General features: G+C 40.4%; 1 protein-coding gene, 1 long non-coding RNA gene and 1 pseudogene across 2 annotated transcripts; 1 reads left to right on the top strand and 2 right to left on the bottom strand.

The window, feature by feature from the left end:
• Nucleotides 1–11,583: 11,583 nt before the first annotated feature.
• Nucleotides 11,584–11,907, bottom strand: LOC125081980 (thioredoxin-like; annotated as a pseudogene).
• A 34,084-nt stretch (nt 11,908–45,991) lies between these two features.
• MRPL39 (mitochondrial ribosomal protein L39) lies at nt 45,992–66,270 on the bottom strand. The gene is made up of 10 exons (XM_047721610.1): nt 66,125–66,270; nt 65,164–65,370; nt 62,643–62,782; nt 60,543–60,642; nt 59,519–59,586; nt 57,264–57,376; nt 54,387–54,452; nt 53,329–53,482; nt 49,166–49,213; nt 45,992–46,090 (listed from the first exon to the last, which is right to left on the bottom strand). Exons 1-10 carry the CDS (start codon nt 66,186–66,188, stop codon nt 46,043–46,045), a joined length of 1,008 nt encoding a protein of 335 aa, XP_047577566.1. The 5' UTR covers nt 66,189–66,270; the 3' UTR covers nt 45,992–46,042.
• On the top strand, nt 65,363–71,765 carry LOC125095333 (uncharacterized). Its single transcript, XR_007125851.1, has 3 exons — nt 65,363–66,643; nt 68,799–68,842; nt 71,002–71,765. It is a non-coding gene; the product is annotated as an uncharacterized LOC125095333 (long non-coding RNA).
• The last annotated feature ends 324 nt before the right edge of the window (nt 71,766–72,089 follow it).

Here is a 72,089-nt window from a genome sequence, read left to right as displayed (position 1 = left end):
TCTTGTTGGATTAATTCTTGGGTGTATGTAGATCTGAGAATACTCAGAAAAACACTATATTTTCCTTTCATTTTAAGTAACATCATACATAATATTTCTTATAACTTTCAGTGGATTCTGGTTCACCTAAAATATCAATGATATTTTGCAGAAGAGTTATATAAGAAAAGAATTAAAAGCACAGTACAATTTCTAAGAAAGACAAGGAGATTAAGTATCAAGGAGTTAAATATCCAACCAAAAGAGGAAGGGACAGATAAGAATATCTTCTGAGAAGAAAATAAGTCAAAAATGGAATGTAACTGATAAGAAGTTTGAGATTATGTCTCCAGTATCAAATATGTTTACAAAGAAGTTAATTAAAACCTTCTGTAAGTGTAGGTACATAATTATATTTTTGTTGTTGTTGTTGTGGTGGTTTTTTAATTTATTTATTTGAGAGACAGAGAGAGAGCATGAGAGGGGAAGTCAGAGGGAGAAGCAGACTCCCCATGGAGCTGGGAGCCCGATGTGGGACTCGATCCCAGGACTCCAGGATCATGACCTGAGCCGAAGGCAGTTGCTTAACCAACTGAGCCACCCAGGCGCCCCCATAATTATATTTTTATAGCACTTTTTATGAAAACTTTCTGATGTATAGACTATGAGGATTTTATTAAGAAAAGGCCATTTAATTATATCATTTAAAAATTTGAAAGTTGCTACTTCCAGATGAAGACTGTTAACTAAGCACACACATATACACACATATACTTTCCTCACCACCACAAATCTCTTTGAAATGACAGAATATAAAAATATCAATATAGTGATGCAAGAAAGCTAGGAAGGCTTGGACAGAAACAGTGAGAAATTTCTTTTTTTTTTTTTAATTTCTTTTCAGCATCACAGTATTCATTGTTTTTGCACCACACCCAGTGCTCCATGCAATACATGCCCTCCCTAATACCCACCACCTTGTTCGCCCAACCTCCCACCCCCCGCCCCTTCAAGACCCTCAGATTGTTTTTCAGAGTCCATAGTCTCTCATGGTTCACCTCCCCTTCCAATTTCCCTCAACTCCCTTCTCCTCTCCATCTCCCTATGTCCTCCATGTTATTTGTTATGCTCCACAAATAAGTGAAACCATATGATAATTGACTCTCTCTGCTTGACTTATTTCACTCAGCATAATCTCTTCCAGTCCCTTCCATGTTGCTACAAAAGGTGGGTATTCATCCTTTCTGATGGAGGCATAATACTCCATAGTGTATATGGACCACATCTTCCTTATCCATTCATCCGTTGAAGGGCATCTTGGTTCTTTCCACAATTTGGCGACTATGGCCATTGCTGCTATAAACATTGGGGTACAGATGGCCCTTCTTTTCACTACATCTGTATCTTTGGGGTAAATACCCAGTAGTGCAATTGCAGGCTCATAGGGAAGCTCTATTTTTAATTTCTTGAGGAATCTCCACACAGTTCTCCAAAGTGGCTGCACCAACTTGCATTCCTACCAACAGTGTAAGAGGGTTCCCCTTTCTCCACATCCTCTCCAACACAGGTTGTTTTCCTGTCTTGCTAATTTTGACCATTCTAACCAGTGAGGAATTTCTTGAAGATATAAAGGAGTTTAAATAGATGCTGAAACTTGAAAGCCAAATGTCTTCCAAGAGAAGATAACAAAATGAGGGTTTCATTCAAAATGTGAGTTTGTTTTTAGAAGAAATTCTTAAAAAGCCCCTAAAAGCACAGGCAGCAAAACCTGAGCCATCTAGTAGGGCTATGAACTGATTGGTGAGATTAAAACCCCACAAGATTCTAAATTCAAGGTTGCAGTGGGGTGCACGTTAATCTCTATCTGCCAAGGCCAACGTGCTACATAGAAAACCCACAGCTAAGAGAATAGGAGTTGACTCTCACCTAAGAAGGAATTTCAGTAAATTCCTGGAAGACACAAAGCATGTGGAGGAATAGTTATTGATGATGTAGAACAGAGGAAGTTGCAGCCTAAAACACACAGACAGAAGCTGTACCAATGGAAGGAGACTACCTGGTCTCTGGCAGAAGTAAAGTATGGGGCCAAAAAGCAAGAGGCTACAGAGGAAATAGTCCTTTTCTGACAGCCAGGTGTTTTTTCCAAAGGAAGAAAAAATGGGTAATTCTTCTCTTTAAAAATTGAATAACTTCTTTGGGAGAACAAAGGCAGGGGAGGATCAGCACCTCCAAGATCCCCCTCTAGCTTCCCTAAAGTAAAACTTGCCACCTGACAGATCCCACCCATGTTCACAGACTGCATAGTCAGCTTTTCTATTTTTCTCACTTCTATTTTTTTTCTAGAGAGGGAGTGGGGAGGGGCACAGGGAGAAGGAGAGAGAGAATCTTTTTCTTTTTAAATTAACATATAATGTATAATTTGTTTCAGGGGTACAGGTCTGTGAATCATCAGTCTTACGCAATTCACAGCACTCCTCATAGCACATACCCTCCCCAATGTCCATCACTCAGCCACCTCATCCCTCCCACTCCCCTCCCCTCCAGCAGCCCTCAGTTTGTTTCCTGAGATTAAGAGGGGAGAGAGAGAATCCTAAGCAGTCTCTACTCCCAGCATGGAGCCCAACTTGAGACTTGATCTCACAACCCTGAGGTCATGACCTGAGCTCAAATCGAATCAGACACTTAACCAAATGAGCCACCTAGATGCCTCAATTCACTTTTAAATAAGAATGGAAAACCAAGGATCACCAGACATCTGAGGGGAGCATGGGGGGCAGGGGGTAGAATCACAGTATTCTAACCACAAAATTTCCTTAAGGAAACATAAAACTCAAATAAAACGAAACAAAACACAATAAGAACCTTGGAAAATGCTAATTAGTACCCTCAGAAAAATTAAAAGATAAAAAAAATCTAAATTTTATGTAACCCTAAATCCTAATCAATACTTAGGGCCTTTTTAAAAATACAAAATTAGAATGTAAAATTAGGTACAAAAAATAAATAATTATATATGAAATATATGTCACAATTTAAATTATGGAAACTGAGAGGTTCCAATCCCTTTCTTTTGAGATCTATTTAGACAGAAATACTTTCACAGAAATCCCTCCCGATTGTAACCTAGCTGGGCCTTCCCACTGAGAACATGCTAGCACTCCCAGAAACTTCCAGTGGTAGTCAAGCGTGGGATCATCAGCTTCATAGCAAATCTACTCTGGCACACACACACAAAAAAAGAGAAATGGGAAAGTTTAGAGAACAAGAAGTAGTATTTTCAAAAGTTACTGCCGAAAAACAAATATCAATAGAAACTCTAAGTGATATATAGTTGAATATATCTCAAAAAAAGACACAAAAGATGAGACACAAAAGAGGATGAATCCAGGTGGCCCATCATCAGACCAGCAAAAGTTCCAGAAAAAAAAGAACAGAGACAACGGCCAAAATGTAATGAGTAAGACCCTCACCTGTGCATATTATTGTGAAATTTTAGAATGCAAGAATTAAACATTTTAAATGTTCCAAGTTAGGGGGGAAAAAGGGAGAAAGAATAAAGGACGACACATACAAAGGAACAAGGATCAATTCAGCATCATTAGAGGTACAATGAATATATGTCTTCAAATCTCTGGACCAAGGATTGACAGACTCCATCCCCTGGGCCAAACCCAGCCTGCCTCTTCTTTTGAAAATGAAGTCTTACTGGAACGCGGCCAGGCTCATTCATTTCCCTCTTTTAGGCTACGAAGGCAGAGCTGAGCTGTGCAACAGAGGCCCTGTGGCCCACAAAGCCTAAAACATTGATGAGCTGGCCCTTTTCAGACATTTGCTGACCTTGCTCCAAAGGAAAATGATTCTCACCACCTAGATTCCTGCAACCTCTCAAATCATAATGAAAGCCTGAGAGTAAGACATATTTACACACAAGGAAGAGTTAAGAGATCAGTCTATTGTGCATGTCAGAAGGTATTAGAGAATGGAATACACAGACTGGGGACAGAATGCAGAAAAGGAAGGGACGTGATCCAGGAAATAATGGCTCTCACACAGCAGAACAGTGAGAAAGGTGTCAGGATGACACCTGTCCCACGAGTCAGGGGCCCCTGGTCCCTGCTAGACAGGGAAAGAAGAGGAACCATCTTCTTGAAAGAGAACTTGACAGAACAGACAATGTGCTATGGAGATTGGGGTGGAGGGAAATGAGGCTACGGGGAAGGCAAACCTGTTCAAGGAAAGAACTCTATTATCTCTAAAAATGTACAGTAATAATGTAATACCCGAGTGTTGCACTTCAGCTTGTAGCCTTAATCTGCAAGCAAACATGAAAGATTTAATCATGCTTGCAGAACAGAAAGTAAATGTCATCAGTCACAACACTGTAAAAGTAAAAATATGGTTCAAAGATGTTGAAAGGTCAGGGGGAGAAGAGACAAAGGCAAGCTCTCTCCCGTTGTCCTGTCTTCACCCAACAAAGCGACACCTGGCTCTGATGGAACAAGTAATAGAGGGGTGTAAGGCAAGCAAATCAGAAAGCAAAGGTGACGATGGCATCACTTGCAAAGACAAAAAAGAGGGACTATCTGGTGTTAGATGAACTAAAATGTCCAAATCTGAGAAACTAAAGGACACTGATATAAACATGTCACTTAGGTTGAGGGCCGCCTGGCTCAACCGGCTCAGTGGGTTAAGCGACTGCCTTCGGCTCAGGTCATGATCCCAAGGTCTGGGGATTGATTCCTGCATCAGGCTCCCTTCTCTCTGTGCCTCTGCCCGCCACTGCCTGCTTATGCTTATGCTCACTCTCACTCTCTCTCTGATAAATACTTTAAAAAAAGAAAAAAAAAAAGAAATACAGTTGAAATCACCTGGAAAAACAGTTACAGGTGTTTAAAATGGCTCCCTGGGAAGCAGGAGTGGGAGGGGTGGGGCAGAACTGTTGTTTTTAAATTTAAGACTCTGCATTTGATTGCTTTTACTTTATTTTTTAAAAGATTTTATTTACTTGAGGGAGAGAGAGAGAGAGCGTGCACAAGCAGCGGGATTGGGAGGGGGAGAAGCAGGCTCCCCGCTGATGTGAGGCTCAATCCCAGGACCCTGGGATCATGACCTGAGCCAAAGGCAGATGCTTAACCCACTGAGCCACCCAGGCACCTGGTAAATGTTTCTTTTAAATAAGTAGTAAAGTTGTTAATAACCTCCATATTGAAAAGAAATAAAATGAAATGAGGGCGCCTGGGTGGCTCAGTTGGTTAAGCGACTGCCTTCGGCTCGGGTCATGATCCTGGAGTCCCGGGATTGAGTCCCGCATCGGGCTCCCAGCTCCACGGGGAGTCTGCTTCTCCCTCTGACCTTCTCCTCGTTCATGCTCTCTCTCACTGTCTCTCTCTTCTCTCAAATAAATAAATTAAATGTTTAAAAAAAAAAAGAAATAAAATGAAATGATATGAAATTAAATGAAATATATGAAATGAACTGCCTACAGAATAGGTTCACCGTGCCACCCTCTTGGGAGCAGGCTTCTGCAGTTGCCTCTGGGATAAGTAATATTGCTTCATTACCCCTTTCTGTACTATTACTATCAAATATGTTATATTGGCAGATATATATTTTTCAAATGTATATCTTTTATATATATAATATGCACTTAATAATATGTGGCTATCATTTTTTTATATTTATATATATAATTTGTATGTATTTAACATACTGTGTTTATTGATTTAAACTTCTCTACGTGGGTGTTTTGTTTTTTTTTTTAGGAAATTGAGAAAAGAACAGAGGAAAACATATATATGCAGTCTCTTATGCATACCTATATATTTAATATTTCCTATGGTCTTCATCTTTCCTGTGGATCTGAGTCACGATCTCGTGTCTGTTCTTCCTCTTCTGGTGGACTTCCTTGAGCTTGTCTTGCAATGAAAGTCTGCTAGCAATGAATCTTCTTAGCTTCTGTTGATCTAGGAATGTCTTCATTCCACCTTCATTTCTGAAGAACGTTTTCGTTGGCTGTTGGGAGGTTTGCTTTTCTTCAGCACGTTCATTGGTGCTTCTCTGTCTTTGGGTCTGCGTTGTTTCTGATGAGAAGACAGCTGTTTAACGACTGTATTGTTAAAGCTCTGTGTGTGCAGAGTTGTTTTTCTCTTGCTGGTTTCAAGATTTCCCTTTATTTTTTGGCTTTGGGTAGTTGGACTATGATATGTCTCATTGTGGTTCTCTTTATGTTTATAATTGTTGGGATTCACTGAGATTCTTACATATGTAGATAAAAGTTTTTCATCAAATTTGGGTGTGTGTATATATATATATATATATAAAACTTCTTCAAATATTTTTTTTTTGTCTACACCCTCCTCTCTTTCCTCTCTTTCTGGGACTCCCATTGCATGTATGTGATATACTTTATGATGTCCTACTGTTTTCTTTGACTTCCATCTTTTTTCTCTGCATTTTTCTGATTGAATTACTTCTATTGATCTTTCTTTAAGTCTCATCTTTTACTCCACCATCTCAAATCTGCTATTGGACCTATCGAGTCAATTTTTATTTCAGTTATGTAGCACCCCTCACCCACAGCTTCCTTGCCATGGTTTCAGTTAATCATTCAACTGCAGTCCAGAAGCAGATGATCCTCTTTCTGATGTATTGTCACATGATCAGTAGTAGCCCAACACTATGTCACATGCCTATGTCACTGACCTCACTTCATCTCATCACATAGGCGTGTTATCATCTCGCATCATCACAAAAAGAAAGGCGAGCACAGTACAATAAAATATCTTGAGAGACAGAGAAAGAGACCATATTTATATAATTGTATTATAGTATATTGTTATAATTGCTATATTTATTATTAGTTATTATCATTAATCTCTTCCTGTGCTGATTTATAAAGTAAATGTTGGGGCACCTGGGTGGCTCCGTTGGTTAAGCTTCTGCCTTTGTCTCAGATCAGGGTCCTGGCATCAGGCTCCCTGCTCATGGGGGAGTCTGCTTTTCCCTCTTCCTCTGTCCCTCCCTGTTGTATGTGCTCTCGCTCTCTCTAAGATACATAAATAAAATCTTTTAAAAAATAAAAATAAGGCAAATGTTATCATAGGTATGACTGTATAGATAAAAATATGGTTATATAGGGTACTATCCAGGGTTTTAGGCATCCACTGGGATTCTTGGACCATAACACCCATGGATAAGGGAGGACTTCTGTATTGCATCTTTCAATTCTAGAATTTCTATTTGGTCCTTTCTTACCCTTCTAATTCTCTACTTATATTCCGTGTATGTTAAGTCATTGTCATCAAATATTTCTTTGATTATTTGAAAATAATTTCTTCTAATTCTTTGAACATATTCATAACGACTGCTTAGAATTCTTTGTCTATAACCCAACGTCTAGGCTCACCCTGAGCAGTTTCTATTGACTGTCCTTTTCTTTTTAATTAACTATAGATTATATTTCCTTTTTCCTGTGTGCCTAATAAGTGTTGTTTTAAAAATAAACAAGCTTGGGGCGCCTGGGTGGCTCAGTGGGTTAAAGCCCCTGCCTTCAGCTCAGGTCATGATCCCGGGATCCTGGGATTGAGCCCCGCATCGGGCTCTCTGCTCGGCAGGGAGTCTGCTTCCTCCTCTCTCTCCGCCTGCCTCTCTGCCTTCTTGTGATCTCTGCCTGTCAAATAAAATCTTTAAAAAAAGTAAAATAAAATAAACAAGCTTAGGGGGCACCTACCTAGCTCAGTCAGTAGAGCATGAAAATCTCAATCTCAGGGAGTTTGAGCCCCATGCTGGGTGTAGAGATTAGTTAAAATTAGTATCTTCAGGTGCCCGGGTGGCACAGTCAATGAAGGGTCTGACACTGAGTTTCCACTCAGGTTGTGATTTCAGGGTCATGAGATTGGGTCCCACATCAGGCTTTGCACTTAGCATGGAGTCAGCTTCAGACTCTCTCCCTCTGCCCCTCTCTGCTGCCCATGCTCTCTCGCTCTTCTTTCTCGAAAATGCATAAATAAATCTTTAAAATAAAATAAAATATTTAAAAATAATTATTTTTAGGTAAGCACTGTAGCAATTCTTTTTTTCTACCCATTTAGATAAGAATATAGGAATTAGGAAATGAAAGAGAAAAATCACTGATTCTTTAGCCTGACATGAAAGGCTGGTGGTGTTTTTCTTGCATTGTATCTTTTCTTAATCTTTCTTTATTAAATGGAATGAGAGGGCATTACTTCTTAATTCTGCTTTATTTTTCTTTTCTTTTTTTTAAGATTTTATTTATTTATTTGACAGAGAGAGAGACAGTGAGAGAGGGAACACAAGCAGGGGGAGTGGGAGTGGGAGAAGCGGGCTTCCCACTGAGCAGGTGATCTCAGCCTTTCTATGGATCTCTCATTTCCAGGATCTCCCCCATTTAATTCCTGGCTGGTCCACCATTCACCCCATTCAGGCTTGCAAAGCTGCATTATTATTTGTCCCCCACCATGTCCATCCTTTCTAAACAACAAAGTCAAATATTTCTACCACCTCCTCCACACACCCAAACTGAGTTCCTCCCCTCTGGCAGCAAAGCTATTAGATTCCATGATGATTCCGATGCTGATAAAACTACGATTCTTGCTAATCAAGTTGGGCTGAGGGGAGAAGGGAAGGATGGATGCAGTTTGAGTGCAAATGGCCATACTCCTACTGTTCTTACCTGAAGCTCCAGTAGCTTTTCAAGAATGAAGACTTCTCAATTTGTTATCTGCTTTTGGTTGATTTCCAGTACCCAATCCCCTCATGGCTCCATAACTAGAAATACCTTCCCCCAAAGAGATTTGAGGAGAAAATTCTGTCTGAAAACACAAGAACAGACTGTTATAAAACAAACCATACAAAAAGAGATAACAACCTAGAAATGTTTTTTTTAATCTTTTATAAAATACTTGAATAAATCGAAATTTTAATGATGGGCTCATTAGAAATGAATAAAACCACGACAATACATACAAACACTAGTGAAATTGAAAAGTGGTACTCAAAAAACGATTTTTAGCTTTAAGTTTATTTAAAAGAAAGAAAGGAAGGAAGGAAGCTTAAAATTCAACTTAAGGAATTAGAAAAAAAAAACACTAAAATAAACCAAAATAAAGGAGAAGGAAGCATAAAGCTAAAAAAAGAAGGTAATGTAGTATAGAAGAGGAAGTGAATCTTAGAAAGTAGATCCAAGAGCTAGTTTTTTGGAAAAGACCAATGAAATACACAGACCTCAAGCAAGTCTAATGAAAGAAAACCACAAGAATTTAAGTGCCATGTGAGCCTTGTGGCCACTGCATTCTCAGCACCAGAAAATTGCCTAGTACATATGGGTACTCTGTAGATATTTGTTAAGTGGAAAAAAAAACATTAAAAAAAATTTAAGGCTATAGAAATAAACACAAAAGAGATTTTTTTTTTAGATTTTTTTTTTTTTAATTTGACAGAGAGAGATCACAAGTAGGCAGAAAGGCAGGCAGAGAGAGAGAGGGAAGCAGGCTGCCCACTGAGCAGAAAGCCTGATGCGGGGCTCGATCCCAGGACCCTGGGATCATGACCTGAGCCAAAGGCAGAGGTTTTAACCCACTGAGCCACCCAGGAGCCCCCAGAAGAGAATTTTTTAAATATTATATGATGTCGCAGCCGGCACGACAAATCGACCAGGAAAACGTGAGGGTAAGAGGATGGTGAAAAGAAATTAAGAGACAAAGAGATGGGGGCAGGAGGGACACTGAGGAGGATGTCCAACAGTGCAGATTTTATTCCACATCTTACAAGCATTTATAAGGCAGACCACAATAGAAGGAGTAATACATCAGTATCTAGTCAGATGACCGCAAGTTCCTATAACAAGTTTACATTAACTACAAGCAAACCTCGTGATGCCAGGTAGTCTCAGCTAAAGCCATTAGCATGACAATCAACCAGCGAGTGGGTTATGGGAGGTACAGGAAAACAAGGACCAACTAAGAATTCATGACCCTGATCACATTGTTCCCTTCTGTAGGGAGAGTGCGTGGGAAGTCACGTAGGCAAGCGCACGACACATAGCACAGACCCTTTCTCAGTGTTACTCAACTTTCCCATCCTTAGCCTTGTCAAGGTGTCCAGACTTTGAAGGAGACACAAGTCAGGGCCTGGTTTGATCCTCGACTCCAACCGTGCCGTGGCCTCCAACAATATGACAACACTTCAAATATTATAAAGCATTATACTCCTCAAAGATACAAAAGCAGACTTAAACTGATGGAAATATGCTGTATTAATCAGTCATGATGTCCATACTGCTGTGTAACAAATAACCCCAGTGCCTTAAAAATAGAAACCACAGGTTTCTCACTACAGGTCTTCAAGTTGGCTGCAAATACGCTGGACTATCTTGGGCTCCAAACCCTGGGATTCAAGTTCTGAGTTCCAGGCTGCAGGATAAATACTAGGTTCAGTTCTATTCAGCGTGTCTGCTGTCTTCACCTGGAACCAGGGATTATTCACTGCATGCTCTTCTATGACAGATCACAGACCACACGAGAAGCCAATTCACTTAAGGCACATTTTAAGCTTTTATATGCATTCATCCACTAATGTTCCATTGTCCACAGGAAAACACTGGAGCACTATCTTGGTTCAGTTCCAGGTTCTATAACAGAATATCAAACTGGGCGGTCTACCACAACAAACAGTTATTTCTCGTAGTTCTAAAAGCTAGAAGTCCAAGATCAGGGTGCCAGCATGGCCTTGAGAGTATCCTCTTTCTAGATTATATATGACTGCCTTCTTGCTATATCATCATATGGTGAGGAGAGAGATTATCTCTCTTCTGCTTTTTCTTATAAAGGTAATCTCACTCATAAAGGTTCACCCTTCATGACCTAATCACCTTCTAAAAGCCTCATCTCCAACTATCATCACATTGGAGATCACAACTTCAGCATACACATTTTAAGGGGGACATAAACATTCAGCCCAGTAGGCAGGAAAATAGACCACATCTATTCTAGTGTACTATATGGTTATATGCCAGAAGCAAGTGGCGACAGATTAAGAATAGCAATCCAACCTACCACAAAGCCCAACTTTATATATAATAAAAGATACACAAAATAAGACTACAATCAAGTAACATGTTTTATCTATCCAACTGATAAAAACCCTAAGTATATTTTCTTAGTGAAGCTGTAGGGAAACAGGTGTTCTCATACATTGGTAGCTAGAATATAAAATCCTTTTGGAAAGGAATTTGACAATCTCTAGAAAAATCATATATGCATATACCCTTTGACTCAGCAATTCCACATTTAGAAATCTATCCAAAAGGCATACTGGCATGGTTGTCAGTTTTATGTGTCAACTTAGTTAGACTGTATTCCCCATTTATTCACTCAAACACAAATCTAGGTGTTGCTATGAAAGTATTTTATAGATGGGATTAGAGTTGATAATCCACTTTTTTTTAAAGGAGAGAATTAATATTTTATTGTCACTTAGATGGCAGGTGGGTCTACAGTCTTCATACTTGATCTTTCTTTTTGTAAATGAAAAAAAAATTATAAGTTTTAAACAGTCAATGTCTGGTTATGTTATCAGAAAACATAATTAGATTAACTCATTCATGGTGGTTTCAAGTTTTTCCTTATTTGCTCTAGAAAACTCATCTACTTTTTTCTCCTTTAAAAAAAAAAAATACTGTAAGGTTGCCATGAATTTGACTTCACACTGTAGCAACACCCTAACTGTCATCCATGTGGACCTCAAGGAACACCACGTTAGAATACTTCTCAGAGAAGCAATGAGAGAAAAGATCATTTTGCAAGGCCCACACCACATGGCTGAGAAGTTAACCACTCCAAGTTTATCTTCTGTACTCTTCAACCATTCAACCTTCTAAAAAGCATACTTGTTCTCCAACTGTTTTGCCATTTTGGCAGCTGGGGTCTGCCAAGCGTCCCATGAATGTGGCTTCAAAAGATAGGATGGTGATGGAAGAGCTCACAGCAAACTTCCCTTTATAGCAACTGGGGGGTGGGGCAGGCAGGCATCGCAGGCATGCATTTTGGGGCACCCAGGCCAGACCCTGCCTCCTGGACCATAATCAGTTTAAGTTAAGTAAGGAAGTTTATCCTAGATAATTTGAGTGGGTCCAATTCATCCAGCTGGAAGCCCTTGGGGCAGAGACTTCTTTAAAGAATAAGAAATTCCACTCGTGGAATTGCCTGTATCTAATATTTTTAGTCTGTCCATCCTGCCATCCTGCCCTGCAGATTTCAGTTACGTAGCAAGCCTCAACAATCCCTCAAGCCAATTCCTTGAAATAAATATCCTACTGATTCTGTTTCTCTGGTAGAATTCCGACTAGTAAAACTGGTGAATGTACCAAATGACATAACACAAGGGTATTCATTATACTACTATTTATAACCACAAAACATTGAAAACCACGCAAATGTCCATCTATATGTGGACTGCAAAGGAAGACTACTGCTATGGACTGAAAGCTTGTGTCCCTCCAAAATTCATGTTGAAACCCTAATCTCCAATGTGATAGTATTTGGAGATAGGGCTTTTAGGAGTTAAGTAGGTCATGAGGGTAGAACCCTTATGATAAAGTTAGAGCCCTTATAGGAAGAGACAGGAAAGAGCTTGCTTCCTCTCTCTGCCATGTGAGGACACCAGGAGAAGATGGTCATCAGATATTGAATCTGCCAACAACTTAGATCTTGAATTTCCAGCCTCCAGAACTATGGAGAAATTAATTTCTGTTATTTACTCACCCAGTCTATGGTATTTTGTTATAGAAACTTGAGCTTTTAATCTTTGTCCTTTGCATCTGTAATAAGGACAACCATGCATCTGTAATAAAGACTATCTCTATCTTCTTGTATGGTGTGATACCCAAGACATACTGTAAACTAAGAAAAACAAGATGAAGAAACGTGTAGACAGCACACTGACATTTGTCTAAGAAAAGGAAGATGAGATACATAGTCAGGTAAATTCAAAAATTGAAGGATAAATTATAAAAAAAAATTTTAAGGAAAAGGAAGAAGGTAGTCTTTTTCAAAATACACCTCGTTTTAGAAATTTGAGTTTGAAACCATGCAAATGAGTTGTGAAAATAGATAAAATGAAAACAATTCAATCTAAAAAAGCAATACCTACAAATTGAAAGTAAATTAAACAAATTAACTTAATGGTGTAGTAGGTTAGTAGCAGAGAGAAATCATTTTGACTTCAGCGTTAGATTACAAGGGAGAGTTAGACTACTCATCTCCTGTGGGCTATATTCTTTGTGGGACAAAGAGAAGTGAAAAAAATTATAAAGTATGAAGCTGTTTTTGACACTAATAGTACCATCAATAATACTGGTTTTATACCTTCTGGGGTGTGTTGTGGAGGGGGGGGGAATGTTAGGATAAAGCAAATGCAACAATGTTGATGCTGTTGGGAGCCAGGATATTTCACATGAGAAAGAAGAGATGCAGGTGTAACTCAAAGTTAAAGTAACACTGTGTGTTACTTAATTACTTAATTCTACATTTGAATTAGAAATATTAGTGAGAGGCAAGAGTTCATGGTTAAGTGTTGCTTTGTCCAAGAATGGTCACCCGCAAGGGAAGGAGTTGACCTCTGCAAAGTTCTGTGACAAGTGGCTACCACCCAGCTTCTTAAGGTGACCGATACTGGCCAAGCATGAAGTTCAAACATTAGTACGAGGTTCCCCTGCACCTGTATGAGCTTCCCCTGTGGCTGTAACAAATTCCCACAAACTTAATGGCTTAAAACAGCATAGATTTATTACTTTACAGTTCTGGAAGTTGGAATTCTAAAATGGATCAGCAGAGCTGTGTTCCTTTTGGAGGCTTTAGTAGAAAACTTGTTTTCTAGCTTCTAGAAGCTGCTCATATTCTTTGGCTCATTCAAAGCCAACCATGGCCATTTGTGTCTTTCTCACACCGCATTACTCTGATACTAACTTTCCCACTTCCCCCTTCCACATGTATATGACACTTAGGATCACGTTGGGACCCCCTGAAGAATTCAGTATACTCTCTCTATTTTAAGGTCAGCTAATTAGCAAACTTAATTCCATCAACAACTTAAATGCTCACTCACCATGTAACATAACATATTCACGGGTCCCAGGGATTGGAGCAAGGACATTTTTGAGAGAGTCATTATTCTGCCTACCAAACCACTCAGAACATGGCAGGAAAGAGATTGATGCTTCCCCAACTGTGAAGGGAAAATTGGTGAATTTTGTCACTGCTTGTTATATTACACAGCTTCATAAGGTTGGGACCCCAGCCCTGACCACATCAAAAGGGCAAATGCTTCCTTAATCATCAAGCTTAAAGCCTTCCCACCCAAGAATCAAGGTCAGCTCTCCCAGAAGCTAGTATCTCACCCCATCAGGTTGCTGTGACCTGCCTCAGAGTGAGGAATTTTCTCATCTGCTCCTGCCCTTGTCCACATGAATTTTCCCCAGTGAACACTAATCCAGCAGGTTTATTACCAGTAAACTCTTTGATCCATGGAAACCAACTACATCCTACTGCTTAAGGGACCAGTCGTGGTCAACCACAATGTTGGACCCAGTTCTGTTAGATAATTTTCATGAGAGCAAATGAAAGCACTTAACACTCAACAAATTCAAACAAATTTTTATTATAGAAGACAGTAATGCTGCAATGAAGAAGAGAAGAACAAGGACAAAAAAAAACCCACAATACATCCAGAACTCATATTCACATGCCTAGGGAGATGGGAGCAGTGAAACTGAATGGGCCACCAGCTGCAGCAAGAAGCGACACCTGCAGCTTCTCTCACTGGGATGAGACAAAAAATGATCTCACCCACAGGGTACTGGGCTTCCTATACCTCCAGAAACCTCACACTTAGTTATATAGGTACCTATTTCTAGAAGTAAATTTGCCTGTTGTGTAACAGATTTTTAAATTTTAGAATATGCAATATCACACAAATTAACTCAAAATGGATCATAGACCTAAAGATAAAATGCAAAACTATAAAACTCCTAGAAAATAATACAAAGGGAAAAAACCTAGATGATAACAGGTATGGCAAATGACTATTTTTTTCTTAAGATTTTATTTATTTATTTGACAGAGAGAGAGAGAGAGATCACAAGTAGGCAGAGAGGCAGGCAGAGAGAGAGGGAGAAGCAGGCTCCTCGCCGAGCAGAGAGCCCGAGGTGAGGCTCGATCCCAGGACCCTGAGATCATGACCTGAGCTGAAGTCAGAGGCTTACCTCACTGAGTCACCCAGGCACCCCAGCAAACGACTTTATATACAACACCAACGTCACAAAATCACTGATAACCTGAACTGCATTAAAATGAAAAACTTCTGGATTCAAAATATACAAAGAAGTATTAAAAATCAACAATAAGAAAATAAACAACCTGATTTAAAAATGGGCCACAGACCTTAACAAACACCTCACCCTAAGAAGATATATAGATGACAAGTAAGCATATGAAAAGAAGCTTCACATCGTATGTCATAACGTAAAGGTGAATTAAAACAGCAATGCCATACCACTACACACCCATTAGAATGGCCAAAGTCCAAAATACTGACAACACCAAATAGTGGTGAGGATGTGTAGCAATGCATGCTCTCACTCATTGCTGGTGGAAATACAAAATGGCACAAGCACTTTGGAAGACAGTTTGGCAGTTTTTTACAAAACTAAACATACTCTTACCATAAAATCCTGAAATCATGCTCCTTGATATTGACCCAAAGGAGCTGAAAATTTATGTCCACACAAAAACCTGCACACAGATGTTCATAGCAGCTTTAGTCTCAGAAATGCCAAAAACTTGGAAGCAACCAAGATTTCCTTCAGTAGGCAAATGGATAAACTGTAGTACATCCAGATACGATTCCCCACTTGGGCTACCGAGCCATTAAAAGACACTGAGGAATCTGGACAAAGCCCATATAAAAAGGCTGTGCTTCCAACTCTATGACGATTACATGGAAAAGCCAAAACTACGGGGACAACACAAAGATCCGTGGTTGACAACACAAAGATCCGTGGACAACACAAAGATATTGCAGTGGTGAGGCAGGAGGCAGAGATAAACAGGTAGAACACGGAGGAGTTTAAGGGCAATAAAAATTCTCTGAATGATACTATAATAGCAGATACACGTCATTATACATTTGTCCACCCAAGAGTGACCGCTAAGGTGAACTCTAAGTTTCGGATGACCAAGATGTATCAATGTAAGCGTATCAATTGTAACAAATGCACCACTCTCGTGGGGAATGTTAATAATGGAGGAGGCCTTGTATGCGTAGAGACAAGGAGTATATGTGAAATCTCTGTACCTTCCTCTCAATTTTGCTATGACCCTAAATCTGCTCTTAAAAAAAAAAAAAAAAAGAGGAAGAAGAAGTTCTAAAACAAAAAGAAAAAAAAAAAAAAAAGAATATGCAACTTGTCTGGATTCTCTTGTTCATCCTCAGACACCTTCTCAGTAGGTGCACAGTTCCAGGATACTTAACTCCCTGAAAAATATTAGTGTTTGCACACTGTTTATTCCTCCCAAGAGTCCAAAGTTGTTTAGATTAGTAATCTATACACACCTTTTCTTCATATGGTATTAGATCTTCTGTTTTCTACAAATTGACCCAGTGTGGGTAGAACTTCTCGAATTCTTTTATATCATTTCTCAGCGAGGGTAATTTGTGAATGCTACTCCCTTTCATCCACTTTTTCCCATTTCCTAAGGCCAGCACTGAAGTCCTTATTAAATTATACTCAATTCTTCTTAAAACAGGCCTGGAGGGGCGCCTGAGTGGCACAGTAGGTTAAATGTCTGACTTTTGGTTTCGACTCAGGTCTTGATCTCAGGATTGTCAGATCAGGCTCTACACTCATCATGGAGTCTGATCGAGATTCTCTCTCCCTCAGACCCTCCCTCAACGCACTCTCTCTAAAATAAATAAATATTAAAAAAAAAAAAAAGGCAGGCACAGAGATGCCGAAGAGTATACAAAAGAGCCACTGCGAATATTTAAATAATATTTGAAATATAATTATAATGTTAGAAATAAATCTCTGTAAAGAGACAACTGGGATTATTTTATTTATATAAAAGTACAAAAGATGGGTGCCTGGGTGGCTCAGCTGGTTAAGCATCTGCCTTTGGCAAAGGTCGTGATTCCGTGGTCCTGGGATGGAGATGGGAGCCTGCTTCTCCCTCTGCCTCTGCCTCTCTCTCTCTCTCTTTCTCAATATGTGTCTCATGAATAAATAAATAAAATCTTTTTTAAAAATGCAAAGAGAAAACCCAATATATTATCAAAGTCAAGGAGTGCTATGGACTAGACTGCATACCCCCCAAATTCATATGTTGAAGCCCTAACTGGACGCCAATGTGATTCTATTTGGAAATGAGGTTTTTAGGAGGTAATTAAAGTTAAATAAGGTCAGAAGAGTGGGATCCTAATCCAATAAGATTAGAGACCTTGTAAGAAAAGAGAGATCTCTTCATATGCATGCTCTCAGAAAAGGATATGTGAGCACATGATAAGAAGATGGCCAGCTGTAAACCAGGAAGAGAGACCTCACCGGGAATTACACTGGCTGACACCTTGATCTGCACTTCCAAGCTTCCAGAACTGTGAGCAGTAAAAGTCTGTCGTGAAGCCGTCCACTCTCTGGTATTTTGTTAGAGCAGCTAGAGCTGACTAAAGCAGGGAACAACATCAGGGTAGTACTGAGTTTACAGCTGGTTCCAGGTGCCTGTTTATGCAGGATCTTCCAAAAGAAACAGAACACAAGAACAGACAGTGCTGGCACTTGAAGAAGTCTCCCTGGACATTTCAGAGAGGGGCGGGGCGGGGTGGATAAAGGCAGTGGAGAGTGATTTACGAAGAGTGACTCATCAATTCACCAACCAGGGAGCCAGGCCAGGCAGATAAGAAGGAGGCTGAGGCTGAGCGATGGGGGTGGGCAGGGGAATTTTCTCTGTATGTGATGCTGGTGGACAGGGAAGCAGAACGGTCCCTGCCGACATTGTTCATGAACCAAAATATTTTCAGAATCTTATTTCAGTCCCGAGACCCTAACTCTTCCCCCGTCACATAAAATATTTCCAACAGACTATGACAACCTGGCTTCCCAAAAGCAGAAGAAGACATGAGCCTAGAGCAAAAGATCTTTACTCTAAAAAAGTTTAAACTTGAAGATTATGGAAGAAGTTAAGTACAGAAGGCAGCATATATGCAAACAAAGGACGCTCATGAGACAATTGGTGCATACCAATGATTAAACAATTAGGGCACAACTAATCAGAGCCTGAAACTCCTTGCAATAAACACTACTGTCCTATTCAGAGATTTGACTTAACCTCCCTGTGCTTTGGGAGGGGGTGAATGGGAAATATAAAGTTGAAAGGTTAATTCTCTGTAATTTGTAAACTCCACCTCTTGGACAGAAAAAAAAAAAAAATATTTTAAAAAATTAAGGCCACTCCTTTATCCTCTGAAGGGAAAGGCACCACAGCATTTGAGAGTGTCCCATAACACTCTCAACCAGTAACCCATTTACAGAGGAAATGTGGCTGAGAAAAACAGAAGAGTTCATTCAGATTTGTGCTTCCAAGATGTTATAAACAGTGACAGGAATAAAAATTAAATTATAATAGAAAAAAATACTTCTGAGGCTTTGTGTCTGAAAAATAAAAACAAACATTATTTATTAAGTCTGAACATCTTCTGGAGGCAACATTTTTAGCCTCGGGCATTAATTACGGTTGCGCCACTAGTGGGGTCTAGAGGAAGACAATTCAACCCCACTCATCCCTGGGGAGAGAGCATCCACAAGTTCACAGAGTCATGCATTATCTCCATTTCATTGTCCAACAGAGTAAAGAATGAACTGAAACCCTGTGCTGCATTAAATAACCTGGCCAAGCCTGAAATGTCCATTTCTTCGCCCACCCTTAAAAAGTATTATCTACTTTGAGAAATGTCTCTCTTATACTCTTCAAGTTAAGTTTAGTATTCAGCCCCTAAGGAAATACTTTTTTCTCCGTGATTAATTTTTAAGGCGAGAGACAGTAGGCTGGTTCCTAACCATTCCCTGTGATTAGTGAGTTTTCTGCAGAATTCTGGGGACTTACGGTGCTTTTAGCAACACTTCTTCATTAGCATGTAATTAAGCCAGCTGCCGCAATCTATTCATTGTTATCTACAGTGTTATATCAACAAGTGCAGCTCTTATCTGGGAGGTTACTGGGTTGACTTGTTCAGTCCCTCGTGGACCTGAGGAGTCCTGAGGAGGGCTAAGGACACCAACCGAACCAGCAAAAACATCGGGATCCATTTGCTAGGGCTGCAAATGTGTTAACAAAGTAACACAAACTGGATGTCTTGAACAACAGATGCTTATTGCAAAGAAATGTATCTTTTCATGGGGAAGGTGGAGATCTAGGTGTTGGCAGGATGGGCTCCTTCTGAGTCTTCTGAGGGAAGGTTCTGGTCCAGTCCTCTGCCCTCGGCTTGTAGATTGCCATCTTCTCTCTGTGTCTCTTCATATCCTCTTCCCTCTACGTGTGTCTCTTTCTCTACACACAGCACTTTTTTTTTTTTTTTTTTTTTGGTATAAGGACACTAGTCCTATTGGATTAGGAACCCACCTTCACACTGCCTCTTAATTCATTACATCTGCAACGACCCTATTCCCAGATAAGGTCACAATCTACGGTACTGGAGGTTAGATCTTCAATATTTAATTCTGGGGGGACACAATTCAACCCACAACAACATCCATGGAACAACAATCGTGCCAGCAAATGACCTTTACTTAAGCTTTTACTTGGAGCAAGCACTTCGCATCCATCCTTTTTATTAGCTGCCATAACAAAACACCATAGATGGGTGACTTAAACAATGAACACTGATTTTCTCACAGTTCTGGAGGCTGGAAAGGCCAAGATCCAGGTCAAGCAGGATTCTGGTGAGAACTCTCTCCCTGGCTTGTAGGCAGCATGCCTCCCACTGCGTACTCACATGACCTCTTTGTGCAAATGTGGAGACGGCTCTGGGTCTCTTCCTCTTCTTATAAGGATAAGAGCCTCACTCTTCTGACCTCATTGAACCCTGGTCACCTCTTCATAGGCCCTATTTCCTAATACAGTCACATTACAGGTTAGAGTTACAACATAATAATGAATGGCTGGGGGTGGGGGCCAAGACACACAAGTCACTCCACGGCAATCCCCAATGGAAAATACTATTCTCCTCATTTTAGAAAAGAGAGAGAAATGAAGAAGAAGAAAAAAGAAAGAAAAGAGAGAGAAATGAGAAAACTGACACATAGGAAACTTAACCTCAGGTCCCACAGCTAGAACTACATACAATGAGATGCAGGTTGGTTTACTCCCCAAAACCATCCATCCACAATTACTGGGTGTCCCAAACTAGGACCTAACATGAGAAAAGGGAAATCTGGATAGGCTTTGCAGCTGTCTATAACCAGCAGAGGGGTATGACACACCCTGGTAAGGACCATGGTTCCTTTCCCCACTGGCAACTGCACTACTCTGCTCCAGATCCTGAATGATCTAGAAGGCAGGGAGGCTGAACAATGGGAGCCATACACACAGGGCCGGGCTGGGTCTGAATCTCATCTCCGCTACCTGCTAAGACCGAAAGCGAAGTGTTAGATCGCTCTGTGCCTCAGGGTTCTGCCTGGAAAGAGTTTCAGGCCATGGCCTGGCACATAGAAAATTTATACCTGCTTTAGAAATGTTACCCATTATCATTATGGCCATATAAGTCTTAAGAATGGAGAATTTTTTTTAAGATTTTATTTATTCAAGAGAGAGGGAGAGCACAAGAAAGAGAGAGAGAGCATGAGGGCAGAGGCAGAGGGAGAAGCAGGAACAGACTCTGCACAGAGCCAGGAGCCTGATGCCAGGCTTGATCCCAGGACCCTGGGTCCATGACCTGAGCCCAAGGCAGATTCTTAACAGATTGAACCAACCAGGTGCCCCAAGAATAGAGAATTTTTAAATGCTTCCAAGTTCCTTAACCAACCCCCGCCATCTTTAAGGACTATGTGCTCTAACATGCTTCAGAGGTTCCAGAAATGAATTTTCTGTCATCAGCTTAATACAAAATCTTCTAAGCTGTCGTCTGCCCTGGGGATGGAGACCCAACTATGAAAGAGTTGCTCTGGGATCTAGCAGTGATTCTGCCTTATCTAGGAAAAGGCGCCAATCACAGGGCGATGAGGCTAAATCCGCATCAGACCACCTTCTCTCTCTCCACATTTCTTTCTTCTTCCTCAAGGTCTGAAAGTTGATTACACTAACGCACAAGAATGAGTTACTCCACGAGTCTTTCAGTAGATATGTCCCATGTGTTAGATCTGTTTTATCCCTTTCAGTCCACTGTGTCAAATGACCTGCTCCCAGAAACTGTCCCCCTTTTGGTAGGATGGGAGAGGTCAAGATGAAGACGACGAGGTCAACACTTTAAAACACTGGAGTCATATGCTCCAGGAAAATGTTCTGAAGGTGGTTAAGGGGGCAAGGAAAGAATGCTGCAGAGGTCGACAAGAAAGAAGTTTCGAGCCCTGTATCCCAGCATCCCCAAAGACAAATGTGGGCAACAGGCCTGTACGCAAACCCCGCCTATACCTCTCAAACCAAACTCTTGACTCTTGAAGGGTAAAGAGGGGAGATGGCGCATGGAGGAGATGGAGGAGTCACTTGGCCACTTCTTCCTCTGTTACGGACCCTCTTGCCTCCGCTGGATTTCGTGGGGGAGAAAAAAGTCTCCCGTTTACTTCTGTGCGGCTCCCGCTTCTGTCTCCTGTGGAAGGGTTTTGTCAAGACACCCCTGCCACCCAGTTGCAGAGTAGCAACTTCCCCTCCGGCCGACCGAGCGCTCATTTGAATGCGTTTCCTTTTCATTAAGAACAAAGCTTGGAGTCCGAGCCTGGCAGCGCGGGGGCAGGAAAGTACGCGGCATGTGTCGAGAGAAAAAACACAGAGAATGACCCACGAGAAAGGGAAAGGGGAAAACACCAATCCTCGGGGCGCTGGGCTTTTTCGACTTTTCCTTTAAAAAGAAAAAAAGTTTTTCAAGCTGTAGGTTCCAAGAACAGGCAGGAGGGGGCCGAGGCGGGGGGTTTTACAGCACAGGCGGCCGGTCGGTTATGAGTCACAAGTGGGTTATAAAAGGGTCGCACGTTCGCTGGCGCGGGCTTCCTGTGCGCGGCCGGCCCCGTCGGGCCGCCTGCAGCCTCGGGACCGGAGCAGACGCGAGCGCGGGGACAGCGGAGGCCGCCGGGCCGCCAGGTACGCCGACCCTGCCCCCGCCCTTCCGCACGGAGCCGGGCCGCGGCGGCCCGCGGGTCCCTCGGCCCCCACGGCCCCCACGGCCCCCGCCCGGCCCCAGGGGCGGGGGCGGCGCGCACGTGGCCGCCGGTCGGAGGGGCGCTGTCCGCGGGCCCGGGCCGGGGAGGAGAGGCCGCTCGGGGTGGGGGCCGGAGGGCAGGGGCGTGCGGAGGGGAGGCTGGGAGACCCGGCTCTGGACGAGCTCAGCGCGTGGGGTGGCCGAGTGTGTGCGAAACGCACTTGAGGGACGAGGGTAGAGCCAAAGGGACTGCGTTCAAAACGAGTCCTCTTTCTTTTCTTTTGAAAAGCAGCTAATAATATACCTTAGTTTTCTAAGGGTTAGAATCCTAACTTACCGGATACCAGTGCCTGTTTAAGGAACCTGAGGCCAGAGCAGAACCTTCAATGAACGTTGGGATTTATTCGCTCCCGTGGTGCCAAGGGTGCAGTTTTTTGGCAGAGCACACTGGCTATCTTTTTTTATCCCTAAAACCCCTGTCGGTGTCTATCCTCCACATTTTACAGTTCCCGAGGGTAGGTCAGGTCTTTTGATTTTTATATCAACCTAAGCAGGCTTATTAGGATGATTATGAATCAAACTGAAGCTAGAATTACTGAAGCTGACGGCTGACAAAGATCTAAATGAGAATCCAGCTCTTAAAAATGAGGGACCTTGAGGCCCAGAGAGGTGAAGTTACTGCTCCAATACCACACAGCAAGTCTAGGATTCCTCTATGATTTGAAGAGGCCAACAGTATCTAATGATGGTCATAATTTAACTTATAATTTGTGTCAAATAGATGAGGTTAAGTGGAGATAGACTTTTCACATGTTATGTAGATATTTCAAAGCCCAAGTCACTCATTTTGTCCATTTATCCCCCTGAAGAAGTAGTGCCTCTTTAACATATGGCTTTAACATAATGTATAATCCAAATGAGCTAAGGCAGCCTCACTTTTAATAATCCTAGGACTGATCTTTTCAAATGGGTATGTATATTTAATTGCTTATCTGTGTGAACAGGAGTACAAGCTAAAAAGTTGAGGAGACAATTTGCTGTGCACTGTCTCTTTTGATAGTCATAATGATAGGAAATTGGCAGAGTAGGTGGTGGTCTGCTCATTTTGCCCACAAGGACTTGTGGCTCACAGAATTTGTGTTTTCTCTGATAAGGTCATTAGGTTCTTAGTGTAAAGCCTGCCTTTAGGCGCAGATGTGAGATGTGGGATGTGGGATGCTAGGGGTGGGGGAGGACTCGGGACATTAAGCCCTGTCAGTTCAGGCTCATTTCCATCAGACTTTGTTGCCTCCATGATTTCGTCAGAGGACCCAAGCACATTCAGTAATTACTTCTGCTGCATGGGATACTCCTTAACGGTCTGTAATAACTGGGTTTCCCCACACGGCCAGTCGCTCACCTTGACCACAGAACAGAGCTTCCTAACCACACATATCAAGAAAGAGAAACATGAGCGCTGGCCGAGACCCGTTTCAAGGCAGCACAGTGGCATTTGCACAGACTTCTACTCTGTTTTTTACCTGACTAATCATATGTAAAAAGTATAACTTAGTGGCCTTTAAAAAAAAAAACAGAATCTCTAAGTGTCACATTCCCTGCACGGGAAGGCCATCATCACGTTCTGTCTGTGCCAAACACCATGCTGGATGCTGGAGAGGAGTCAGCAGGGATGAAAAAAGGACAGCCCTGCCCTCATGAATCTTAAAAATCCAAGGGCTGGAAAGGGCTAGCAGTACGTTGCTCTGCAAGTTGGCATGTCAACTGCAGTGAAATAATACTTAAACTAGTTAGGATGTGCTGTGAATTTTGTCATTCTTTACTTTCCAACGGCCAACACAGAAAATTAATAACCTTCATCTTTCTTCATAGCTCAAGTCCGTCTTCTGTGAATCAAAAAATCCACTCCCGAAAAGCCCTCCTAGGTTTCAAGTTTCGAATAGTTTTTGTTTTTTTTTTTTTAATCAGCTATTTTATGTCATGACTAAGATCTACCATAAAATCTCAAGGAGGTTTTTAGAGTATTAGTTCTTAAGCCCCTTTTTCCCTACCTGAAATCTAATGGAAGCTGTCTGTACTTTGCTCAGAAATTTAAAAAAGAGAATATACACGCATCCTCACACACAATTTTGCATTCATGTCAGTGGGCTCCAGGCTTCCTTGAATCTCGGCTGTGACCCCTCTTGGGCTGGACTTTCATAATCCCTGTTCTGAAGCCAGTAGAAGCAAATAGCTTGAATGATGGAGAGTGGCTTGTGGAGCCTCTACCTCACACCTAGACAGAACAGCTCTGTCCTTGACTAGTTGGCATCTCTACATTTTTATGAGTCACCGGCTGTGAATCATAGCTGAAGCTACTGATTTTAATAGCTTTACTGCTCTGATGGTATGCCTGTAACCCACAGCACAAAAGCCTGGTATTATGGGAAGGGCACCAGCCTGAGAACCAGGGTAGGATTCTCGTACCACCTCTGTGCAAATTTCTGTGCCTCATTCTTCTCATCTCTAAAATGGGTGGCTGGGTTTGAGTCATTTCTAAAGTCCCTTAATCTGATTAAGAAATTCTATGATCCCAGCATGACTACCACCTCACTTCACTTTCATACATCTTCTAAGGCATAGCTGGACTCAGTGAATTCATATCCTCTGTCCAAAGAGAGTCAAAGTAAGTACCAGGATCATTGACTGGAGAATGTATGGTTGTCTTTCACTGACCTTACTGGCTTCAAAGCTGCCACATGTTGGCTGAAATTGGATAGAATAAGAAAATTGTGAAACCCTTCTTCTCAAGGAGAAATGTTTAAATTTTTAAAAAGCCTCTCTCTATCCCACCTTTGCACTGACTCTCATCTTTCTTAAATGTATTCCCTTTATCTCAGTCTTTTAAGGAAAACAGCACTTTTAATTGGATGACTGCTGTGTAATTTTCACCCACCATGAAACACTGAAGCTCTGTCCCATCAGTCTTGTCTTTGGGTTTCCAGTTCAGGGCCAAAAGTACACTTACCCTCAAAGTAACACGTCGCACATTTAAGCGATTCAGCATCCCTGCTCACCAGACTCTCAGCAACATCAAGAACAGGGAACCAAAAGGCACAGTTCCTACCCCGACACACGATGACATACTAGGAAGAAAAACAAACTTCACAGCAGTCAAATAGCATGGTTTAAGACAGATTTGTGCCAATTTTGGTACCAACAGTGCCCAGTTCTGAAAAACAGCATCCACGTGTGGCAGATGGGGGTTAAGGCAAGGGCAGAAAGAGGAGTGAAGAGTATCAAACAGCTGATTTAGTGAAGTTGTGGAACTGGTGTTTGGGTAAGGCACAATGACACAGGACGATGACATCTGTGTAAGTCTCCATAATGCGGATGTTCTATACACAGAGGAAGCTCCTGGCTGTCCTAACCAAATGCTGTGCTTGGCCACCCTCAGGCCAGCAGAATGGTTCAGAGAATGGATGTCAGAGCCAGACTGCTTGAGTTTGTGTTCTAGCAGTGCCCCTGTCCACCCACTCTTTAACCTGGGGCAGATGACTGCCCTGTCCAAGCCTCAGGGCCACCAGGGATCAAAGGGGAGGATGATCTAACTCACTCCCAAGGCCGGTCTAAGGAATAAGAAGTCCAACTCGTGCCTGGCCCAGAGACCCATATAAGTGTTTACAATGAGTTTGTATACATGTATGACCTTGCATATTTCAAGAAACCAATTTGGAAAGTGAGATATAAATTCGATTTGTAAAGGGTATAGGTACAAATGGTCTCTAGTTCTTGACAAGGTAAATATTTGTTTGGTTGTAAAGAGTTTTTAAGAGTTTCCTAACACACTTTTTTTGGTCTCCTTAACCCAAAGAAAAACTAATAAGACACTTCAGAAAACTCCTAAGGAAACATTTTGGTATACATTTATGATTTGGAGATTAGGATACCAAAGAATTATTTTCATTTGACTTGTGTTTGTTGATAACCTCTAATTTACGTAGTGATTCAGTCAGACAGTTGTAAATGTATCTTGTACTTTTCAAATGACAAGTTCAACAGGTGGTAGCCGGACAGGTACCTGCAGGCCCTCAGCAGGGATCCACGACTGATGCCGCTAGTACCGCAACCAACATCCACTGAGCCTTGACTATGAGACTAGCACCCACCGTCAGTGTTTCATGTTCATTGTGTCCTTCCATCTTCACAATGACCTTTTGAGTAAGTTCCGTCACTATCTCCATTTTTAAAGAAGCAACTAAGACATAAAGAGTTTAGTTAAATTGCCAAATATCATACAGCTAGGAACACTGCTGGGGTCAAGAAAGGAACCCAGGCAGGCTGAAAACAACACAGCAGGAACACTCCAAGACCTTCCACTTAGACTCACAACATTTGTCACATCTGCCTTCTTTCTCTCTGTCCCTATCCATCTCTCTCTCTCTCTGTTGGTGTCTTTATCACCGCTGGCATCTCACCTCTAAATGCTTGGACATAGGCACCTGGGTGCCTCAGTCATTAAGCATCTGCCTTCTGCTCAAGTCATGATGCCAGGGTCCTGGAATCGAGCCCCGCATCAGGCTCTCTGCTCAGCAGGAAGCCTGCTTCTCCCTCTACCACTCCCCCTGCTTGCGTTTCTCTCTCTTTCTCTCTCTCTGTCAAGTAAAAAATAAAATCTTTAAAATAAATGAATAAATAAATAAAATAAATGCATGGGCACATATCTCCTAAGAATAAGGGCACACTCCTCCGCAATGAAATGAAAACACATATTATTACATCCAATGGTGGTTTAAAAAACAAGAACCTAATTTTTACCCATAACTTCAGATGATTATTTCTGGTAGTATCCTCCAGCTTTATCCTATAATGGTCGTGCTTTGTGGAAGGAGATCCAAGCCTGAAATCCCCCAAACATAAGTAGTCCATTACTACTGTGGAGTAGCACCAGACCTCATTAGTGTATTTCCACATTTATAAGCTTTTATGACACTAATTCTCCAAAAATCTGCATATTAGTTCAGTCTCACTGAAATGCTCCAGTGCCAAAGCCAAGCCAGTCGTGCAAACAGAAACGCCTTTGAAGTATCTCAAGCATTTACTCACAGCATTAATGAGTGTTAGCCATGTATCAAACACTAAGGTAGGACCCTGTCTCTGCCCTCAAGGATACCTCAGACCCGAGGAAGAGACAAGAGAAAATCACAGCATGGTGTGATGGAAATCAGAGCCAGGACTAACCACCTTGGGGGAGGCAGAGAGAGAGGGTCACACCAGGAGCTGAAGAGAGCCCCACCTCCAGGAGTTTGCTGTCTGTGAGAGAAAGAAATTTAAAGCAAGGTGAGCAAGCCCATATCTGAGAAGCAATTTAAGTAGGTAGACAGTGCCTAAGTGTACTTAGGACACACATCTAGAGACACCTTGAGGAGTACCAAACATGACCCTCTTTTGGTGTGTTAAGACACTGAGTAGAACACTGTGAGGATGTAAGTAATAAAGGGTATGGTGTTTGCCTTGTAACAGGGTATTCCCATATATTGTAAGAAAACTCTTAACAGGCAAAACCAAACCTTTTGTTCCCAGAACTTGCTCAGTTTTTCTGACATAGTTCCCAATACACAGATTCCCCCTTGTTTGGAGCCATGATCATGTGTAGAAATAGAGAAGTGTAAACTGTGGCTTATAGAAATAGAAAAGAAGACTTTTCCTAGCATGCCAGACACACGGGCCCTAGTACATGTAACAGACAAAGAGGCTACCCATAGTGCGTTCCAAAGGAAGCATTTTATAGAAATTCCACCCTGAGAACAAACACTGTGAACTCAAATGGAAGAGGAGGAGGTCTCTAGAAAAGGTAACTCTTTGAAGGATGACAGAGCACTCCAGAGTTGCTAGCTGCCATCATGTCTCCTTTTTCCCTTGGGGAGTTGGGGATAGGGGTAGGGGAAGGATATTGAAAATAAGTTATAAACAAAAAAAGAAATTACAGTTCTCTTATGGAAATATATTCAAAGTTTAAGTGGTTAGGCATGTGGAAAAGTTTTTGAGAACTTATGAAAGGAGAATTAATGGCCATGATTTAGAAGAAAAGAATGCATCTCCCTCCTGAACTCTCTCCTTCCTGCCCGTTGTTTTTATCCAGGTTTGTTTGGGCCAGCAGCTGAGCTGGTGGGAGGTTGGGGTATTGAGGAAGGCCCTCTGCTGTGACACACTAGTTCAGGATGGGGGGCTGGACTCACGCTGGCTCTGGACCTCCTCCTGCTACTCCACAGAATTGCTCTGGGGGCAAATGCTTCTAACCTGTTTTCTCCCACATTCTTATCTGAAAAGTGAAGATATTAACACTGTCTTTGGGGAAGGCTGCTTAGCTTGGACATAAGATCCACAAGTGGTTTCAGCAAAAACTTTCTAGTTCTAAAATTGGGGGAAACAGAGATGCCTGCCTCCAGCTCATGCCATGATCCCAGATTCCTGGGATGGAGTCTCACATCAGGCTCCCTGCTTGGTGGGGAGCCTGCTTCTCCCTCTGCCTGCTGCTCCCCCTGCTTGTGTTCTCTCTCTCTTTCTGACAAATAAATAAAATCTTCAAAATTGGGAAAAGCAGAATAATCCTCTGTGGTCCAGATTCTTTCTCATTTGTACATTCACAGTTAAATGCCACTCATTGTTATGTTTCCATAGTGATCCTATGAATTCCACATTGGCTTTCTTCAGAGACAGTTCAAAAAAGTGTGTCACACTTAGTTTTATGTGTTAATATCATTACTGTCATATATCTTTAGAAACATTCATTTTCTGTATTTCAAGATACAGAAAGGTATGTTGTATTAAAGCTGTCTTGCATGCAAACCAGTCTTTTCAGCAGGAGCTCTTAATTTAGAAATAGTATTTTCCTTAAAGAAATCCTAGTTAGAATTATCAAAGGATGTTAGATTTTTGTGAAAGCAGATGACATAAAGAGTTGATCCTTTTTTCCCCAGCAATGGCTTATACAGAGAATTTTTCTTAAATGTAAAAAAAAAGCTAGTGATATAAAAAGTGATCTTAGCATTCACCAAGAGGTCAGGAATGGGTGACTCTGACAGAACAATCCATTTTACTTTTAGAAGATGCATTTGTGTGCTTTTGAAGACAGGATCCCAGCTACTTACCATCGCAATCAGTAGCAGGTCACACCATCAATCCCTTTTTACTGCTGGAACTTGGGTAAATTCAAAAGGAAACATAATATTCTTTGCCCATTTCCTGACAGCACAGAAGTTGACTTAACTTTAAAATCAGTTACTGACAGGGCACCTGGGTGGCTCAGTCAGTTAAGTGTCTCCCTTCAGCTCGGTTCATAGTTCCAAAGTCCCATGGGATGGAGAACTGAGTCAGGCTCCCTGCTCAGTGGGGAGCCTGCTTTTCCCTCTGCCTGCTGCTCCCCTGCTTGTGCTCCCTCTCTCTCTCTCTCTCTCTCTCACTCTTGTTCTACCTCAATAAATAAAATCTTAAAAATCAGTTACTGAGATGTAACATAAAATAATCACATCTACAGAAAACATGATTTTTAAAAATTCATACAAATAAACAGTTTAGAAAACCAGCCACTTGAATATTTTTTGTCACAATACTAAAGGTCTTTATGAAGAATTACTGAGAGAATACACTTTCTAGGAGATTTTAGACCATGTAGGAAGTTCAAACACAGAGGGCTGAACTAACAGGTGCTACTGTTTCAAATAATCTGTGACTGTTCTAGGCTGGGCATGAAGAGGATGAGCTCTTGAAATATTTAGAGTATATCCTAATCTCTCCTCTAAATCATTCTTTATCCCCATTAAAACTTTCCCACCCTGAGTCATCTCTCCTCAGTCCTTTATCTCTGATTCCAAAGATGACTAGCTAACTAACCTACTAAGTCCAAGTGCCAAAGGGAGGGGCTTCAACTCAACCTTTTCCTTCCTCTCCAGACAACTTCTTTCCATTTCAACAACAGCTTACCAGAAACCTTACCAGCCAGCTTCCTTCTCCCACCCCAAGGAGATGGTTCTAGTGGTAAGAAATTCAGACTAAGTGGAAGGGAAGGGTAGCACTATGACAGATGTAGAATTTTTAGAGGGGCAGGTTTTTGGGAGATCATGTTTGCAGCCACCTTCACCTTTTGACCTTAGGTCAAAATGGTAATCACGAAATTGTCATTCCAAAGATTAACCATGACAGTTCCAGATTTTCTTAGGATCAGGATCTTCACATACCTGCATTAATCTTCACTGCTTATTATCATGACCTAAGCCAAAAGAGCAACTTCCGAATATAGGAAATCAGAGTAACTTCTGGGGAACACCAGATATGCTTTCTTAGGCAATTAGTCACTAGTCACTTGTAGTGACTGGATCCAAATAGGGATCAACACTGAATTCCATTTTAATGCTTGTGTTTTTTACTGGTATATAAGATAATTAAATAAATGTGGGAAATACTTCAAAGAAATTACCTGAATTTAACCATTTTAATTTTCAAAAGCATAATTACTTTTCACCTATTAAAATGGCTTTGGATGAGAATCCTCCATCAATATAGGATCATGCCTTTTAGCAGAAATTGGTGTACATTCCCTTCATAACATCAAATAAATAGTTTCCAAGTATTTGCACATTTCAGGATCAATAAACTCAAGATGGCTGAGTCATGAAATTCAACCACTGTGACTCTTTTTTAAAAGAAAATGTTATGGCATGCAGTTCTTTTGGTAGGCAAATATTAAGTAGCTCGTGCTAGGAATAAGAAAAATGGGAAAATATACAGACATATACAATTGTGGAAGGCTATAACTTATAATTCATCATGAAAAGAGATCCTTAGTGACAAATTTAGGACATACTCTGTTCTGAATATATAGCTGATACCATCTTTCCTGGCAAATCAGTAAGGTAAGAATTAAAGGATTGGGGTACTTGGCTGGCTCAGGTGGTAGAGCACGCAACTCTTGATCTTGGCATTGTGACTTTGGGCCCCACATTGGGTGCAGAGCTTACTTAAAAAAAGGGGGGGGTGTGCACCTGGTTGGCTCAGCCGGTTAAGTGTCTGCCTTCAGCTCAGGTCATGATGCCAGTGTCCTGGGATCAAGCTCTGCATCGGGCTCCTTGCTTAGTGGGAAGCCTGCTTCTCCCACTCCCTCTCCCTCTGCTTGTGTTCCCTTTCTCGCTGTATCTCTCTCTGTCAAATAAATAAATAAAATTTAAAAAAAATATATAATTTTTTAAAAAGATACATTGAAATCATGTGGCCCTCCTCAAAAAAAAAAAAAAATCATCCTTTAGGAAAGCTTAATTTGAGGAAAATTTTCCCAGAGTGCTCCCTTCAGTTCTTACTACCAGAGGAAACGTAGGCTTGCCATTTGATGAAAGGTATCTGGTACTATTATTTATCTAGCATATACCTAGGGCTTCACCTTGGTAGATTTTTATCCAAGGTGAGAAGGGACGGTTTTGACACTCAATTACTTTGAAATACTAGATTTGTGCAATACTAAAGCTTATCTTGACAATAGATGTGGGCCTACAAGTACTGTGGAGTGAGGGATTTTGAAGCAGGTCTTCAGAACCACTCTCGTGAAGACTCCTGCTCTAATTTCTATTGTGTGATCCAGACAAATTTCTCATGTATTGCCAAACATTGGAAATTATGCTTGTCACAGTCTTAGCAAATGCTTAGCAACTGTGGCTATTGACTGCTAGGTCTAGAATTACATCCAGTTCGTCTCCTACCACTCTACCAGTGGGGTGGCTATATTCTTTCTTCACTGCCTTGGGACAGCATCTTCTGCCCAGTGTCTTGGCTATTAGCCCAGCCTTTGTTGTCTGTGATCACTAGTTTTCGTTCAGACACAGAGCAATTCTGCCATTGCTTAACTTAGTTAACAAGCCTCGTCAAAAACACTGAAAGTGAGCTCAACGTCAATACTAATGGGTCTTCTGGCCAATCAGATTGTCTACAAGTCTACTGAACATACTTTTTAAAAAGCTATTCTCGGATATTTTCTCCTTTCTTCTGTTTAGTGGGGTTAATGTTTTTCATCTCTCATTGTTTTTAATGGGATTTACGATTTTGTAGTAGAGTCAAACTGCTCATTCTCTGCAGTTTTAGGAATTCATCGTGCCTGAGAAGTCTGTCTAGATACATGGTACCACAGTTTCTGCTTGAGCACTGAGATCAGAAGACCCCGTGACGCTTTTCATTTCAGCATACCTTCAGAGTCTGAGCCAATAAAAAGAAAGGTGTTACAATGTTTAACACAGTATATAGCACATTGTGAAAAACACTTGTCACTTTTCTGAGCACTCTAATCAATTTGTGAAAAAAGATGAAAGACAAAAAAGAATCCAATTATTTTACTAAATGCATTTTTTTAATACCTGTGTTCAGATGTCATCTTGAAAGAATAGGAAGAAAATGTATGGGTGGAATAAGTATGCAAACAATTTACCTTCAATACGAATTAGATACAGCTCTTTAAAAAAGGTTTGAATTATATTGGTCGGAGAGGAACCAGCATAAGGATATTAATATTTATGGAGTATTTACTATATCTAAGGCACTATGGCTAGGGGGAGAAGTTTATTTTTACAGTCTTTATTGACTAAAAAAATCTGTAAAAGGCATTAAAATCCTCAACTAACATCATTTAATTCAAAGCTCTTCATCTTTAAGTTAATTCATCTCAAAAAAAGCAAAAGTAAGAAAAAAATTACTATCAGTAAGAATGATATATTTCCTTGGTTTGGAAATTTCCAAACCACGATATTCTGCCCTGTCAAAATACATTCATTGGGGAATTTTTTACTTTAGAATTTCTTTTGAACTTAATCACAGTTTTACATCTAGTTGGTTTCATGATTAAATAAAAGAGAAGGTGATTCCCCTCTTGTATGGAGGAGACCACATACTTGAATGGTACTCTAACTTCTAGGTTCTGCTATAGTAACACTGAAACCAGAAGCTTGTGGGAGAAATGTCACTTTATCTGAGAGAGTAAAATCAGACTCTAACAGGAAGTAGCAAATTCATCTTTTTCTTTTTTCTTACTCCACTCATTGCTGAAGACAAGAAGTTTGAGAAACAGTACTTTTTAAGTCATACTTCCTTTACGTAGATCAAAACCAAAGCCACTGGGTGGTGCTTTCCCCACAGGAATCTCTAAAGAGCAAATGGGGCCATTTAATCATGGATTCATTAAAGGAGGGACCCATTGCGTATACCACACCTCTTGAAAAAAAATAAATAAATAAAGCTAAAGCCTCAACTGTTTACTACAGAATAAAAATCTAGCCCGAATCTGACCTTTATAAACCAGGTGAATTCAGGCTTAATTTTCACAAATCATAAAACACTATTTTGAATGTTTTGGCCTTTTACTTAAATGCTCTAGTTCCCGGGTAAAACTTAAATAAAAAACGACAGTACTCTCAGAACTCACGGATCGCGTCTTTACATTTTAGCATGTGGCGACTCTGAAGAGTTGTTTTGGTTTTGTTTTAAAAGAACATGACACGTATGCATAAATAACTCAGAATTTAAAATATAGATTTGAAAATAGTCTTCAAATACACTTAAAGGTAAAAATGCCTTTTCATCGCCAGTTTCTCTACCCTTTTCAATAAATTACTTCCTGGGATTCAGTGAGCTCACTCTCTCTCTTAAAAGGAAAATAAAGACTGTTTTTGCTTTCAGATTTCTATTCCCTCACTCCAGCTTTATGACTACGTGTGCACACACAACCATTTCTCTCTCTCTTGCAGGTGGCGCAGACCAGGAAGGGGCAATCTGTGGTTTTAAATTCTTTATGCCTCATCCTCTGAATGCTGGAGGCTTGCTGGAGGCTGTATGCTGTTAATGCTAATCGTGATAGGGGTTTTTACCTCCAACTGACTCCTACATGTTAGCATTAACAGGGTATAATGCCTGTTACTAGCGTTCACTGGAACAAATTGCTGCTGTGGGAGGATGACAAAGAAGCATGAGTCACCCTGCTGGATAAACTTAAGACTTCAGGCTTTATTGCTTTTGTTAATCATAATCTGGTCACCGAGAAGTTCCACCTTCAGTTTTTAAGAGAGTAAGGTCATTCAAAAGATTCACCAGCAGCATTCTGAATGCAAACACTTTTACATGAATCTTCAAGCCCACATCTTTGTTTTTACCTTTAGTGAAAAATGTATCCGCGTAGTTTTCAACTCAAAGTTATGGTGTGTTCACTGTAACTGTTCAGCAGCACTCTTCGTAACTCAGCTGAAAGAAATATGAACTAAACACATTCTGAAACAAATTTCTAGAATATCTCTGTAGTTAAAAATAAAAGGACCCTACAGTTGCATCATGGATGGCCCAGCAACATTTTTAAACAGATTCACAAGTTGGCATTTTTCCCCCCTCATTTAACAATTTCCTATTCAGACAGTTAACACTTTTATTTGAATCTTAAGGGGGAACTGTAAGGCTATGACAATGAGTTTTTTTACAAATGAAATATTTTACCAATTAGCATGGTAAATGATGTCTGAGATAAACCTCTCTCTTTTCCCTACAAGGTACAAAGGCTTAATAAAAAAAATTTCATATTTGAAAAGAAGTCCCAAATCTAGGTTCTTGAGTTTAATAGCTTGGCCACATAATCATGTTGTGGGGTCAGAGAATCCATATTTACTCTCAAAGTCTGTGTGTTCACCCACAGAATGGGGCTAACACTTTACAAAGTCGGTGTGAGGCTTATGTGAAATAGAACTAGTTTGTAAAATAGAATGTGTTACATTAATGTTTTAGTAAAATTCATCCAAGAACTAGTTAACCGCCCCCCCCCCCACTTTGTTAGAGAAAAGCTAATGATTTGATTTACAGAACCGTTCAGGTTTGGATTTCTCTGCAGTTTTTTTTCCCCCCGTAATTAACTATATCATTTACAAATAAACAGTTAATCATAATTGTTAGCATATTTAGTGATACTTGTATTAGCAACTCTTCTCAATATTTTGTCAGTTATGCACTGTAACCAAATAAACCTCTTTTAGTCACTTAGTTGATTTAAAATAATTTGTTATGGCCTTTTTTCTTTCGCAAAGTATAAACTGTAATTTCAGAAGTCATTTACACAAAACACAAACCCAAAAAAAGACAATGGGAAGAAATTATGAGAATACCAGGGGGAACAGTCCTGATCCCCAGGACATGGTATTCTCATCTCAGGGCATCCCCTCCACCTGGCCTACATTTGTGTTTGAGTTGTGTGTGCTGCCAAGATAAATTTCTTTTTTTTTTTTTTTAAGATTTTATTTATTTAACAGAAAGAGGGGGAGAGAGAGAGAGCACAATAAGGGGGAGTGGCAGGCAAAGAGATAGGGAGAAAACAGGCTCTCCACTGAGCAGGGAGCCTGACTGTGGGACTCAATCCCAGGATCCTGGGATCATGACCTGAGCCAAAGGCAGTTGCTTAACCAACTGAGCCACACAGGTGCCCTGAATTTCTCCTCTTAACCCTTGAGATGAACATTTGGCTCCAAGGAGCCCCAAAGTAGGCACAGCACATTGAAGGGAGTTCCTTCAGACTATGCATTTATCTGCACTGCTCATCTCTAAGAGGAGTCCTTGTTTGGAGTCCCAATTCTCCACACGTCCGCTTGCTGCCTAGCCAGAATGTTAGGCCTGGAAGAGACTCATCAAGTATTACGTTCCTGCTGTTATAAGGAAAAGCCATGAATATCAAAAAGTCAGCTTAAGAAAAACTCTGCCATGAGGGGCACCTGGGTGGCTCAGTCAGTAAAGCATCCAACTCTTGGTTTCGGCTCTGGTCATGATCTCAGTGTCCTGGGATCCAGCCCCAACGTCAGGCTCGTGCTCAGCACAAAGTCCGCTGGACATTCTCTCTCTCTCCCTCTGCCCCTCCCCCTGCTCGCACTAAGTAAATAAAATCTTAAAAAAAGAAGAGAAAAACCGGGCGCCTGGGTGGCTCAGTGGGTTAGGCCGCTGCCTTCGGCTCAGGTCATGATCTCGGGGTCCTGGGATCGAGTCCCACATCGGGCTCTCTGCTCGGCGGGAGGCCTGCTTCCCTCTCTCTCTCTCTGCCTTCCTCTCTGTCTACTTGTGATCTCTCTCTGTCAAATAAATAAATAAAATCTTTAAAAAAAAAAAAAAAAGAAAAGAAAAACCATGCTGTGAAAGGCATTATTTAAAGAGCGCTTGAGTACATGAAACTTGGGTGAGTTCCTTCATCTCCGTAAGCCTCAGTTTTCTCACGGGTGACATGATGAGTCTATTTCAGGAGGACGGTGAGCTCAAGTGAAAGAGGGCATGTAAAGAGCACAGTGTCTACTATACATTACGTGTTAAAAGAACACTGGCTTTAACGCTTCTAGATTTTGGTTATTAAATCCAATGGGCTCTCCCTGAGGGCACACTAGCTCCAACCTAACCATAATCCCATGGTGACAACCCAGGGAAGTGAGATCTGCCAGGGGTACCGGGTTTTCTCTGATGCCCAGCTCTTCCTGATTTCCCCGTCTTTCGGTCCTCTTGACCGATAGGCTCAGCTGTGCCAAAAATTCTTGGAACATGCATAAGACTGGGTGTGTCTTTATGTTGGAGAAAGGGGTAAGTAGCAAGGAAGTGTGTGTATTTTGAAGTGACAAACTCAGGGTGGCTGAAGTGAAAGCAGGTGCCGTGGCAGATGGAAAAGGTAAAAGGAACCTGATTTTGTACACAGAATCTGAACAGAGTGAAGCATGACATCATGCAGGACATGGTTTCTTTAAAAAAAAAAAAAAAAAAAAAAAACCTTGAATATCAAGACGGTTGCCTAGGATCTGACCCACTTCCCTAGAAATTTCCTGAATTAGAGACTATTCACTCTTAGCAATAAGACTCAGTAACTAAAAAAAAAAAGAAAGAAAAAGAAAAAAAAGAATAAGGACGGGGAAAGAAATGAAGTCAGGGAATTCAAGAATATACAGAAAACATGGAGTATGAGAATTTTTCCAAAAATAAAGAGATGACCAGTACTTTGATCAAAGAAAGTAGGGAAAACTGAAGAAGAAAAAGAGCTTGAAGAAAGTAAGAAGTCTGATAAGGAACAGCATGGAGGACATTAGGAGAAGGAAAGGAAAAGCGGGTTGAGGGGAACTGGAGGGGGAGACAAACCATGAGAGACTGTAGACTCTGAGAAACAAACTGAGAGTTTTGGAGGGGAGAGGGGTGGGGGGTTGGGTGGGCCTGGTGGTGGGTATTAAGGAGGGCACGTATTGCATGGAGCACTGGGTGTGGTGCATAAACAATGAATCTTGGTACGCTGAAAATATAAAATTAAATTTAAAAAAAAAAACAAGAAAAAATAAGAAGTCTGTAAATGGGAAGCACTCAAAAGAAGTTGGCCCATTAGGTGGTTTTTTAGGTAATAATTATTAGGAAACAGTGAAATCAAGAGTAAAACTTGCACATAACTGTTCAGCTTTCCACTCTGGACTTCAAATTCTTTCACGGCAGTAAGGGTAAGGAAATAATGTACACATAGAGGGTTTGGGTTTTTCTGGTACTATTACAACAGATCTAAGTGTTCAGGAGGAGCCTTCACCTGCTTAATCCATATACTCCTAACCACTGGAATACGGATTTGTTTTAGATAGATTTCTCAAATACCACTCTTCTACGCTTCTTTGCAGTATTCAGGGATTTCCCAGGTCACCGGCTCTAAAACACTCCATCACAATTTGTTATAATGTATAAATGACTGCACTAGAACAGGCATATCCTGGAGTCCAATCCACTGTCTTGTAGTTTATATCTTAGGCAAATACTTACTGACTTAATCACACCGTTATTCCAAGTCCAACTGTCCAAACAACTTAAGTTTAAATATACTGAACATTTTACTCTATATCCACAGGCTCAAAGAGGTGATTTTTAGTAAATAAAAGGTCGTTACAGCAAACAAATGACTGAAAAGTTCTACATATAGGTGAAGAGCTGGGGCAGTGATTCTTACTTTGGAAACATGTCAAGGTACAGGCTCCCAGGCTCCCACTGCAGCGCTGTGATTCTGTAATGGAGCTCAGGAAGCGATCTTTTTACCAGGCTAACCAAGTGATCCAGATGCAAACGGTTCCTAAATCAACTCTGAGAAACAGTGGTTTATACCCAGTGCTACTGCTGATATGGCAACCAGGAACGGCACCCAACAGAAACCCTGCAACACACAGATGTAATTCCGTTTACTGTTCACACACAGTTTATTCTGTGTAATGAGAGGTTCTGCCACACGGATGGAGCGATGAGGTACCCAATCATTTTGGGGGATAAGCAGCCATTAAAATGCAGGTCCCATTATCCATCCCAACCAAAAATATTAACGACCTTGGACTAGCCATGCCCAAACCATCAGCTGCAGCTTAGAGCAGTCATTAAGGAAGGTCAGTGAATGGATCGGGTGCCAGTTCCTGCCTCAAGAGTGGCTTGACTAACAAAACAATCACAAAATATCACCACCATCTTAACTCGCTCTGTACTGCCAAAGCTTCACCAGTCAGGAGACTGAAGAGTCTCCACTTAGGAAAATCCTACCCTTTCCCAAATGCTGACAGCTCAACAATTTTGGATCCTTTAGCTTGTGCCTAGCACATAGGAAAAGAATGCTAGAAAGCGCTGCACCCAGAGTGACTTTTCTCATCAGTTCTCCCAAAGTATAGTTCGTAGCTCTCCTATAAAAGTGCTTTGTGGGGGTGCCTGGGTGGCTCAATGGGTTAAACTTCTGCCTTCAGCTCAGGTCATGATCTCAGGGTCCTGGGATCGAGCCCCACATCAGGCTCTCTGCTCAGCAGGGAGCCTGCTTCCCCCCCCTCTCTCTGCCTGCCTCTCTGCCTACTTGTGATCTCTCTTTCTGTCAAATAAATAAAAATCTTTTAAAAAAATAAAAATAAATAAATAAATAATAGAAGTGCTTCATGCTGTGCCCCACACTTATCTGTATACATGTTGCCCTCTCTACTAGATCATGAGCTCCTGTAGGAAAGAAATATCATTTTATACTTTTCTGTATCCCACTGAGTTTAGAGCCTTGCTCACAGTTGCTTGAGTGGAATGGGAAAATGTATCCAAGTTTTCACTGCCTTTGGAAATACAGCCTGTTCTGATGTTGAGACTATCTGTGCCTGGCATATGTATATGTCTTGATTATAGGGATTGTTTTTTTAAGTTGACCTGTATGGACTCGTTACAGACAGCTCAAGCATCAGTTTGGCTTCTCCTAAGTTCTGCAGATAAAGAAGGCCATCTCTATATTCATTTTAAGAAATTCCATTATTGGGGCGCCTGGATGGCTCAGTGGGTTAAAGCCTCTGCCTTCGGCTCGGGTGAAGATCTCAGGGTCCTGGGATCAAGCCCCGCATCAGGCTCTCTGCTCAGCAGGGAGCCTGCTTCCTCCTCTCTCTCTCTCTCTGCCTGCCTCTCTGCCTACTTGTGATCTCTACTTGTCAAATAAACAAATAAAATCTTAAAAAAAAAAAAAAGAAAGAAAGAAAGAAGAAGAAATTCCATTATTGAAAGACTATATATGAAAATTTGTCCTTTTATTCTCTACGGGCAGGCTTGCCAATAACACCCAACTTGGAGATTCCTTAGAAATAACACTGCAGTAGTAACCTCTCCTAAAACTTCTCTATTTTCACTTTCTTTCAACATATGTAACCATATATGAAGCCTTAAATCTGTTCATTGGATAAATTTATCTTTAAGTACATGTTATCTATACTATCAAAACTTAAAATGTACATAGTCTTTGATCAACGGGATCACTTATAAGAATTTATATTATAAGGGCACCTGAGTGGCTCAGTCAGTTAAATGTCAGACCCTTGATTTCAGCTCAAGTCATGATCACAGGGTTGTGGGATAGAGCCCTACAATAGGCTCCATGCTCAGCAGGGGTCTGCTTGTCCCTCTCCCTCTGCTCCTCCCCCTGCTTGTTCTCTCTCTCAAATAAATAAATAAAACCTTTAAAAACAATAAATAAAATAGGGGTGCCTTCGTGGAGCAGTCAGTTAAGCACCCAACTATTGGTTGAGGCTCGAATCATGATCTCGTCATCATGAGATCGAGGCTGGTGTCTAGCTCAGCACTCAGCACAGAGTCGGCTTGAGATTCTCTCTCTCCCTCTGCCTCTCCCACTCATGCTCCTCTCTCTCTCTCTGAAATAAATACATCTTTAAGATAAATAAATATTAAAAAGTTATAGATCTACAAGCACATGTGTACAATCATACACACGTTACCAATTGAAGCATTACTTTAATAGCAAATTTAAAAATCAACCATTGATTAGATAATTGATGGAGTGATTAGATAATGGTAGACCTGCAGGTGGAATACTGTATACTGAAAGAACAAAAATAAAATGTGTAACTTCTAAAATAGAAAGGAGGGGGTGCCTGGGTGACTCAGGCAGTTAAGAATCTGACTGCTGGTTTGGGTTCAAGTCATGATCTCAGGGCGGTGAGATCCAGCCCAATGTCGGGCTCAGCACTTAGTGTGGAGCCTGCTTAGGATTCTCTCTTCCTCTCTTTGCCTCTACCCTCAACCTGCTCACACTCTCTCTCTCAAACAAAAAAAAAAAAAAAAAAAAAAAGAAGAAGAAGAAAGAAAATAGAAAGAGATAGTCTAAGAAAGGAAAAAGAGAAAATAAGAAAAATCAGACCAAATACTTGACAAACAATAATGTAAAGAAATGATACTCACTGTAAAATATACACACACTAAAACTTATTAAAAGATGGTAATTCCGGGCGCCTGCATGGCTCAGTGGGTTAAAGCCTCTGCCTTCAGCTCAGTCATGATCCGGGGTCCTAGGATGGAGCTCCGCATCAGGCTCTCTGCTCAGCAGGGAACCTGCTTCCCTTCCTCTCTCTCTGCATGCCTCCCTGCCTACTTGTGAACTCTGTCTGTTAAATAAATAAATAAAATCTTAAAAAAAAAAAAAAAGATGGTAATTCCAAGACTCGGTTTTAAAAGAAAATGACAATTTCATGCTATATGCAAAAGAGACTTGAAACATAATGACAAAAAAAAAAAAAGTTGAAAGTAACAGGACAGAAAACCAAATACCAGGAATATAGTAACAAAAACCCAAGGTGATAACAGAACAAGATTAAAGAAAAAATAAATTAAGGAAACCAGATTAAAGGGGATGAAATCATTATGAGGGATACAGAGGATCCTTATTTAGTGATTAAATGTGCTGTCAAGTTACAAAAACCCAAACCAGAATACATGGTTTTAACAAAAGAGTCTTAAAATACAAGCAAATACTGATTTAATTACAGCAGAAACCGTCAAAGCCACAATCATTGCAGGAGCATGGATTTAAGGGAGAAAAAAAGATTCCTCTATGCTTTTTTAGAGAAAACCTAACATAATGACACGAAAAGCTGAAAGAAATGAAAAAATATTTACCATATCCTAAAGAAACCTCATGGAGAAATTTCAGTATCAGAAAAGCAGATTTTAAGACAAATGGCTCAGAAGTTGACAAGATGATCCCACAATACCTACTATAATGTTGAAAAAGAAGACTAAGAAAGGACTGATCCTACCAGACCCCTGAATTATTTAAATTCCAGTCAGTTAACATCCAATGTAATACTAGTTTCAGGGGTAGAATTTAGTGATTTCATCACCCAGTGTTACTTCAACACCCAGTGTTACTTCAAGTTAGAAAAGGCTTTCTTGAATTTCTTAGGCACATATAAATCATAAAGGAAAAAATGGATAATTTTGACCACATTAAAAACAGACAACACAGGGGCGCCTGGGAGGCTCAGTGGGTTAAGCCGCTGCCTTCGGCTCAGGTCATGATCCCAGGGTCCTGGGATCGAGTCCCGCATCGGGCTCTCTGCTCAGCAGGGAGCCTGCTTCCTCCTCTATCTCTGCCTGCCGCTCTGCCTGCTTGTGCTCTCTCTCTGTCAAAAAAAAAAAAAAAAAAAAAAAAAAAACAGACAACACAAAGTTAAAAGGTAAGCCAGACTAGAGAAGGTATTTACAGTAACAAAAGTTTAACTTTCTGAATATATGAAGAACTCCTGATGAAAGGACGAAAGATCCATTTAAAAAGGGTGGGGGGCGATAAACTGGTAACTCACAGAAGAGGAAACCTTCTTGGATAAAAAACAAATGAAAAGATGCTCATTGTCGCTATATGTTCAGTATTAAACAAACTGATTAAATGTTAGGATCAGGCATATCTAACCAACCTGAATGTTTGATAATGGTAACTGTTTGTGAAGGAGAGGGGAAACAGACCCACCACTGTTGATAGGGAGTAAACTGCTACAACTATTGTGGTAATTAATAACATTTAGTAAAGCTGAAGATGTTCCACTTCTAGGTATATACCCTAGAGATACTGTCAAATGTGTACACAAAGAAACATAAACAAGAATGTTTTTTGTAATACTAAAAAGGGGCACCTAGTTAGCTCAGTTTGTGGAGCATGCAACTCTTGATCTCAGGGTTGTGAGTTTGCCCCCATGTTGGGTACAGAGATTACTTGGAAATAAAATCTTAAAAAAATAAAAAAATAAAATAAAAAATCAAGACCATCCTCAATGGCCAAAAACAAGAGAAATGAATTAACTGTGGGATTAATCACACAACAGCATAGTAAACGTTATCAACCAGGTCTGCACATAAACTAGCTCTACACATATCTACATGTTAAATGTGAAAACTAAAATGCTGAGTGATAAACTTTAAAAGGATACATATCATGAAACGAATTATGTTTAGTTTAAAACACAGAGAATACTATACATTGCAAATCATGAAGGGTTAAAGATATGCATGAAAAAGATGGTAGTTCTTGGAAGGAAATGACAAAAGGGAGATTTTCAACGGATAGGTAGCTTTTTATTTTAAAAGAAGGATATGAAATAAATAAGGAAAAGGTTAACAATGGTTAAATTTGGGTAGTGACTATATGTCAACATTCTTGGCTGCAAACAGGATCTGCTCTTGCCAGTTTAAATGGCTCACAAATGGCCTCAGGCTTGGCAATCTGGTTATATAACTCCGAAACATGTCATTACAGCAGAGCAGCTGTAGGGGGAGAACTACTGAGCATAGCTCACTGAACCCCTGCTGCCTTGAAAGCCACCAAGTCACTGCTCCCCTAACAAAATGGATCCCATCAGCCACACTGTCTTCACGGTGTGGGATATATACCAGTATATCTAACTGGGGACCTAGGATGCCTACCTGAGCCCCCAGATACAAGGAAATTTTGTAAATTATGTTTTACTCTTCTCCTTCTACTACTTCTTCTACTCTATGGAGATAAGATCCATAGAGTGGGAAGTTGTCAGAGTGGATGTTCAAGCAGTGCTAGGTATCCAAAAAAGTAGAATAAATATCTACTCAAACAGGGGTTAAATTATTTTGTTATTTTTCTGTATGGTCAAAATAGTTCATAATTTTTTAAAAATCGAAGTATAAATTCACCAAGGGGATGGGAGAGGAAAGCTGCAGCAGATGAGAAATTTCCAAAAGATGGGACTAATAGAACAGCAGAGGATGTCACCACTTAGAATGTGGAGAGCCTGTCAGAAGAGACAGACAACCTGCCCAGATGAGCCTGGAGAAGCTCCGGTGGTAGAAGACAGAAAACAGAAGAAGGGCTAAAAAGAAAGGAATTAAAAGTTTATATACAAACCAGCTGACCTTGACCCCACATCCCCTATCAACAAATACAGAAGGGCATGAACCCCAGTATCTCCCCCCAGGTAAACTAATGGAAGGATCTCATGAAATAAGTGGGAGCACTATCTGGGAAGAATGAGAGCAGTCAGTAAAGACATCTATGACCAAGACTGAAGAGCTCTTCATTCTAGCATTGAGAAAACCCTTATCATAACTGTCAGTGGTATAAGAAGTTTAATTAAAAAGATTAGGATATAAATGAAAAAAAAAAAAGAGGGGGGAGGGGAAATACAGGAGACCAATACAGAAGATCCAAAATCTAATAAAAGGTATTAAAGAAACAGAAAAGAAAAATATTTAGAAATAAAAACTTCCTAGAGCTCAAGAGATGTCAAAAAAAAAATTAAAAATCTAGATACATACTTGTGATCTCTGTCTGTGAAAAAAATAAATAAAATTTTTAAAAAAATCTAGATACAGACATAAATTTTACCACTTTATAACACCAAGAACATTAAGATCCTAAAAGTATCCAGTGTGCGTATGCATGTGGGTATATGGCAGGGTGAATGGTATGGAGGAATGCAGGGTTCCAGAGAAAAGCTTATATAAAAAGGAACAAAATCAGGTAAGTATCAGATTTTCATTAGCAACATTGCCAGAAGATACTTGAGTAGCTTTCAAAGTCTTGACAGAAAATTATTTTTCAACCTACAATTCTCTACCAGCCAAACAGCTGATCAAACTTAAGTTTGCAAAACAAAGGTACTTTAGACATGCAAGGGCTTAACCTCTTAGATGCTTTTTCTCAAGATGTAACTTACTATGGACTCCAGCACAATGAAAAAGTTAATAAAGCAAAAGGAAGATACAGTCTCTAGGAAGAAGTAGATCGCACCCAGGAAAGAAAGAAATTCAGAAGAAACCTGTGCACTATACCCAGGAAGAAATTTTTTGGCAAAACAGTTTTAACAGACTGACAATCAAGACTTGCCCCAGTCACAGGAAAGCAGGAACTCTGTTATTGGGACTGTAATTTGGCAAAACCTTTGGGAGGCTAAGATCTGGTAGCATCTGCCAGTAACTATCAGAAATCTATTCCTACAAAGTATTTATATGTGAGGCAGTGCAGAGGACGAGTGAAGTTACCTGGGTCCAAATTCCGGCTTTGCTATTGGCCAGTTCTATGGTCTGTTTCCTCATTTACAAAACAGAAACACTTTCTCAAACATTGTGAGGATTAAATAACAGATTCCATGTGAAAGGCTTGGCATCATGGCCAGTATATAGTGAATATTCAGTTAATTAGTAAATTCTCAGTTAACCTATCCACAAAACACTTGCACTTTTGTACAAGAATATTTATTGTGCCATTGTTTAAAATAGCAAAAATGGAAACTAGTATGATCTTTTATGTTTTTAAAAGATCCCATTTGTATTTATACATATATGTTTATACATGTAGAAAAAGGACTGAACAGAGAAAACATGTCAAAGTGTTCTATTTGGGGAGTCAGAGAGGACAGGGTTGTTTCTGCACAAAATTTTTACTGCGAACAGCATAAGTTGTTTTCACCTTTAAAGAAAGTAAAAAGTAAATAATAATAATAGAGGGAAAATAAACATCAGTATAAGTCTTAGGGAGAAAAAAGATAGTTAATTTTCTTTTTTTTTTAAGATTTATTTATTTATTTTAGAGGGAGTACTCAAGGAGGAGGAGGGGCAGAGCCAGAGTGAGATAAAGAATCCCAAGCAGACTTCACCCTGAGCATGGTGCCCATATGCTGAGCACTGAGCCTGACAGGGCTCTATCCCATGACCCCAAGATCATGACCTGAGCCAAAACCAAGAGTGGGACACCCAACCGAGCCACCCTGGTGTCCCAATAGTTAATCTTTATAAGCACACACAAATATTTCACATAAAACTTTTATTTTATTATACATATTTGAATTTTAAGAAGTTATTAGGTCGATGCACTTTCCTCTGTAGGTTTAGTTTGATCTTCAGTTACCTGTAAATACATGAATACTTTACTTTTCTAATAAATAACCACTTTCAGTTTTACCCTTCCCCCACCATTTTAAGTCATTCCACAGTCCTTTTCCTATAATAACCCCTGGTCTTTCTCCTTCATTAGTAATTATTATAGAAAGTTAGGCAGAAAAAGAAGAAAATGCACAAGGCCAGGTTCCCAATATAAATTATCATGTAAAGTACAACAATTTCATTAAAAATATAATCTGAAGCATATAGCTAGGCTTCTCCAGTCTGTCATTTTATTTTTCAATTACAAAATGAAATCACTCACGTAAGAAAAATACCAGCAATGCTGTAACACAGTATTTTAAATCAACAGATTTTCTTGGGAGGTATAATTATATTCTTAAATATGGTATATTACAGGCTTAGTAGAAGTAGGTATCTGTACATCCACATTTCTATTCTGTGTCACTCAAACACATCAAACAGCTAAACTTACTCCTCATTACCCTGACACTCACCCCACCTCCAGCATTATTTATCCCTGTGAAGGTCTCTACCCAGCTGCCCACACCTGCCATTCGAGAATCCACTGTTCTCGTACGTGCATATTCAACCAATAGTCCTACTAATTCTACCTGAGTGACTCTCACTGCCACACCTGAACTTCAGAACCTCACCACCTTCTATCCCTCGAGCAGGACTGCTAGTTTAAGCCACAGCTTTCTTCCATGCCGCCCCAGAGTAAGCTTTAAACACAAATAGCTGACTTGTAGGTTACTTCCTTTTTCACATTCTCCAGTGACCCCCAATCACTTCCGGGAGGGGAATGCAAATTCTTTAACATGGAAGACAAGCCCCTCTTCATATGCTATTTCCAACAGACTTTGCTGGATTCGTCACCCACCCTACAGAAGACTGGACATTCAGATCCATCTTATATTCATCACTCTCTCCATTCCTCCCTGAGGAATTAGGCATTATCTCCTCTGAGATAACCACCAACCCATCCCCAAGCAAATTATCTGCTAGGCCCACTTTCAGTCATCCTCTAAGCCAACTTAAGCAACACCAATCCCTGGGAACCCTCCTTAACCAATCCTCCAGCTTAGTCCAGGTCCTTTGCTGAATGCCAGAATTCCACTTGTACACCCAACTGTCAGTTTGCAAGTCTGTTTCCATTAAAGTAGCCTCCCTGAGGCCAGTAAGTAGGCTTTGTTCATTTCTTTACCTACAGCTCCTGGCACATAACACACATTCGCCATGTCTATGCTAGTTGAATCAATGTACCATATGTTTAACCTACTCCCTTTAAACAAAATGGACAGAAGGAAACTGAACCAGAATAAATGTTGCAAAAACAGCTATTCCCTGATTTCTATTACATACTCTAGGTTACTACCCCTACTATTTTTCTACATTTATTATAAACTAATTTCTCCTCTAGTTTCCTAACCTAAAATGATGATTATGGTGAGAAGGGGATTAAGAGCACACTTAATCGTGATGAGCACTGAGTAATGTATAGAATTGATGAATTGTTGCATTGTACACCTGAAACTAATATAACACTGTGTGTTAATTACACTTTGAATAATATATATGTATATATAAAATTAAAAATAAATAATAAAATGGTAATTGTTACCAAAGAAACAAAATTTTTCTATCCATTCAAAAGTACTTTCTTTTCATGAGGAAATTATATATACTCTTTACACAAGAATATTATGACTAAGTGCCTCAACAATAAATTCTATCTGTAAATTCATTAATAGAGAATAGGTTTGTACATCATCATAAAAAATAATCAATACTTACCAGGTAACCCATACATCAAAGGTTGGGCTCAAAATTTGCCATGACACATTTATAATAAACCCTGAATGGGTTAACAGACTGAATGTAAATGCACTAGCAAAAACAACTGAAAAACCGTATGAAGAGATATATAATCAAGTGGAAATTGTAAGAATGGATATTTGTTCGGAGGTCACTTTGCAAATGGTTCATGAAGACAGTAAGACTTGGATGAGGTACTGAAGAATGAGTAGGATGTACTCATTCACAGAGAGGAGGAGAAAAGGACAGAGCGTTCACACAGAAAAAGTGCCATGAACAAACAAACTTGAAAATAAGTCTGAGTTAACAATGTTAATATCATATATTTGTAAGTTACTGAGAGTAGATTTTAAAAGTTCTTAACCACACACAGAATATGTAACTCTGTGAGGTGATGGCAATGCTAACCTTATTGTGGTAATTATTTTGCAATACATACATATATCGAATCATTACAATGTACATCTTAAACTTACACAATGCTATATATATATATCAATTAAATCTCAGTAGAGCTGGGAAAAAAATAAAGTGATATAAGACTGCAAACTAAAAAAAAGAAGAAGAAAAAGAAGAAAGAAAAAGTTTGATATATGCTTGCAAGCTTGACTAGAGTGGAAAATTAGGGTAGCTAGGAAGGGTTCATGAGGCCAGATTACATGGACCAGCTATTCAATGATGTACGTAAAGGACAAGCATTTAGCCTATGAAAGAGTAAATAGGGATAGAATAGGTCAAGAAATACAATCACTCCTACTGGTGAAATCGCAATCATCCCTACTGTGTCAGTTTAAAGGCCCGACACAGAATGAACTACAAAACACAAGTACTCAAATACTGTTCTTCAGGACATTTGCACATTTACTATGTCAACCAATGTCAAGGCAGTTTCAAAATATATCTGACAAACTTTAATCTTCCAATGCTCATTAAGTTTACAAAAAAATTATCAAAGACCTAATTAACACCACTGGACCCACTAAGAACTATTACTACTATAGAGCAGCATTCTTATTCTTCAAGTTCTACAGTATCATCTCCATGATATTAACAAACAAAAACAGGAGAAATGCTGAATTACAACTATTCTCTTGCCAAGATACTACTGGGGTCACCAACTATAAAACTGCTTTAGCTATTGAGACAACTAATGACTTTTTTCTTTTGTTTTCTTTTCTTCTCTTTTTTATTTGTTGTGTTGTTGCTTGATTCCAGTAAAAATTTCTTCATGGAACAGTACTCATTAGCCGTCAAAAACACTTACCATTTTCTGAGATCTTTCCAACAGCTTATTCCATATCGTAAAATGTGCCTTGAAAAGAAAAGATTCACTATGAATTAAATAAAGCAATAAAGTTAAAATAAAAGGAAATGAGTCTTAAGTAGGTTTTAAGTGGCTGCTTGGGTGGCTCAGTGGGTTAAGCCTCTGCCTTCGGCTCAGGTCATGATCCCAGAGTCCTAGGATCGAGCCCCACATCGGGCTCTCTGCTCAGCAGGGAGCCTGCTTCCTCCTCTCTCTCTGCCTGCCTCTCTGCCTACTTGTGATTTCGGTCTGTCAAATAAATAAATAAAATCTTTAAAAAAAAAAAAAGAAGTTTAAGTAGGTTTTAAATAAAACAAATACATAAGAAGTCAGGCGGTACTAACGAGCCTAAGCAGTTACAAAAGTAGATTCAAGGAGGGGAAAAGGTACTTTACAGGACAGCTGCTGTGTCTGGCATGTAAGAAAAACAGACATAGCACTGAAAATGCCACTCGTCTTCTTTTATCCTTCCTAATCATCACCATCACAGACAGCGTTCCTTCTAATGGGAAGCAAAACTCTGCCTCACTTTCCCATGGGCTGTAGTTCTTTCCCTAAATAGCCATTTTCAACAAACTAGAGGTCATTCTTCAAATCACTAGCAATCACAAGGAGAGGTTCATCAAGAACTGATGGTGACCAGTGTTGACCAACGGTGACACCTTCACACTGAAATGGCAGTTTTAGAGGATTTAGCAAATTACCTTAAAGAACAAGTAAAAACTAATGGAAACAATACAGTTATAGAACCAATTACTTAGTCCTTAAAAATTGTATATAGTTGGGGATTCTCAGAATGCACAGATGAAAACTGTGTAAAATGCATTAAGGACTGCATCAATTTTACTAAGTCATTTAAAGGTGATACTGAGGGATACGGGTGGGCCAGTGACTATGTCGCACTGAATGACCTGGTAAAATCTATGATAAAAGATAAATTACTGTATGTACATGTAAGCCCTTCTGGAGAAAACAGCAGCATCGTATGTTTAAAGGGAAAACCACACCTGACTCCGGCAGAATGGACAATGGGTGCAGACCCTCCGGTGTGGCTGGAAGACAGTGGATGATGGAGAAAGTGGTATGAGAGGTCAGATAGGCAGACAAAGGCCAGATAATGTAGGGCTTTGTGAGACAACGTACAGGGCTAGGATTTTTTTTTTTTTTTTTAAGATTTTATTCATTTCAGACAGAGAAGGAGAGAACACAAGCAGGGGGAGAGGGAGAGGGAGAAGCAGGCTCCCTGCTGAGCTGGAAGCCCGATGCAGGGCTCAATCCCAGGACCTGGAGATCATGACCTGAGTGGAAGGCAGATGTTTAACCATCTGAGTCACCCAGGTGCCCCCAGGGTTGGGATTTTTATAAGAAGCCCCTGGAACGTATAGGGCAAAGGGATTACATGATCTGATTTGTATATGAAAAAGGTCATTCTGGATACTAAGTAAGGAATGTGCTTCAGGGGCCAGAGTGAAAGCAAGGAAGGCATAAAGAGTAAGACGGGTTGGAAAAGGTAGTGGTAGCAAATGTGATGCTATGCGACAGTGGGACTCAGGGCATGTTTCAGTGTTAAGAATTTAAAGGCCTTGCTGATGAATGGGATAGAGCATAGATGGGAGGGAAATGGAGAATCAAGGATTACCTCACAGCTAAGTCGATGGTGTCATTTACTGAAATGCAGAAAGCTAGCAAAGGAAACGGGTACGTGGAGAAAAATCGAATGTGTCAAGGACAAATGCTAAAAAGTACAAAATGTTGATGAATGAGATGAAGGATTTAAATGAAAGATATACTATGTTCATAGACTAGAAGATACAATTTAGTAAAGACATCAATTCTCCTCAAATTGATACACAGGTTAAATACAATTCCTATCAAAGTCCCAATAAGACTGTCAATACAAAAAGATTATCCTAAAATTAAATGAAAAGGCAAAGAACCTAAAATAATTTAAGCAATTTTTATAAATAATAACAACACAGGATGAATTATTCTACCTGATTCAAGAACTGTTTACTGCTACAGTAATCAAGACCATGATACTGGTAGAAGGACAGACACACAAATCAATGGAACAGAATAGAGAACCCAGAAATAGGACCATAAGGGATATGCCCAGATGATTTTAACAAGGTTCAAAAGCAGTTTAATGGAGGAAGGAGAGCCTTTTTAACAAATGATGCTGGAGCAATTTGACATGTACAGGCAAGAAAAATGAATCACAACCTAAATCTCAGACATTATATAAAATTTAACACGAAATGGAACACAGAACTAAATATAAAACTATAAAACTGTTAGGGGGGTAAAAAAGGAAGAAAATCACTGGGCTCTAGGTCCAGGCAAAGAATTCTTTGAATTAACACCAAAAACATGATCCATAAACAGAAAAACTGATAAACTAAACTTCATCAAAACTAAAAACTTCTGGGGCGCCTGGGTGGCTCAGTGGGTTAGGCCGCTGCCTTCGGCTCAGGTCATGATCCCAGGTCCTGGGTTCGAGCCCCGCATCGGGCTTTCCGCTCAGCAGGGAGCCTGCTTCCTCCTCTCTCTCTGCCTGCCTCTCTGCTTACTTGTGATTTCTCTCTGTCAAATGAATAAATAAAATCTTTAAAAAAAAAAAAAAAAAAAAAAAAAAAACTAAAAACTTCTGATCTGCCAAACTTCTAATCTTCTGTTATAAGGATGAAAAGATGTAATTACTGACAGAAAATATATGCAAACTTGTTATATATACACAATGAAAGACTAATAGCCAGAATATACTAGGAAAAAAACTCTTAGAATTCAACAGCAGTAAAAAAAAAAACCTAATTAGAACGTAAACAAAAAACATAAACAGACTTTCACCCAAAAAAATATACAGATGGTAAATAAACACATGAAAAGATGTTCAACACAATTAGCCAAGAGGAAAATGCAATTTAAAGCTACAGTATGCAATCACTACGAGCCTATCATAATGGCTAAAAACAGTGACAACGTCAAATGCTGGCAATAATCAAAAAACTGATTACTCACACATTGTTGATCGGAATAGTAAAATGGTACAGTCACTCTGGAAATCAGTTTGATAGTTTCTTAAAACATTCAGTATATGCCTACCATATGACCCAGCAATTGCACTCATGGGCATTTATCCCAGAGAAACGAAAACACATATTCACAAAAACCTATACACAAATGTTCATAGCAGCTTTATCCATAATAGCCAAAAAACTATAAAAAAAAATCCTTTAACAGGTGAATGGTTAAACAATACACAGAAGGTCTATACCACAGAATACTATACAGCAATAAAAAAGAACCAACTACACAACAACCTCAATGAATCCTCAGAGAATTATGCTGAGAGAAAAAAGCCAATCCCCAAAGATTACATAATGTTATTATTCCATTCATGATATTCCTGAAACGAAAATTTGTAGGAGAGGAGAGCAGACTAATAGTGGCCAGAGGTGGAGGTGGGGCAGAGAAGAGTGGGTATGCCTATAAGGGCCAACAGGAGAGAGCCTTGTAAAGAAATTGTACTATATCCTCATTATGTCAATGTCCATACTCTGGCTGTGAAACTGTACTACAGTTTTGCAAGACGTTATCATTGAGAAAACTAGGTAAAGGTAACTTGGAATCTCTGTATTATTTCTTATAACTACATGTGAACCTACACAGATTTTGAATTATCTCAAAATCCAAAGTTGAATTAAAAAAAAAAAGGATTAACAAGGGAGTGGGAACAATATGGAAAATAACAGACTCTGGGTCATAAATAGAATAGGAAAATTAAGGAGAAAAGTCTGCCAAACCTAAACCCGAAAGACATTCCAGAAGGCCTTACCAATATGCACTCCAGTAATCTTCAGAGCACCCTCTTTCCCTATACTAACTCGAAAAATTAAAATTACTATCCCAGTTTGATTCAACTTTTTCAACTAGTATTTCTTTTGTGAATGATCAGTTTACATTCCAGGGAAAATTGTTTTTATCATAAACCTGAATTTACAAAGTACTACTGTCACACAACTTAATGAAAATTAAAATGTATGTCCTTCAAATTGGTATAAAATCAAGACCAGAATCACACCCACCCCCAAACTGGACGATCTGAAACTTTAAGCTTTACTTACTCTTAAGTGTACGGGTAAAGACAGACCCTGGAATCTTCGTACAAGACTCAATGGGGTGGCTTGAAGATTATGAACTGCTGACACTTCATACTGGAAACAAATACTTGTTCTTGGGATAAGAGGACCCTCACTCACATCAATGAAGTCACCAAGCCTGATTTGATTTTAAAAACAAACACATTAAACCTCAAAATGAAACCATTTACAGTAGTTTAGGAAAAATCTATTTATTCTCTTTGGGACAATGTCCCCAAGTCAAAAAACATTTCATGTGGGTCAATTCAGTCTCTACTGCTCCTGACACAATAACCTCAATGAGGAGGCTAAAACTACGAAAATTAAAGTCAAGTGAACCCTGTTCTTCATTAGCACTGATAAAATTTTACAGAGATTTTTAAGACCACTGAACGCATCATGCTATTGAGTTAATCCAATTTCTAAAACTGATCATCTATAACCTTGTAACAACTCATTGTAATAGAGTTAGGAACTCGATGTATACAACAGATTGTCCGAAGAGCAGCTTTGTAGAGAAAAATGAACTCTGAGCCAAGAAAACATGAGGCTGAGAAGAAAAGATATAGGTCACGAAGTCACTTCTGCATACGCATTATGCATTGTCTTACCTCCCTCATCCCTGTATCAGAAAGCACATTCCTATTGTACTTACTTATATGTAACGTAAGTAGTAATTAGTCAGTATTGACATCTGTGAATACACATGAATTATATTCAATTCGTAGCAATGAATATTTTGCCCAATTTCAAAATTAACTTTTGAAAATCACATTTTTAAACAATGGTTTTCAACTCTTGAAATGCTGAAATAAAAATAACAATAGAATGAGGAACAGAAACCAGAACTGCTCCTGAAGATAATTTAAACCATCCAGTTACCACCCTACAAAAACAATGAACAAAGCAAGAGAAAATAAGATAATGAGAGTAACAAATTTGAGTACAAATGCATCTTTTGCAGTCATACACCACATTGGGTAACAACAATAAAGCTACATCTTCCTATAAATTAGCATGACAGCCAATTTATTTTTACTTACCTGTGTAGCTTAACTATTCTTTCAGGGTTCTGAGATGCCTTCTCTTCTATGAAGTCCATTTTGTACCTAAAAAGTAGCAAAGAAAAAAAAATTTTACTTCTAAATATACAAAATTTTTAAGGGACCCCTCCTTTTCTCTTCCTCTTTAGCCATAGCTTTTGAAAGAGGGGTTTACACTTGGAGCCTCCCCTTCACACCTCACGTCCTTCAGTCTGGCCACAGTGTCACAACTCCACCAAACTCCATCTCTCTGAGTGCTCTTTTCCTCTGGCTTCCATGACACTCCCTACTGCTTAATACTTTAACTCTCTGGCCAATCTTCCCCCTGTCCACTCTCCAGTGGACCTGTCCTACAGCCCCTTTTCAGTAAGTATCCTCCCTGGGCTAGCTCCTTAACATGCACAGCTTTAATCGCACTTCTGTTTTCCTCCTTCCACAGTTCAGCTTTTAATCCACATCCCTCTTATGAGCCCTGAACTACATATCTAAGACCCTCCTGAACATCTATTAGACTGTTTCACAAGTACCTTACACTCTGCAATTCTCAAACAGAGCAAAAATTTACTCCTTCTTTTCCTGCCAAATGTATTCTTACTCCTGAGTTTCCTAGCTTAGTGAATGACACCGCCAACTACCCACACGTCTAAGTGAGAAACTTCAGAGATTTCCTTGATTCCTGCTTCTCCTGCCACACCCCCTCCATCTAATTCATTGCCAAGTCATGTCAATTCTACTGCCTAAATGTTTCTCAAATCTACCCAATCCTGTTACTAGAGCTAATAGCAGAGATGGAACTGCACAACCCAGGATCAAATCATAATATTACCACTATTAAGAGCCCTCTTTACCCCAGAGCTAAACAAGTATTAGGTGGGTGTATGGCAAAGTTGGGAAGCATGAGTTGATGTGAAAACATCCACTTACTGCCATACCCCTTCTGCCAAAGCCCCCCATACATTATTAAGGGAGCTAGTTCCCTTAATATTTGTCCCTTTTGACCCACCTCTAAGAGATGCACCTGTCCCCTGGGAGCCAAAGCTATGTAAGGCTCCCCCTACAGCAGAAGGCCTAATCACTGACCTACCTTAACCATCCAAAATTCTCTGTCCCCTCAAACTTGCCCCCAAACCATCCCTAAACCTCCTCCCACACATTCAACTAACTTTCCTACAAGCCCTCCTAGACTTGTAAAGTGGAGCGGAGGGAATGGGAAATCTCATGGAATGAACATCTAAAGTACACTATGGTGGCTATGGAGCACTTAATGTAATTAGCCCGAACTGAAATGTGCCTTAAGAGTAGAGTGGGGCGCCTGGTGGCTCAGTGGGTTAGGCCTCTGCCTTCAGCTTGGGTCGCAATCTCGGGGTCCTGGGATTGAGCCCTGCATCAGGCTCTCTGCTCAGAAGGGCGCCGGCTTGCCCCTCTCTCTCTGCCTGCCTCTCTGCCTACTTGTGATCTCTCTGTCAAATAAATAAACAAAATCTTTAAAAAAAAAAAAAGTAAACTACATGAGATTCTGAAGATCTAGCATATAAAACTGTAAAGCATCATCAATTTTGTAATATTGATCACATGCTGAATTAATATTTTAGATATATTGTTTAAATAAAATGTATTACTAAAATTAACTTCACCTTTTGACTTAATGTAGCTACTAGAAAATTTAATTATATAGATGGCTTACATTATATCTCTATTGGACAGCACGACCCTAGAACTGTAGCACAGGAAGTGTCTTGATATGTTCTAATAATACAAGGAATTTTCTTATAGAATCAATGGTGCTTTGGGTCTATAGAACTACCTGCATTCTAGTTCAGTTAAACTAGTATGTTCCTACTGCTTTCTTAGTACACTGGTTCCAGGATATGTGAAATATTATAAACCATCCCTATGCAAACTTACATCTCATTTTATAAATACCTAAAGAAATTCCAACCCATAACCTTGAACGATTTGCAGGGGTATATTCTGTCTTAAGAATCTAGTATCTAGGGGCGCCTGGGTGGCTCAGTGGGTTAAGCCGCTGCCTTCGGCTCAGGTCATGATCCCAGAGTCCTGGGATCGAGTCCCGCATCGGGCTCGCTGCTCAGCAGGAAGCCTGCTTCCCTTTCTCTCTCTCTGCCTGCCTCTCTGCCTACTTGTGATCTCTCTCTGTCAAATAAATAAATAAAATCTTTAAAAAAAATAAATAAATAAAATTTAAAAAAAAAGAATCTAGTATCTATGTTATTTTTTTGCAATGAAGATTTCCCTAATTAATTCTAATTTCAATTAGATTAATATTAAAATATAGTTTATGTTGTTACAATTAGTAGAAGAAGGTAAAGTTTAAGTTTTCTGAGTGAGAAAGGGGACTGAGGACCCAGGGAAGATTTAAAATGTTGGCAAAGAAAATCCACCAGTGAATAATTCTGGTGCAGAAGACTAAGACCTGGCTATGTGAATATTTTAGTTTGGTGTTAGCTCCCTCCAGAGCACTGGCATTCTCTATCTCACCCCTGTCATTTAAAGAGTAGGAGGGTGAGAAGGAAAGGCTGCCAAATGAACAAAATGATACAGTTCCATGTATGCTATCACTTCATGATGAAAGGAAAAAGGGGAAACACACTGCAATGCTGCTATGAAGTGAAGGACTTCTCTGGTCAAAGAAACAGAGAAGTAAGACAAACAGAATTATCAAAGTGTGGGGAGGTCTTTTCTCTGTGAAATAAGTAATGAGATGAATCAAAGTAAATAGGTACAGAAAAAGAGATCTGAGAGCTAAAAATAAGTGTCCCATACACATCAGATATAGAGATTCTTAAGAGCTAAATTTTCTTCAGTAATTATAACTTCAGGAGGTTGAATCTCACTTCCAAGGGAGCCAACACTTACTTGTTGTGCTGAAATATTTCTAATGCCACTTTTGCTTCCACTTCCAGAACTTCAAATGGAAGATCTTTATAAATTAAAGTGTGAGCATCTTTCGTAAAGGAACGTAGGTTCTCCTTCAAAATGAAAGTATTAACTTTTTGTAACAATTGACTTAAAAGCATTTCTCCATAAGGCAGATAAAACTGTATGCTAAATATTATAAATCCAACTAAAAGAAAAAGCAAAAGCAAGTTTGTTAGGAGTTATTAATTTATAACAATTAAGTATTCAGACCATAAATTTAACTATGAAACTTGTAATTTACTTGTAATTGAGATATTAGCCTACGTTAATTATTAAAGATAATCCTACAAAGAAATCTTAATAAACATTTCATTCAAATTATACAACCCTTACAGTTTATTAAAACATGATGCAACTAAAAATGCTAATAAAAAGATACAAAAATGTGTTTACATTTTAAGTAAAACTAAGCTTTTTTAAATGAACAGGGAAATTATTCTTTGTCATTCAGAACATTTTACCAGGAAATATAATGTCATCATTGGCCCTGCCCAAAATATAGCATACATTTAATATAAAAATTCATGTTGAATAAAAAGTCACTTTTATGCAATTAAAATGATTGATTAATACACATTAACAATATTTATGACACTTTTAATAAAAGCTGTAATTGAGTTTTCATATTATAAATCATTACTAATGCAGAAAAGACCAAGCACTGTTACGCAAGTAATTTTTGTAATAAAATTCTTTCCATAAACTTCCTATTAGATTTTTTTGCATGAAATGACTCTTCTCCATTCATAAAGGGACAATTTATAACAAATCCACATTCATGATTTTATACAACTGTTACTTGAATGTAAGTCTCCACCACTTTTTCTAAGTGATCCACCCAACCCCATGGTGCCTGTAATTAGTACATTTCTTTTTTATTTAAAGTTTTACATTTAAAAAAAGGAAAAGAAGGCAGCAAGTTTCATACATAATGAGAACTCTTAATCTCATTAGTTTTTACTTAATCCCCCACAAGTGAGGATCCTTTCTTAAATTTGAGGGCATATCTGAAAGAGAAATTATACTGACACAAGTTCAGAGATCACGAAGAGTTCCAATCCCTTCCCTGTACCCCGACACCCCCCCACCTTTCTCTCTAGATCTCTGCCCTCTCCCCTCTCTCCGTTTTTCTCTTTGTTCCTTCCTGTTTCCCTCTGCTGTCCTTCTTGATATTAACCAATTTGAGCACGATTATACAAGAAATAACTTCCAAAGCCAGAATTACTAATTACTAGACATAAAAATCTCCAAAATTTTGCAATAAGGAACTACAATATTTCACTAAATCTAAAATATACCACTAAGGAAAAAACACTATCAATTATAAGATGCTATCTACTGTAAGATATATTTTTTTTTCACAGATGTTAAAATGTGAAAAAAATGTACACAGTAGCATTGATAAAATGGTATGGTACATCACCTTTCCTTTCCTGATCTCCAGACTTCCATGTGTAGGACATACAGTTTTGCTTAAGAATCAAGTATTTGCCTCTTCTCCCCAGTGATAACTGAATTTCTAGGCTTGACAATTTAAAGTCATCAGTATACTCTCCTTACAGGGCATCTGATCTAAATCATCCTTGTTAGCCATGTGCTACCCAGTTGCCAGACCAACAAGGACGACACTCATTACACAATCAGATCATTCACCAATTGTCTAGTTTGCTGCCATCTGAGTTAGCTTTGTCAAAGCCTGATTCTTAATTCACTCTATCCTCTACCCTCTATCCCTCCTTTCAGGGTAACCTTTGTGTATGGGGAGATCTCACAGCATGCAACAGGCTAAAATCGTTTAGGGCAGTGGTTTTCAAATTGTGCTCGGGTGATTCAAGAAAGTAAGGCTCCAAGCCTCCCACCACCACATCAACCAAGGTGGTTAACCTTCTCTATTTTATATTCTGGGCATCTTGAAAACTACTATCTTAAGAAACAGAATGAACAGTACCAGGAAGAAAGTACTTCAAGTAGGACACAAAGCTTCCACACAACTGACCACATTGTGAATACCCCCATTCATCTGCCTCTATCTTAAATTCACTGAAAAAGCCAACAACACAGGTAGGGAGGTAAGTAAGTAGGGTCTTTTAAATTAAATATTCTCAACATGCAGAAGCATTCAACAATTTAGGACTCATTGTAACAACAAAAGGCACAGATCCTAAAATTAATATTCCAAACACTATACTTACTTTTGTTGGCATCCACTCATCAAGTCTCTTATCCAGAACTACATCATAGCAGAAGGCTCCACAGATTACTGTAAATCCAACCAAAATGAAAGGCAAAGTCAAATCTGTTACAGTAGAGTGACTTATTGGGAACAAATAAATATTTAGACCATAAAATGAAGGGCCAACAATATCTCTGAACTCTACAAACTATAAAACTGTAACCATTATCCCAGCTCTTGCCAAAGTTCTACCAACTTTGCCCCACCCAAAAAGCTAATTCACCTTTTGTTAACCCAAAAATCACTAGTATGTTTTTAAACATTCATGTTTTCTTCCAGAATAGTATCACTACAGAGATTTCAAATAGTTACTAAACATAAAAATTCCAAAAGAATAAGATATTTAATATGTAGGTGAATGACTAAATGGACATAAAATGTTGAATTTTTTGTGTTCTAAACTTCCTTATTTTTGTTGTTTTGCCCTTCTTAGAATCATTCATTGAGCTTTTTAAATATTTTTGGTATATATACTTCTATATATTTTTTTAAATTACAAATGTGATCCTACTGCACATACTGATGCAAAACCCTAGTTTCACCAAAATTACAGAGTGTGAACTCTTCATTCTTCCCAAAATGGTTCCTCTCCAGAGCAATAGACGTTTCTGGTGAAACAGTGCCACCTAAACATAGCTTACTCCAGAATTCTATTTATTCTCATTTCCTCTTCCTCCACACATTTGATTTAGAAATACATGCTTAAAGGTGGGAAACAAACACCAAGACAATGTAACTACATGAAATTCATATTCAAAAGAAACATGCTCCTCGAATTCCATTATGTAATTACGGACTCCATTAATTAATAAGACGTTTTGTTACCCATTATAAATGGAATATATGTATGATAGTAGTATATATTATATAAAATTAGATGTAAGCTAAAAAAAAAAAAAGAAAGCATCTCTATAAAATATCAAAAACAGGTATCAAACCACTGAAGGATTACAAAAATATGTATGTGTGTGTGTGTACATTACCAGGAACTTCTGGAGCTCTGACCAAACTGACCACATATTCATCTTTGAATGCCCTCTCTATCACACAGCCCATCATCATGGTACAAGCACGCCAATAAGCCTGGGAAAATAAAATGCACGCAAACATAATACAGACTAAGATTCACTAACATTTCTTCAGTATTCAAATTTAGGTTAACTTTTGACTTAGGAGGTCTTTGTCCACCCTCAGCATGTAGCAATAGGGAACATCAGGCCATGACATTACCTCTCCCAAGCAACAGGCACAAAAGAATGAAGCACCAACTTGTGCTGTTAGCAATGTTTCTGTGCCAGATACCATGCACTATGTTATCAAACAATACATAGTTTTACTATCTGGTAGCAACTTTATGTTTAACCCAAGATAAAGGTAACTTGTTAACAAACTTGTGCTAAAGTTAAAAAAAAAATGTATTAATATAAACCTGTTTATATCATATATAATAGAGAGGAAAAACTCAACTTTTAAGAATTTATGACTCCTGCGCTCTAACTAACATCACACGGCACATCCACTCAAGTTATTTGTATTTACAGCAAAGCAACCCATTAACTGGGCTTTCATTTTACCAGCACATTTGACCCATAGACATGCTTAATGTGGGTATCCATGCAATGACCTAATCAGAGTCTTAAACAGAAACACAAGTCCCACACAAGACCTGCCCATACTATGTCCCATACTGGCACCACTATAACTGGGCAACTGACCTTCATAAGCACTCCTTGCCTGAGGACTAAAAAAATGGGCTCACTTGGTTGTGTGCAGCAGAAACTGCTCCAGGATTTATTCTACAGAACCACATACCATACATTAAAAATAACAAATCCAGGCTTTGAAGGCAAGTAGTAAAATGCACCTCATCTATCCTACTTAAATGTTTTTAATGTCTGTTGAACTCCAGAGTCAGAACACCTAGATTAAAATCCAAGCTCCACAATCTCCTAAACTGGTAAGCTTGGTCAAGCTACTGAACCTCTCTCTGCTTCCGTTTACTTATCTGGAAACCGGGAATAATAGTACCCATTTTTATGGGATTTTTATGAAGAGTAAATGAGTTAATACCTATAAATCAACTAGGATAGTGCCTGATACATAATTAATATGTGATGTGCGCTATCATCATGTCTATCATTTTCTTAAGTGTTTCATTTCAACATATACTTCTTGAATACCTACTGTAAGTCAAGAACTAGGTCCAACAGGGGACATAATCCCTGTTTTCACAGAGCCAAGAATCCAATGTGTTCAACGGTTCATATTGCAAGTTAATATTAAAATATTATATCTAGAGACATTTATCCAAGTGCTGTGAAGCCCTAAAGAGGGATTCGTTCTGATAAGAAGAAGCTGACAACATCCCAAAGAGCAGGTAGCATTTTAATTGAACTATAAAAGAGAAATAGGATTTTAACAGGGAGGAAAGAAAATACCCAGAGTTAAAGAAGAACATCAGCAAAAGCCAGGAGGCTAAACCATTAGTGACCAAGGCCCTTAGTATGACCAGAGCAAAGAAGAAGTGGAAAGCTGCCATGAAAGTAAGCTCAAAAGCCAGGCTGGCATCAGATCACGCAAAGGGCTTGGAAAGGAAGGGGAATAACTTTCATGTCATTCCTGAAAGTTACCAGGTAGGAAAAGAGTAACACAATCCTTAGTCATGTCACTTAGTGAAACTCTTACATGGCTACTCAGGAAGACTTTAGAATTTAAAATGGGGGCAGGAGGCAGAGTTAAAAAGTTACTGAAATAATCCAACAATGATCAAAGGCTGAATTCAAGCAGTATTGGGAATGTAATATAGAGAGTGATCAATAAATGTCAGTGCACCAAAGATATGAATGTAAAGACAAGTTAAATAGTTTTTCTCACACCAAAATACAAAGAAAGGATGCCAAGTTCAAGGATTTTTTGAACTGTGGAAATGCCTAATCTAAGCAAAACACTGGTTATCTAGTACATTACATTTGACCTTGGCCACATTTGCACATTTAATGGTCTGTAGCAAAAGTACTTTAATTTAAAAAAAAAAAGAAGAAGAAGAAAACTAGGGGGCGGGAAGAACACAGAGGCAGAAATACCTTATTCACTTCTCCTGGATCACGATCTTTGAAAGTAAGAAATTCAATTTCACAGGATTTGGTCAAAGGTTTATACATGTCCCAAGGCTGTCCGTCCACAAGAGCCAGAATGGACTTCCTGCAGTACCACTCACTTAAATCTAGGGATTTAAAACAGATTGAAGGTCTAAATCTAACAAAACCCAAAGTGAAAAGTTACATGTTTACGTGCTCCATTAAGAAATAAAACAACATGCTTCCCTCTCTCTCTCTCTGCCTGCTTCTCTGCCTACTTGTGATCTCTCTCTGTCAAATAAATAAATAAAATCTTTAAAAAAAAAAAAAAAGAAAAAAGAAATAAAACAACAGAAAAGCAAAATTCTGCAATGACTTCCTTCAGGGGAAAAAAAGTCTTACAACTTACGTCTGTAACTAATAAAAAAATATTCAACACATCCAATATATTCTTACTAACAAAACTGTCCAAATTATTTACAAAAATCATTAAGGCTAAGTCTAATTTCAAATTAATCTGTCAATTATTAAGTAGTAAAACAATTTTCCAAGAGCTACACTTAAATATTAAGAGAGCGGCATCACGGATATATTTGGATATGTACCCACATAACTTAAGAGAAAATATCTAAATATATATCCAGAGTAAATCTGGTCTAAATGGGTTTGGGGTCTTGCTTCTAAACCACCTCTTACTTCCCTAACATGGCCTGTTCAAGTTAAATACCAGTAACAGTTTTTAATTATCAGTACGAATTCACATATAAGCCCATCATCTCTGGCCTGTTCTTTGACCAGAAGGCAAGTGCAACTCCAGCCCTGGTTAGATGTTTTTCAAGTACACAGCTACTCACAGAAGGGGTCAAGTTCCTGGGTACAGGGTCTAAGTTCCATACAGAGGGGATCAGGTCTGGTTTCGTTCACTCATTCGTATATGCAGAACCTAGCGCCATGCCTGTAGCATGGTAAGGACTCGAAAGCGTACTGGGTGATGTGAGAAGGTACGCATGACGAGCCAGCATCAGTGCAGGAGTCGCTCATAGGCTTCGTCTCGACGTGTGAAACGTACAAAGCTCCTTAAGGACCTGTACTTTGTCTTAACCTCCTCTGTAATCCTAATGCCTATCACACAGCAACGGTCCAGGAAATGTTCACAAGTAAACAATGATCATAAGTACTAATTCAAGTGCCCAAGCAAAGGAAGATCCAGAGTAATATGCTAGCTTAAGCTTTTAACTAAAATTATCTATTACTTAAATGAAATCATTACTGAGTTTTCCAAAAGTTTAAACAATGCAGCTAGTCGTATATATGAGCAAGCATGGTGTACAGATCTATTTTGAAAGCTTTCTAAATTTCAATATTACCAGTTCTATCAAAGGTACTTTAAAAGCATTTTGATGGGGGCGCCTGGGTGGCTCAGTCGTTAAGTGCCTGCCTCCAGCTCAGGTCATGATCCCAGGGTCCTAGGATAAAAGCCCCACATCGGGCTCCCTGGGCACTGGACGCCATGCTCAGCAGGAAGCCTGCTTCTCCCTCTCCTACTCCCCTGTTCGTGTTCCCTCTCTCGCTGAGTCTCTCTCCGTTAATAAATAAGTGAAATCTGGGCGCCTGGGTAGCTCAGTGGGTTAAGCCACTGCCTTCGGCTCAGGTCATGATCCCAGGTCCTGGGTTCGAGCCCCACATCGGGCTTTCTGCTCAGCGGGGAGCCTGCTTCCTCCTCTCTCTCTGCCTGCCTCTCTGCCTACTTGTGATTTCTCTCTGTCAAATAAATAAATAAAATCTTAAAAAAAAATAAATTAATTAAATAAATAAATAAATAAATAAGTGAAATCTTTAAAAATGTAAAATAAAAGCATTTTGATCACAAATAATCTATAAAGAGGCCCTGTACCCTTCCTGTACACACTGAATCACACAGAGGGCACAGTTATCTCCTTTAAAATATGAACACAACACATAATTTGACCCTCATCACATGCACCCCATGTATATTTCCACTGACACATTTACTCCGTAGACACATGACTGTCAAAACATAGTATGAACAAAATCGTAACACACAAGGAGGCAAGTGGTAAGCAGGTAAGACTGAAAGTAGGCCATAAAGAGCTAGAAAGGAAAAGGCGGCCCAAAAAGCTGGTCATCCGAGGCCAGGGCTGTCCCTCTACCCCAAATTTCTTTGATGAGCTCCCCAGAGTGACCGCGCCCATCACCCCAGGGTGCTGTCTAAAAAGGGCAAGCACGCTAGTAACACCTCTGCCTCCTCACGCCTGAAACAGTTAACAGCACCCCAAACCCCGCCGGATTCAAGCGCGTCCGGGGACCACCGGTGCACGACAGGGCTGGCCTTTCTAGACCCACGGTTCTCTCAAGAGCTAAAGACGGCGAACAGAGAGTAAGATGCTAGATAACGGAGAACGTCTCCAAGTTCAGGGAGCAACCACCGAGTCTCGCCTCCTCGGAACCAATTCTTCCGCAGAGTTTACATAAAACAGTCAAAACTGGATACTGGTTCGCTACTTACGCATAGCACAATTGTAAGGGGTAGAAATGTTTTTATTCATCACAAAAATGGTGCCAGGGTCGGTTTTCCCAACGTGTTTAACTTCAATCTTCTCAGTGCGAGGAGTTAAGGACAACTGCCTGTTCTTCTCTTTATTAAAGAGATCATTCTGCATTTCTATCAGTTCGGTCGGTGACAGGCGAGAAGCTGGCGAAGTTGCGATCGACCCTGGGTGGAAGTGACAAGACCTGTCAACAGGGAACGAAAGCGTAACGCACCGGGGATACCCCACCCCGCACCACCCTCCTACTGGAAGGGGAGGCCACGCAATTTTAAACCGCCGTTTGCCAAAATGCGCTCAGAGGTCAGCCTGAACCGCTTCCCAGGGTGAATGATGAAAACGCCAACGGAAGAAATCCGCAGCCCGCCCAGACCCCCACCCTGCAACTCAGCCCTCTCCCCACCAGAGCTGCACCGCCCACCGGTTTTCCGTCGGACTCCAAACTCTGCTTTACAGTAAGAGGCCAAGAGTAACCAGGAAGTAGTGTCCAAGTCAGACCAGTCACTGGGAAGGTGAGCAAAGCTGTCGCTTTGGAAGACCTTGGGGACAAGAAAGCTCCAGAGGACTGAGCTCCCTCGCCAAAACGATCAATACCAGAGAGGGAAATGCTGAACTTGTTTTCCAAACCCTAAATGAGAGCGGATGTGACAAAGCCAGTACGAGTACTCCAATGGGAAAACGAGCACATGTCACGCCGGGACGCGGGGTCCTTCCCAGACGGGCCCTGAGCTCCTCCCGCTCTCTCTGTGCCCCGAGGTCTGGACCCTCAGGCCCGGAGGCGGCGACGGCCGCCACAGCCGGGACCTAAAGCTCCACCTCCGCCCTCAACCCCGTGGGACCTCCCAGGACCCGCCTCAGGCCCCATCTGAGCAGACAATCCTTCAAGCCTCGCTTTTCGTCCCCACCGACGCTGGAACTCACTCCAGCCAGCCCCGCCACTGGGGGCGGCCCGCCAAAGGCACAGCCCCCGGATCCCCACGGCCATTGCCTCCTCCTCTGCCGTAAGAATCGCCTCGCGCCGGTCCTCTTCTGCACCCCCTCCCCGGAAACTCTAAGCACGCACCCTGCGTTCCGTACACCAGTTTAGTTCCGATCCCCCACGCTCGGGCCGCGCGCCGCCGCTAGGGGGCGCGTTTGCGCCTCGCTGAAGATCAGTGCCGGGAGGGCGGCGTCCAAAGCTGGGGTACGTTCCCGGGGCGCGTAGGGGGCCGTGTCCGCCAGCCCCGGGGGCTCCGCAGGGAAACATCCTCCCTCTTTGGAGTCGCGCAGTTTGACTGGCTCCCTCACCCGCCTGCCTCCGCGAGTTCGAGCCCAGAGAGCTGGACGAAACCCTTGCTTCCCGCAAGAGTATTTTTGGGGAGGAAAAACCGGGGAAAGACGACTTCCGTGGTCAGCCCGGCCGGTGACGCTGATGACAGCTCAACTCTCGGTTTTGCAAGGGTGAGTTCTTAGGCGGGCGGAGGGACCTGTGCCAAGCTTCTGCGTTTATTGGGCCATTGAAGGGAACTCTATGAGCCATAGAACTCTTTACAAATTAGTTTATGTAGTATTTGGAGTATAGAGAGAGCATAGTAGAGGCATCCTGGTGATGCCGGCAGGTCCTCTAGGAGCCCTGAGGGGGTACCGCAGGCCCAGCCTCTTGAGAGGATCCCTGGCTGTGTGCAAGATGGAAATGAAACACGAGCCCGCAGGAGGGGAAAGCAGAGTTTATGGAAGGTCTAGAGAGGGTGCAGGTCCCGACAGGGTGTCTGGGAGACTCAGAAAGGAAAAGAGAGAGCCTCGTCTTTGCTCGGAGCCTGGGAGTTTTTACTGAGGACGGCGGTGTCCTCTTAGGCGTCCAGGAACCAGTTAGAACAGAGGTGAGGGCTCAGGTCTTACTCCTCTGGGCCGGGGGTGGGGGTGGGGGTGGGGATCTTGGTGTCCAGATGTCTAGCTCTGGTGGTCTGGAATACCATAGGAACGCTTCCTCGCCATTCTCACCGAATGGAATGGAATGGAATGGAATGGAATGGAATGGAATGGAATGGAATGGAATGGAATGGAATGGAATGGAATGGAATGGAATGGAATAGAAATTATCTGCTCTAAAGAAATCACTCACTCCTGGTCCCTTACAAAGAGGATACACACTGTATTATAAGGCATGTGTAAAGTGGGGGTGCAGGTCCTAGCAAGAATTGAAGCAGGAAAAGGAGCAAAAAGCAGATTTTTATGGAGTCCCTCAGTTTCCCTATCTCACTGGGATGGAATTTTGTCTCTTATCCCAAGGGGCCAGAGCCGTGCCCAGCACACAGTAGGCACTCGATAGATAGGTGTTGAATGATTGACTTCCTTTGCGGGAAGTTCCAGCTCAGCGTCTAACTCCTCTGTCATAACAGCGTGTTATTGCTATCGAAGCAAGTATAACCTGGGTGAAGTATGATAATGATGTTTATTCAGAGTTGTCGAACGCTGTGGCTTTGCTTGGGGCGTTTTAAGTTTACAAATTAAGCCCGTGGCCTTTTCCCCTCGGCTCCGGCTTGCAATGGGAAGATGTCACCACCAGGGGGCGGCACCGGCTAAAGAACAGATACTGGGCAGCGCGTCCCTGCCTTCCCTTGGGGACCTGGGTGAAATGTGGTCAGCAAGTAGACTTCCAGCTATAAGATCAATCAGTATTGGGGAAGTAAGGTCCAATATGATCACTGTCACTAACAATATGGTATATTTGAAAGTTGCTAAAAATATAAATCCTCAAAATTCTCATCACAATCTCTGAAGCAACAGATACTAACATCCTGTGCTAATCCTTGGGCGATAAGCATGTGTTTCAAGTCTTTGTGCTGTACACCTTAAACAGTGTTGTGTGCCAGTTACAAAACTGGAAGAAAAATGAAACACTCCCTGCCTCTATACATGGGTCTTCTTGTTCTGAATTTTACATTCACATCAATTGCTCAGGGAGTGTCATTCCCTTCCCTTGTAAGATAAGAAACGGAAGCAGCCAATCTCGGACTTAAGGCGGGTCAAGTTTTACTATGCCACCTCTCATTTAAGATCCTATTTCAAACCACGAAGTATACATATACATCTGCGGAGGATGTGTGTGTGTCTTTTGCTTCCTTCTTAAACTTATGTATACTTACTCCCTTGAAAGACCTTTGTTCATCAGTCCTTTAGATTTTACCCCCATCTGGTTGTAGAGCAATATTTAAACAAAGCCTCAGAACATAATTTTTTTTTAAAGATTTTATTTATTTGACAGAGAGAGATCACAAGTAGAGAGAGAGAGAGAGAGAGGAGGAAGCAGGCTCACTGCCTAGCAGAGAGTCCGATGTGGGACTCGATCCCAGGACCCTGAGATCATGACCTGAGCTGAAGGCAGAGACTTAACCCACTGAGCCACCCAGGCAGCCCCTCAGAACATAAATTTAAACAAATTTAATCATAAGTCAACCACAGTGGGAGCAGTAATTGGAAATCTCAAGTATCGCAGAAATTAACTTGGTTGGAAGTATGTCAGTAATGGTAATTGAACATTGAACATATGCCAATCAGGTTCGTTCATTTTTGCAAACCTACTCATTCAATAGGCATAATAATCTTTATTTTCCAGAAGAGGAGATTCGGGTTTGGGGAAACCTGAGAGACCTACCCAAGGTAAATCTGTGGTCAAGAACTCCCTCAAAATATTTGCTAATGCTAAATCTCCTTTCCGGCCTCCTTTATCAGCTTTCTCCCCAAATCTTAGTCTCACTCTCTCAGTCTCTCTCGCAAATAAAAAGAATCATCAGGTCTGTGGCAGTAAATATCAAAGGTCAGCCTAGAACATCTTACTGTGCCAGAAAACAAGAAAATTCTCAAAAGGCAGGAGAAACATGTAAAAAGGACACAGGATCCAGCTTGACAAGAGCTCCCGTTGTACAAATTTAGGACAGTTTAAATAACAAAAAGGATAATGATGAAGGATTATAACATTATATGTGTTTTTAAAAAATCCATGAGTCCATAGTGATACTCAAAAATAAATGGGAGCTGAGAGGAAGTTTTCTTTACAAAATCCACATAATAGAATAACAGAATGGGGTGGGGGGGTAGTACCAGGGAATTACCACTCCACAACTATCCAGGTAATAATTGTTTCAGAAAGAGATCACCTATGGATGCTGAAAGCAGTGGGGAAATTTTGTTGGGATCAAGATATTCACCAAGTGTCTAAGTATCACCCCACAGATTATCTCCACAGAGGGATAAAGGAAACGTCATTGGAGAAATCTGGTGGACAACTTAACAAGGGGTCAGAATTTATCATTACCCCAATGGAACAATCACATTATTTGTGCCTCCCGGTTGGAATAAACAACGGGACACATGTAATATTCCTGCCACAACTGTTTGACATGAATCTAAAGAATCATGAGGAAGAGAGATCAGATATATCCAGGAAATGATACATTCCACAAAACAACTGGTCTAAGCTCTTGGTTCCACGAGAGAGGAACCAAAAGAGTTCAGGAACTGTTCTAAATTAAAGGAGACTATAGAGATAGATGATGAGTATGATCCTCACCTGGGTTTTGGATCAGAAAGAAAAAAAAATTCCAAGGATATTATTTTGACAAATTTGAATATGAACTGTATGGTAAACAATATCACTGCTGGTGATGACAGTGGTAAACAAAAAACTGTGTTTTTTTGGACCTGGCAACAGTATTATGGTCATACAGGAGAAAGTCCATGTTCTTAGGATATAACGTGGAAAGATTTAGGGGTAGAGCATCATCATGCCTATAACTCCAATGCCTCAGTAAAAATCAAGGGCTTTAAAAAAAAAAAAAAAATCAAGGGCTTTATATCTGGAGTGGGAGCAAGAGAAATTTAGCAAATGTGGCAAAATGTTAGCAACCAGGGAAGCTAAGTGAGGTGTCGATCATAATACCCTTTCAACCTTATTCTGAAATTTTTATAAAAATAAAAAGTTGAGGGAATAACCACAGTGGTTTTCAACCACAGAAGTTTGCTTTGCTCACATGACACATCAGGGGGTGGCAGCTACAAGCCAGCTGTGGCTCAGCCACTTTATTCCAAGAATCCAAGCTGTCAAAGCAGCCCCTCTGCCGGCCCTCCCCACCCCCACACTCCCCACCCGGACACCTCCCTGCCTATCCTTCCTCCCCCACCACCTGGCTGCTCCCCTCTTCCCACCCCAGCTCAGGACTTGTGGTTCCCTGGCGGAAGGAAGGGACAGCAAGGTCTGCTTAGTGCACTGGTTCTTGAGAGCCTCTCAGACTCACTAGCTCGTGGCCTCACAGGCCCCTAGCCCGAGCGAGTCCAAGGCCAAGCCCAGTGGCAATGGGGCTGGCAGAATATGCCTTCTTGAGAGCCAGTGAATGAGATCATAGAATTCAAGGAGAAAAGCAACTCACTGATATCTGGAATCCAAGAGCCCAGTGACCCTCCCGAGATCCATTATTCTCCCAAAATCACCAGCTGAGTGGAGACTCCAACTTGGATCCATCTCCAAAGGGTATACTTTGTTTTTCTCTCCAATTCATGTTTTTTTTTTTAATCCAAATATATAATTTTACATTTTCAAATTATTGTACATTTACTTGCTTGGAAAATCAAGGAACTGTATATTATAGGGTATACTTTGAAAAGTTTCTCTCCCAGCTCTTGTCCCCATTCATTCTTCCCAAAACCTCACATAGCATACCACTGTTATTAATTTCTTGTGCATTGTTGAGAGTTCTGGGCACGTCTATCAGCTAACCCAAATAGATAAACTCCCTCTCTGCCTCCTTTATGTCCCCTTTTAGTCTTTGTCTTGCAAAGCTGTGCTTTTCATCAGCTTGAATATGTTGTTCTGGTTCTCCTGAGAAGCAGAGGCCAAGACAGAGTTAAATATGCAAGGATTTTCTTCCATGAGAGAAGAGGGGAAGGCTGCCTCCACCTGAAGCAGAGGAGGAAGAGAGCCTGGAGGCATTCCTGCCTGCCCCAGCAGGTTAGGGAAGCTGGTCAAGACCATGAAAGGAGGGGGCCCAGTCCTTGAGCCCAAGTCCAGAACAAGAAGGATCCCAGCGGCAGGCCTGCCAGATTGAGTGTCCCCGGCTGAGAGTAGCAGGTGGGAGGCGTGCCCTGGGAGCACACAAGATGGATTTCAGAGTACAACAGCAGGGGCTCTCGGTTATGAACCCCCACCCACGTAGCTGGAGGTCTGTGAAGCATTTGAAATAAGCTGTGTTAAAGAAATCAAATAATTAAAGAAGCACTTGTTATGCATTTTACACTTACTATGTAATAAACACACACATGCATTTCTATCAATGATCTCCTATCAAGGTTCTACACCCTCCACTTCCACCTGGCCTGAAAGATACAGACAAACACACAACTCCTAAAAGTGTAAGAACAGAGGAAAAAGCAGGTGCCAACCGAAGGCTTTTCTTTCTATTAGTGTGCTACCATGGGTCAAAATGGTACCTTCACTTCAACATCACTCCTTACTAACTCCTTAATGTGCTAAGGTAGCAGTGGAGTGTGTGCATGTGTGTATGTTTCTGTGGGCTTCTGGAGAAATGAAATGCAGTTGAATATTAAAATGTACATATAGATGGGGCACCTGGGTGGCACAGTCAGTTAAGCATCTGCCATTGGCTCAGGTCATGATCTCAGGGTGCTGGAATCAGAGCCCTGTATCAGGCTCCCAGCTTGGCAAGGGAGTCTGCTTTTCCTTCTCCCTCTGCCCCTCCCCACACTCATGCTCTCCTCTGTCTCTCCCTCCCTCTCTTTCTCTCTCTCTCTCTCTGAAATAAATAAATAAAATCTTTAAAAAATAAAGATTTTTTGGGGCGCCTGGGTGGCTCAGTGGGTTAAAGCCTCTGCCCTCAGCTCAGGTCATGATTCC

The sequence above is a fragment of the Lutra lutra genome, chromosome 1, assembly GCF_902655055.1.
Source record: "Lutra lutra chromosome 1, mLutLut1.2, whole genome shotgun sequence".
In the NCBI taxonomy this organism is placed as follows: domain Eukaryota; kingdom Metazoa; phylum Chordata; class Mammalia; order Carnivora; family Mustelidae; genus Lutra; species Lutra lutra.
The sequence above is the reverse complement of the archived record's forward strand: the minus strand, read 5'-3'. Positions and strand labels throughout refer to the sequence as shown.

Coding starts and splice junctions, on each gene's coding strand:
- MRPL39 (XM_047721610.1), bottom strand. CDS start 66,188: ATGGCCGTGGGGATCCGGGGGCTGTGCCTTTGGCGGGCCGCCCCCAGT. Junction 62,783..65,163: donor CCCTTACAATTGTGCTATGC/GTAAGTAGCGAA, acceptor TTAAATCCCTAG/ATTTAAGTGAGTGGTACTGC. Junction 57,377..59,518: donor ATGAGTGGATGCCAACAAAA/GTAAGTATAGTG, acceptor TTCATTTTGAAG/GAGAACCTACGTTCCTTTAC.